The 72089-nt window shown below is 39.1% G+C and overlaps 1 protein-coding gene and 1 long non-coding RNA gene across 2 annotated transcripts in view; both read left to right on the forward strand.

The window, feature by feature from the left end:
- The first annotated feature begins 14965 nt into the window (after positions 1-14965).
- LOC120546076 lies at positions 14966-16473 on the forward strand. The gene is made up of 2 exons (XR_005636783.1): positions 14966-15154; positions 16233-16473. It is a non-coding gene; the product is annotated as an uncharacterized LOC120546076 (long non-coding RNA).
- A 34921-nt stretch (positions 16474-51394) lies between these two features.
- The window catches only part of LOC120545040 (netrin receptor UNC5D-like), a 202485-nt gene continuing 181790 nt past the window's right edge, over positions 51395-72089 (forward strand). The window contains exon 1 of the mRNA XM_039778981.1: positions 51395-51742. Within this exon, the coding sequence (XP_039634915.1) occupies positions 51631-51742 (112 nt within the window). The 5' untranslated portion in view covers positions 51395-51630. The remainder of the gene's footprint in view (positions 51743-72089) is intronic.

Below are 72089 nucleotides of genomic sequence, written 5' to 3' on the forward strand. Positions count from 1 at the left end.
TACGAGAGTCTGGTAGAACCAGGCTAGGCGCACCCAGCATCATGCAAACAAACCGAAACAAAAATACTTCTAACACATCCCTGGAACAAACCGAGCACTCAGGAGAATAGTAAAAGGCTGTATATATGTTGCATGTCATATTTCCACTGTTTAGAAACTGAAGCCCGCTCCATTTATCCTTTTCAGTTATTGTGGGTGCTTCTGCTTCTTCTACTCAGGGAAAACACGACCACATTGCATGGTGGTATACCGGAGTAAAATGTAGGGTACATTGTATGTACCCAAATTAGCTGTGCATTGTATGTATTTTATAGTAGACTATATAGTGAATGAAATTAACTGCGGAGAATTGGAACAGCACTACAAAATGACGAACACACTATAAAGTGCACTTTTTCCGTGATAGGGAATGATTTCAAACCCAGCTCACGAAAACTGTAACCTGCTGCTAAGCACAGTAATACATTTGAGATTCAGAACTGGATGTGGCATTATATTAGGCTGTGACAGAAGTTGGCATTTTCTATGTGATGGAAGAGATTTTTATGTGCCCTTCCCTGAGAAGGCAGAGGAACATGATCCACCGAGGGCAGCCGATGTCAGCTGCTACAGTGTTTTTCAGCAACCTTTTGAACCTCGCCTGACTCCAATTAACTTGCCAAGCCATGTAACACAAAATGTTGACAGGGATGAATGACAACTGACCAAAGGTTCAACCAAGACCATCTAAGAGATTACAGTTTTAAAATATTGTTGAATGCAGAGGTTAAATTGGGCCGGGGCTGTCCCGTCCTCAACATAGGCCTATGGTCTGTTATGTCATCAGGGACATTTAATTTAGTACACTTTTTTAGGTCTTGAAACAATGATTAAAACATGTTTTCTTTATTACTGTAGAGAACATAGTCCTTAAATAGTTGATGTGAGAATTTGCGAACATTAGAACTCTCTCAAGGTTTCCTTTTTTTCTGTCAATCTTTAAAAGCTACTAAGAAGATCAGCGACCTCAGTCTAGATGGACCTTAACGCTGGTTGCCACCCACCCCCAAACAACATCAGTGAACTCAAGACGTTTTCACGTAAACACTGGACAATGTCTGAAGTCCTGACGTTGTCCAAACTATGTTTGGTTTAAACAAGGGGACATGCTGGGTAGAGTGTGCAGGAGGCAGGACATGACACGGATTACACGGCTTAAAAGATTTGGTTACGTGATTCGGACATAAGCAAGTCTCTTGCCATTCCTTTTGTCTGGCGATTTTGGCGCCGGCCCTTACAGACAGAAGTTCCAAAATCTTCTCTCCAGTTGGACATTCTCGTTGCCATCTTCCTGTAAATCACCCTACTTATTCAACCTCAGATGTTTGTTTTGTTCCAGTTTTTCGTCATCAACACGGCGACTCGCTGTGAATTCTCACACTTTCGCCTCAATCGGAGATTACACAGACTTTGCACTAGGAAGCTGGCAGGGTAAAGACAGTTTGATGTCCGGTCCAACTGATTTGGACATTTGCGTTCTTACATAATGCTCCACCAGGAAATGTGTACATAATCTCCGGTTTGCAGTGCATTCCTTTTTCACAGAAAGGCTTCAGACAGCACAGATGGCAGAGAGTGATAGGTGGATGGCAAGGTAGAAATATAGGTCAGAAACTGACAGGTTTAATAACAGAATGTAAATTGTAAATTGCCTCCAATCTATGTTAGCTAGCAACCCTGAAACCACAGAGCCCCGCCCCACACACACACACACACACACACACACACACACACACACACACACGCATAACAAATTCCAATTAAACTGGTTAAATGGTATAAGCGTGTAGCACAGTGAAATGAATATGTGAATACTATATTGATTACATCAGGGATTACATGTTTAAGTAAAACTACTCATACCCAAGTATTGGACAGTTGTATTGTATGATAGTAATACATGAAATAAAATTACACTGAAATGTCTAAGCCGTTGCAATAATCTTCATATGACTTTATTAATTTTCTCTCTGTCTCCTTTATTGAAGCCTATGTTTTGTACTACTTGTGTTCTATTTACACACCTTCAACACAAGCAGTACAAATCACGCTGTTTTAATGTTTGCATTGTGTGATTGAGGTTTTACTACACTGATCTCTGTCATACTGTTTTTTTCTTCCTGTAACACGTGCCTGCACACCTTTAAATACACATTTTTACTGCTTCATATGCAATATTTCTTCCACCTAAAGTGCTGTAGCAATTATACAGTGCCTTGCGAAAGTATTCGGCCCCCTTGAACTTTTCGACCTTTTGCCACATTTCAGGCCTCAAACATAAAGATATAAAACTGTAATTTTTTGTGAAGAATCAACAACAAGTGGGATACAATCATGAAGTGGAACGAAATTTATTGGATATTTCAAACCTTTTAAACAAATAAAAAACTGAAATATTGGGCGTGCAAAATTATTCAGCCCCTTAAGTTAATACTTTGTTGCGCCACCTTTTGCTGCGATTACAGCTGTAAGTCGCTTGGGGTATGTCTCTATCAGTTTTGCACATCGAGAGACTGACATTTTTGCCCATTCCTCCTTGCAAAACAGCTCGAGCTCAGTGAGGTTGGATGGAGAGCGTTTGTGAACAGCAGTTTTCAGTTCTTTCCACAGATTCTCGATTGGATTCAGGTCTGGACTTTGACTTGGCCATTCTAACACCTGGATATGTTTATTTGTGAACCATTCCATTGTAGATTTTGCTTTATGTTTTGGATCATTGTCTTGTTGGAAGACAAATCTCCGTCCCAGTCTCAGGTCTTTTGCAGACTCCATCAGGTTTTCTTCCAGAATGGTCCTGTATTTGGCTCCATCCATCTTCCCATCAATTTTAACCATCTTCCCTGTCCCTGCTGAAGAAAAGCAGGCCCAAACCATGATGCTGCCACCACCATGTTTGACAGTGGGGATGGTGTGTTCAGGGTGATGAGCTGTGTTGCTTTTACGCCAAACATAACGTTTTGCATTGTTGCCAAAAGTTCGTTTTTGGTTTCATCTGACCACAGCACCTTCTTCCACATGTTTGGTGTGTCTCCCAGGTGGCTTCTGGCAAACTTTAAACGACACTTTTTATGGATATCTTTAAGAAATGGCTTTCTTCTTGCCACTCTTCCATAAAGGCCAGATTTGTGCAGTATACGACTGATTGTTGTCCTATGGACAGAGTCTCCCACCTCAGCTGTAGATCTCTGCAGTTCATCCAGAGTGATCATGGGCCTCTTGGCTGCATCTCTGATCAGTCTTCTAATTGTATGAGCTGAAAGTTTAGAGGGACGGCCGGGTCTTCATAGATTTGTAGTGGTCTGATACTCCTTCCATTTCAATATTATCGCTTGCACAGTGCTCCTTGGGATGTTTAAAGCTTGGGAAATCTTTTTGTATCCAAATCCGGCTTTAAACTTCTCCACAACAGTATCTCGGACCTGCCTGGTGTGTTCCTTGTTCTTCATGATGCTCTCTGCGCTTTACACGGACCTCTGAGACTATCACAGAGCAGGTGCATTTATACGGAGACTTGATTACACACAGCTGGATTCTATTTATCATCATTAGTCATTTAGGTCAACATTGGATCATTCAGAGATCTTCACTGAACTTCTGAAGAGAGTTTGCTGCACTGAAAGTAAAGGGGCTGAATAATTTTGCACGCCCACTTTTTCAGTTTTTTATTTGTTAAAAAAGTTTGAAATAGCCAATGAATTTCGTTCCACTTCATAATTGGGACCCACTTGTTGTTGATTCTTCACAAAAAATTACAGTTTTATATCTTTATTTTTGAGGCCTGAAATGTGGCAAAAGGTCGAAACGTTCAAGGGGGCCGAATACTTTCGCAAGGCACTGTATATTCGAGCAAGTATCGAACCCACCTCAAATGTCAAAGATCCTTAATGTGCAAACCACAGAATGCCAAGTGAAATACAAACACTTTCGTGTTACGAGCCTGACATATAGTGAAAAGGTTATTTTATATATTTTGTGTTTGCGTATTTTTAACTGTGTGTTTTGCAGTGCTCATAATTATTTACTTATACACATGATTTGTCTGTTGTATTGCTGTGGACGCTGCTTTTTTTGCATGCACTTAATATTTTGATCTGTGTGTTGATGATAACCTGACCTTGCCCCTCCCCTGAGGACACATTAAGGGGCCGTCCACACGGAAACGTTTTTTTGTGCAAACGCACATGTTTTGCATCGTTTGGGCCGGTACCGTCCAGACGAATCCTGCAAACGCACTGCCTGAAAATGCACTTTTTTTAAACCAGGTCTCAGGGTGAAAAAATCTGAAAACGGCTCTCGTTTGGCTTCGTATGGATGGTAAATACGGATCCGTATCGATGATGTCATCGCCACACCCCTCTTTTATACCCTCTCCCACGGCCGCTGACGCACACAACTGCAGTGAAGCTAAGCGAGCATGTCCCATCTCCATGGTCAAACCAGCTCACTAAATACTCTGCTCCCTGACCCTTCCCTCTGGATTCTACACAAGATATATTGCTAACGTTATGGAGCCAACGTTAAACATCGCTAAAGTAGCTGACCGCTAAAGTAGCTGACCGCTCCAGCAGCGAAGTAACGTTAACGTTAGCTGCTATGGCTATCTGTTTATAAAGTGGAAGTAGATAACTTATCAACTAGCTAGCTAATCTGTCTGCTTATCAACTCCCTGAACGGATTATAGTAACTTTTACCACGGCTTATTGTAGAAAGGCTACTGCAAGAAAAATGTATAGATTATTAAAAAGACATCATTCATGGATCATTGATGTTTGTTTGACTGCCGATGTTAGAGCTAGCAAACGTTAACGCGCTAACGTTAGCTCATGCAAAATAAAAAGCAATCCAACAGCACATTATACAACGTAAACAAAGACACATTTTCTTGCGGCAGCCTTTATAAAATGAGCATTGGTGAAAGTTATTATAGTCCACGGATGTATTAAAAGAAAATGATAATCTAGCTAGTCATGTTATGATGGGAAGTGGAAGTGACTATGCTCTTCTTCTCCGTTTTTTTTTGGTAAATTTCTGTAGCAGAAACAGTGCCGCCTATAGGCCTGGCATATGAAGTAGCGTATTGAGTCATTTACAAGTGGATTCGTTTGGACGCAACTATTCTTGAAACGAATCCAGGGAAGACGGGTAAAAAAAAGATCGTTTTGGTACGTGTGGACGGGGCCTAATACTGATGCGGGCCACCTGTTGCGAGGTGAACCGACTATTTAGGTCGCGATCGGCATAGAACAAGGAGAGGCACGGGGACAAGAGCAGACGGCAGCTGAGCTAGCAAGGAGATAAAATAAAAAGATGGACATGCAGAAAGACGGGGCAGCAGCGACAGAGAACACGGAGATGCAGAGCCAACGGTAGCAGTGGCCTGAAGCCCAAAATGCTTCAGTGTGATATGTATGTGTGCAACACACAAGGCAGTAGCAGAGACGGCAACACTGCCGTTCCAAGCCACGATCAGGCCGCTAGCGGTAGAAAGTGGGAGAGGGTGGAACCTCTCCCTTCCGCGTAAGTATCTCTTTAAACCAGTGTTTGAGCTGTGGACATGCATGATAGCGAATGTTGTCTGGTGTTAGAAAGGGACGCTTGACTGGCCTGAGTTATCTCTTTTCTACAGGCGGACCCGGAGGAGAAGAGATCGAGGCTTACAACAGAAGAGGCTAACTTTTGTCCAAGCCTTGACATTCTCCCACTGGTTGCTGCAGCGTTTTTCTTTTTTTAATCGTCATAGATTTGTTTTAGCTACCTGCATTTGTATGTCTGCAATTGGATATTCTGATTAGAGTGGGTTTTAAGTGTTTTATTTATCCTGTTTTTTTAAGAATAAACACTGTTTTTCCTTTTCATCAATTTGAGTTCGCCTCATTTTAAACCCCACTGTTTTTAACCGCTCTCTTCCCGATTTTAAAAGGACCTGGCTTTTATTCCATTTTGATCTTAGTTAACATTTTAAATGTTAGAGTCCTAGGCTTGGTGGCGTTGTCGGCCCTTTTATTATTTTTCTCGATATATATATTTTTTTTTTTAAGAAAAGCCTGACAAGTCAAATTGCATAATGCCTCGAGGACAATTTAGCATGATTTTTGCTTCTAAAGTGAAATTGACAATTATATTATCAGTATGAAATGCCACGACTCCCAGTCCTTGCTGTGAAAGGGGCGTCAATACATTTTCTGTTGCTGTAATCAGTCCTGTGTGGTTCAACCTCAACGTCAATGCAGATGGGCCAAACATCCGCACTCATGCACATCACTCAACTGTTCTCCAGCCCTCCTCCCACAGTAATTGTGTTTTTCTTTGCACCTCAGCTATGAAATTGCTTCTGCTGCCTCTCCCCTTTTTTTTCCTTCTTTCATTTCTTCCAAATGTTTTATCAACTTCAAGTTATTTCTTCTATGAAAGCTATATGAGACTCTAGGGTTTACAGGCTGCAACAGGACTTTTTAGAGGTACAATGCACTCCTAAGAGACACAATAAAAAAGAGACTTCAGATCAAACCTGTAGTGCTTAAACAAACCATGCTCTGTTCAAAGATAAGTCAATATTCTATACTTTTGTGTTTGACAAGATATCCCTTATACTTATTAGAAGTCCAGAATAAGGAATGAACTTGAGTACAATTAGCTCATGCATATGAATAAGTACCAACTAAAACATTTTTTTAGATAAATATCTAGTAATAGAAAATGTGCCCTATATTTTCAGCAAAAGCTTCTCAGAAATATTTATTTCATGCTTTCAACTTTCAAACTAGTGCCTGGTCACACCAGAATGTAGCACAGTGCAATTTATTGTGGAAGCATGATAATGTATTGCCTTGTGAGTCATGTAATGATAGCTTTTTGTAGTAGTTTGTAGTCTCCAATTCTCTCCATTGCATTAAAGGTCAGCACTGTGGAGATGATGTCCAATCTGCATGTCAAATTTCAGTTGATTTTCAAGACAAACATTCTGCAAATTTACTTCACTTCCACCAGTCAATCCCCTGATGGTGGCGATTCAGTTGAAATGGTCCAAACCTTTCCTGTCGTAAATGGTGATGTGAACAAGATCCTAATTCTTTGTGAGGTATACAAAAGATTGTATGATATGCACTTCTTGGCCTACCAGAGTCTACAGCCATGTTAGCAGCTGTGTAAGGCTGACATTAGCATGCTAACTTACTCAAAATGACAGTACTAACATGCCGATTTTAAGCATGTGTGATATTTACCACATTCTCCATTAGCATGCTAACATTTGCTAGGGTAAGGGGATGAGTAAACACAAAGTACAGCTGAGGCGTATGAGAATGTCATTAGTTCTGCAGGTATTTGATCTTTAACCAAAGTATTAGACTATTTACAATTTTGCTGATTCTTATAATGGCACTAGATAGAACTCAGGGGACCACCGGATTCAGTATGGGTTCATCCTCTTGAGACCTATTTGTATAAAATGTAAATACATCCTGTAGTTATTGAGATATTTTACTTAAGGCCAAAAATGTTAACCTCATGATGGGACTGGATAAATAGTCAGGGGATCCCCAAATTCAGTAGGCTTCATCCTCTGGGGACCATTGATACTTGTAAGGTCATGGCTAGTCTATATCTACGACGTTCCACTCCCGGAATTGCTCCGATGCTGCTGGAAATTCCACCGGAATTTTAAACTCCAGTGGATTTATGAGGACTATGGTTGACTGCTCCTCAGATCTCTGCAGAGTAAATCCAGACAGCTAGCCTGACACATGAAAAAATAACCAGAAAATTCTATTTTTTGGGAATTTAGATGTTTATTAAACCTTTTTACGAAATCCCCATTTTTTCTTTTGCCATATGATTTTGTTTATGATATATTTTTTGTATCATGTTTGATACATTGGGCGTTTTGGGCAATGTTCTGCTCACAACTTCCTTACACTTCCTTATTTGTATGGGCTACACTTTCATCTTGATAGTCTTCCTCATCACTGCTATCTGAACTGCCATTATCATGCATAGCCTTAGGAGTCCATTCCTCCTCCTCCTCAACATCTTCCCCTTACTGCTCCATGTCACTTGAATTGCCATCTACTATCATGCTGATGACATTTTCAATTTACTTCTTCTTCCTCTAGTCTTTTTGACTTCTAAAAATACACAAATTGGTCGATATAGCATAGCGATTATGTTATTGTTATTTTGAGTGGCATTTTAGTCATTAATTACATTAATTAATCATTAATCATCAAAATAGTGTGTGTTTGTATAGTGGTAGGCATGATGTAGATTACATTACAAAAATATGACTTGAAAGTTCAGGGATAAAGCACCTTAAATACCTGCTGTATCAAATTTGATACACACATTTTTAACACGATTTAACTGAAATATAAATAATTAATTTTTAAGTAATTATGCATTGTTTCAATAAATAAGATATTTATTTAAAAAAATGAGTAACATAAATATTATTCTTAACGTAACTATATGAAAATTAGCAACTTGTTCACTGCCAAAAGTGTGTGGAGGATTTAATGACAGCAGCCATTTTGAAAAGTTAAAAAAAAGCCCTTCCACTGCTTGTAGTGGAATGATAATCCACTAGAGGGCAGAATACATGTATCAGATAGTATACAACAGGTGTTTAAGGAAATTATTGATCAACTTGATGAGATAGACGTTTCACAAACTTGCGTAGCAAATATGATACAAATGGTTTAACAGGGCTAGCTAGACTATCTGTCCAATCTGAGTTTTCTCTCGCACGACTAAAACAACTTTTGAACGTACACCTTTCACCCATACAAGTTCCTTCCCGAGGCTATTTTGCAGTGGCAGCGTGGCTCCATGAAGCGCTAAGCGCCGCCCATGACGATTGTGATTGGTTTAAAAAAAATGGCAATAAATCAGAGCACGTTTTTCTCCTATGTGTGGACTAGCTAGACCCTCCTCCGCAGTGCTGTGGAGAAGGGTCTGGCAATGCGAGACTAGGTCATGGCAAACCATCTTATAGTTAAGAGACATTTCAGTGTGAACCAAAGTGGTGGACTGGCATTGCCATTCCCAAAAGATCACCCACACCTCAATTCCCCCAACCACCCCTTGGCAAACGCACATTAACTCACATACAGTACACGCATATACTTAGATAGCCAGTGCTGAAACAGCAGACTGGGTAAGCACATAAAAAGACCACTCAATTCCAGCAAGCAATGACACACCGCCTGCTCGACATTCATCAGGAGGATGATGGACCTGCTGGGTTGTAATACCGGGAGAGAATGCAGGTCACACACAAGCATGCACGCACTTGCACACTGACCCACACAGGAAAAACCTGTCTCTGAATAAAAACCTCTATTGAAATTCCTGGCCATAGTCTGGGCTCTAAATAAGCAAGTAAGGAGAGAATCCCCATCTCCATTCAAAGGGAGCAAAAACTTCACCCCATCCAAACGTCGTTATGCTTATCCGAGCCCTTATCGCAGCTCAGGAGTAACTCAGTCAGATCACAGGAGGCCCCTAGATATACCCTTCTTGGAAAAAAATAAAATAAAAATAAGATGGAATAAAATGCCCGCTGCTACTGTACAGCCATACTATCAGTGCCAAGCTCCCACTTTTACTCAAGCATGCAGAGGGTGTTTTATGCTGATAAATTTACCTAGTTTACGTCTGGGTGCTGCAGAGAGGAGTTCAGTGCCAGCCCTAGAGATTCAGTTACCCTAAAGAGAGGGTAACAAACCACCACTACCACCCCTGTCAGGGCCACAGGCTGTATGATGCCGATATCCATCAGGAAGTGTAATGAATGAATGGATAAATAGAGGCTACAACAAATGTGAAAAGCAAAAAAAGGAATTTGAGGGCTGCAAGTCTTCTAAATCATCACACCATCATCATAAAATGGAAAGCCCAGTCTTTATTAAAGGATTAAAATATTGTATGTGAATTGCTCAATATCAATCATTATACAGATTACTGGCTTGCAACATGGGTTAAGAATAGCTGAGACAAACTAACATCGATCTGGAGGTTTAAATCTGAGACCTTGCTGTGATGCAACGGTGCTAATAATTGAATAATAATAATAACAACAACAACAACAATAATACTACTACTACTAATAATAATAATAATAATAATAATAATAATAATAATAATAATAGCAATAATAATAGAAAAAAGTACTTAAGAAAACTGAAGACACAGTAATGCATATCGATTCCATCCATGCTCTAAAACCTTAGCTGCCAGGTAGGAGCAGTGAGGTGCAGAATACTAATATGGAAAATGCTTTTGAGCTCAGGGGTCACAACCTGAGACATTTTAGCCAAGGCTCCAATCAATTCCAATTTGTCACTGCAACATCCTGGTGTCACATTTGCGAGCACAAAATGAAAGCAAATTATCGTATCTGAGTAGGGACAAAAACTATGTTCCAGGTCAACCCTGACACATTTACATCCCATCAGTGATGGTGCAAGGCATTCTGGGTATTAGTCATAATTCTATTTTCACTATGGTGAACTTTTGGGCAACAGTTCCATACATAAAGCGATTAATATGATGTGGCGTGGATGTTATATATGGATGTTTTTCTATGCTAACTTGCTAAGATATTTTAGCCTTTAGTTTGACTTGAATGCATGTTTAGTCATTCAGTAAGACTTATACTGTCAGCCATGACCTTCATCTCTGCAAAGTCAGAAAAACCAACATTTCTTCAGTGTTGTTCAAAATAAGGTTCCAGGTCACCCATCCGCAAAGGAGGAAATACATTCTGAAAAGAAAACACACACACACACACATATATATAAAAGTATTATTCATACACAATTCACACAGACAAATTAATACAAGTAGATCACATATACACAGTCCATACATACTGGATGCACAAAAACACCTTTCGTCCATACACACACCCCTCCTCAAACAAACAAACCTACCCGCCGCACACAGCATTGCGCGGATTAAGGGTCCTCTGTGGTTGTTTGCCTTTTTAATGGTGTCCTAATTATCATTCAACCCTAATTAACCTGCATGGATAGGAGCCGGGCCGATTAATCCTGCACATTGTTGGTCCACTGTGGGGTAGAAATTTTACTTCCTCATTCACTCTTTAATCAGCTTTCTGCCAAAGCATTGCACAAAATGATGTGTGTCAGGACATGCATGTGCACACACACAAATTCATTTAACAGCGTCTTTGTTGGCGCAAACATCACTCCGCAAGGACAGGCCGGGTGTTATAAGGCTGCATAGTTTCTTTCCAAAGTTTAGTTATTTTTGTCACTGTGTCACATTGTGAAGAAGTCCTTCCCCTTGGTTTCCTTGAATAGAAAAACATCATTCATTGTTCGTTTGTTTTACAAATGAGTTCCTTTGAGATTATGTGAACATCCATGTTGTGCTTTTGCTTTCCCAAAGTTTCCCTATTGAGTTTTATATTTCAATTTGATGCTTTCATGAGCTGATGGTTTTATTTTGTAGTTTAAGGCACCAGTGCACCTCACAAGTATTAGACTTTGCAGGATTGTTTTTGTGTCAGTTGCTTGGGATGTGGAGTATTGGGTGCATTGTATTGCCCTCTGGCTGAGGGAAGGAAAAGAAACAAACAATTCCAGAATCCCATGAGATACAGAACTCCCTACAATCCTGTAGGACTGGTCCAAAATGAGTAAGGACATAATGAAGAGTGATACAAACAAAAATCATAACATGAAATAGAAAAAGTGAAAGGTTAATAAATAGATAGAACGTGCTAATTTGCAACTTTTCGTGAAAAGCAGCATGTGAGTTCATTGTTGTGTAAATGAAGTGTACTGTAGATGAATTTAAGTCGGATTAGTAAAACAGGATATGATAAATTACTGGATAATTGGATTGGATTGCATAAGACAATACATTATTTTGACAATAAAAACCCTCGTTAGCATATCTTAGCATAAAGAATGGAAACAGGAGGAAACAGCTACACTCAAATTTGTCCTACCAGCACCTCTAAAGGTCACTATTTAACATGTTATATCCCTACATGCCATACAAAAACTGACGCGTCTACTGTTCCCACTCTTTATGCTAGGCTAAGCTAACCAGATGCAGGCTGTGGATGTTTATTAAACAGACAGATATGACAATGGTATCAATCTAATCATCTAACTATTGGCAAGAAAGCAAAGAAAAATATTTCCCAAAATTTCAAACTGTTCCTTAAACGTTTGAAAAGTTTTAACATTCATTAAACTTTGACATACTTTTTCCAGACTGGCACCTGATAAGATATTGTCAACTAGTTAAAACATACACCATTTTATTTTTAATTTAACCAGAGCACACCGAAATGCTCCCTGCTGTTTGGACTATAATACTGAAAAAACTGTCGAACTGCACACAGTATACGGAAAAATAATTTGAGCCAGAGCTTGCATCACTGCAACACCACAGATTGTCAAAAATATGTGTTCAATACCTTTTCATTATTTCAACGAGAGGAGGTCTTCACATCAACGTCTTATCTTATACTGAGAGGCAACAGGTGATATTCCAGGGAAAAGCTGAAATTCATTAGAAAGCAATTACTTTCCAATCACTGGCTGACATTATCAAGTCACTGTGTCCCGTACCTGTGAAGGCAATATTCCTGCAATGACACAGTGTCTTTTCCCATATAGGCCTACCTTTTCTTTGCTTATCTCTCTTCCATTTGTTCAACCATTTGTGCCCAAATGTGAAGGTAATAATGATAAGCTCACCCAGAAAGCTGGTTGGCATTACTCATATTCTTTATGTAACCTATATTCTATTTTCCATCCATTTTCCACTGCTTATCTGTGTCGTGGTGGCAGCAAGCTAAGCAGAGAAGCCCAGACGTCCTTCCTCCAGCCCTTATAAGGAGATGTTCCTAGGCCAGATGGGATATGTACAGTAGTCCCTCTAATGTGTCCTGAGTCTGCCCCAGATTAACCTCACAAGGCGGCGGCCAGAAAGTGAGTGCTTTCAGCACAAAAGAGCTGTAGTTCTACTCCAAGCCCCTTCCTCCTTACCATATAAAGAGTCATGCTTATCAAATCAATGCTATCAATATTATAATCAAGTTTTTATTAATTTGAAAAATCATACCTTTTAAACTTTCAATATGCTCAAACCTTGTACTGCCATTACGACACAGTACCTATTTCCTTCAAGCTTTAATAAACTTGTAAATTTTGCCCTTTTTTAGGTTCATATTTGAATTTTGGGTTTCAACTAGAACACATTTATATGCTTTAATGTTAAAACGTTACTTTTCTCAAATGGCTCATGGCTGCTGCACCTGTATTCACCAAGGGGGTAAGCCATATTCCACACAGTGAACCTCCTATGGCGCCATTTTGATGCTAACAAGCACTCACCTGCCATTAGCATTCCATTGACTGCCGTTCATTTTGACGTCACTTTGACAGCGAATAACTTTACATCTGAAGCGTTTAAAGACTCTATTTGTCCATTGTTTAGTTCTAAAGAAACACGAAAATGTATAAAAGGCTCCATTACCTTGTACGTTACCTTTGTCCGTTATGGCTCCGTAGCAGGCGTTTTTGTAAAAATAGGCTAACAATTGTGTCATAACCAAGCGACTTGCTGTTGCATAGTAGAGGAATTACCGTATAGTACAGGAGAAGCTCACAGGCAGTTTTGACTTACATTAGCTGTTTAAGTTGAATTACTAATGTTAACTAGCATTTTAGTTAGCAATAATTAGCCTGTGCCTATGTTATCTCCTAACATATACCTACGCTCTCCGTCTCTTCAAGATTGGGAATGATTGAGATTTCTCTTGGCACAGCTACCAGAAGACTTACAACTTTCAGACACGTTGCTCATGTCACATTTACGTCTTCAAGCTCAGTTGGAGGCTGCGCAGTAACGCTCAGCCCTCACCGGAAAAGTGCTCCTAATATCCTTCACTGGTCTCCGTCCAGACCATTTCTTTTACTGTCTATGGTAGTCACCCTCCGTCTGAAACACTCTGTTTTAGCGTCTGTCTCTTTAAGCCCCCTGTCATGATCCAGGGCCACGTTCAGCCCCGACAAAACATAGCGACACGTTGTTTTAAAATGGAAACTTGAACACACTGTTGTGTGAGCAAGCGCTAGGCCTTTTTATTAACACAAGTTTACATACACATGTCTGCTGATTGGGTATCACCTGTGACACAACCAATAAACGAGAGACACACCCACCAAACGAGAGAAAATATATCTCAAAGCATGTTGCACACAGTTTCACACCGTTCCGAGGAAACATTACCCTGGAAATCCAGAGTCCTCGGGAGAGCACAATTTGAATTTGCTCAGCGTTTACTTGAGCGTTGAGTAATGATGCTCATTAACTATGCCCTTGTAGCCGAGCTGCACCAATCACATCGTTGTATCTGATATAGGCGGGCCAGAGGCGAGCTAAACAGATGACGAAGGTTTAATCTACCAGTTAGCTCCGCTGGTAGCTAAGCATGTGGGGCTCTGGATACGTCACCCGTGTATTGTTGTGATTGGTCGTAGTGTTATCCAATTGCGTGCAGTGAGATTTTCAAATGCATGCTTGGTGCCGCCCCTTGAGTTGGGCCATTTTCATTACTCAATGCCAGACCCTTAATCTTTCGGATTTGGGTCTGGATTTCCAGGCTAAGGAAATCGTTGTTCAAGCAGGAAACCTTCAAAATTGAACGTGCCCCAGGGTTTAGTTTACTGTAGTTTACTGTTTTATTTTGTAGGTTCTTCTCCTGTGTCACATCTTGTGTGTTTTCCCATTTTTGTGATTGTCTGCCCCGCCCTGATGAGTTTCACCTGTTCCTCGTCAGCCATCATGCCACCTGTCCCTTGTTACCACCCTGCTTTCCTTGAGTTTATGAGTCGTGTTCAGTGTCTGATTATCTGCTTTTGTTTCTGTCTTTCAGTGTTTCAGTGTTTAGTCTTTCTTGTAGTATAGGTTTTGTTATTAAAGCTAGCGTTTTGTTTCATTAACCTGCGGACTGGTCTCCTGTATTTGGGTCCTCCTTTCAAACCCTGGTGCTGCATCAGGATCACTGAAGACAAACACTTCAGCGGTTAACGTTACTCATGAACTTTGTTTTCAAGTAATGCGATCATCATTGGTAAAGTATTTTAAATCGTTTTATTCTGACCGCCGCAGCCACTGTTTTTAATAAAAAAAAAAAAAAAATTAAAAAAAAAAAAAAAAAAAAAAAAATTTTTTTTTTTTTTTATTTTTTTTTGGTTAACGGGGAGGGGGGAGAGGTTTTTGGCCCACCCACGCAAAGAAAAAGAAAAAAAATAAAAAAATTTTAAAAAACAAAAAAAAAAAAAAAAAAATGTCTAAATTGGACCCATTATTTCCCCTGTGATATATCCTTCTCCACCACAACTAACCTTTTGCTCGCCCACTTCATTTTTTTTTTTCTTCTTTTTTTTTTACTCCCCGTCCTTGCATTTCATTCTTGCTCTGTCTCTTCCGTCTCTCGCTACAGGCAATTTTCCCCATTCACTTTTCCTCTCCTCCTCATGAACTCAAGTCACGAGTCATTAGAAAGGACTGACCTTCTGGGAAAGGTCTTGGGTAAGCAGTGATAAAGTAGGGTTGGCCCATTGAAGAAAGCTATGCTGTAGCACTATAATAGGTGCAGCTATAGTCCAGAGAGCAGACTAATGGTCCTTAACCTCCATGTGCCATTAGCCTGAAATAAAGACAGGAGAGAGGAATACAGACTAGAGGGAGGACAAAAAAGTAGTCGTCCCCCCTCCTCCTCCTCTACCCTGTCTGACATGGAGACGTGGATGATGTGAGCATTAAATGCACTTTACATGGTGCCTCTGTATTGGCATTTCTTTTAAAAGTCACCTCGTCCACTGAGGAAGTAGGCCCCATTAGTCATTGCTAGCTTGAATGACACATGCAACACTGTGCTGTGGACATATAGAACTTGAGTTGCTATATTGAATGATTGTCGGCGTTTTTCCGTTTTCATATACTTTGTCACGTTGACAACTTCTGGGTAATTTTCTCTCCAGACCCACAGAAGACATTATACAACTGTTTTGTAAAGTAGTACTAGCCATAAAGAGTAGACTGATCTTTATGTGGAGTGCTTCTCTAAATCTGCATTAAAAATTCTGTCTAAAACTTATTTTGTAATTGGCCAGTTTGGTTGTGCTTCGTTTGCTCCTCTCCTGCAGGTTCATGTAATTGATAGGCGGGGCCATCCACTTGGGTTGAGTGGGAGCACCTGGGCCCAATGCTCCCACTCACTACATAAGCTACCACCTTGGTCCTCTCAGAGACTTCTTTATTTTTTTTTTCACCAACACCCGCACACCATCCCACACATCCACTCACTGACATGGCTGGCTTTACTGCCATCCACATCTCTTTTGCAACTTAGTTGTTGTTTTTTTGTAAATAAATCAGTTAATTTTACTTAAGATTCTCTATAACTAAAGAGTGCATTACATGCTACCAATGGTATGGAAATGGTGCACACTTCCTGTCTCCCCAGTGAGCGATGGGTGGTGTGTGGTACGTACGGGTGGTGTGTGGTACGTACGGGTGGTGTGTGTGGTATGTACGGGTGGTGTGTGGTACGTACGGGGTATGTGTGATCATAGCTGTGTTCTTTGATCTTAACTTTCCGCCGGATGCTCTTCCCCTGAGAACTTGGGCTCAAAGGCGTATTCTAAACCAGCATGCAACTGAGAGGTTCTCTGCCTTGTTTGACCCAGGTTCACTGATGTGATGCTGATGTTTTTACTCAGTCTTTTAATAATCAGTGTTTTGCAATTTTAGATAAAGTGGCACCTGTGAAATCATGCTTTCCCACTCCTAAAAAAAAAAAAAAGTCTTGTTCTTGGATAAATGAATCAATCCAGCTTTTTAGGAGAAAGGTGTGGAAGTTGTTGCAACACAAGTCGACTAAACTGCAAGGTTCATAGACTTCACCTCAGGGAACTAAGGGCTTCTTTACATGAAATGCTAGATCTCAATACTTCTCTCCGCTAATATCCTTGAACAAGAAAAAAACCCAAATCTTGTTTGACACCATTAACAAAATTGTTTCCCCTACTGATAAATGATCAGAGATGTCAGGGCAATATGCATTATAAAGGTATGTGTCTAGGCTTTAGGCCTCACTACATATTAATGTAGGCCATTTAATATGCAACTTAATTTTAAACAACATATGTAGTAGGGGGTCCCTGCTCTGTCTCTTTCAGTCAAGGGGTCCTTGGCTTAAAAAAAAGTTAAATCTGTGCTTTAGCCTTTCCGTGTGAGACATAAACATATCTCAAAGTTGATTTTCTCCAGATTTTTTTAATATTCATTTTAAGTCATGATAAATCATGCCAGAACCTTTTTCTATAATAATCTTCTTTCCCTTTGTACCTAAAAATATGCCAATACAGGTACTTATAAATAAGATTATCTGCTGTTAGCATAGAAAACTACACTTAGCATATGCTTTGCAATAATGTTCTTGGGGCAGTGTGAATGAAATTGCCAAGGTACAGTGTGGGGGGGAACAACAGCATTGTTAGATCTTTGTGCATTCAGGGATCTGATTCATGAGATGGAGTTCAAGTTGCATGGAACTAATTCATCTTGCTGTCACAATCTGCCCATCTACTCGAGGCCAAAAGTGATATAAACAACAGGTAAACCACACATGTGCTACAAGGCTACACGTTAAGTGCACAATTAATCACAAGACTTTGTTATTCAGTAGATGGTGGCAATGCATTAGTGAGCAGTGAACAAGACAAGTGGAAATTTCATCAACTTCTGATTTGAGGCCTGCTCACATTGTGGTGATTAAAGCCCAAAACGCTGAGAACATGGCGATAAATTTCAAAACATGCAAAAAAATAAATACAACCACGAATTATGCATCTTGACAGTGCAAATTAATGCCCATGTCATAGACAGTCCCAGAAGAAGAAAAGGAGGAGGTATAAGCCATGTTTCCATCAAACACTTTCGGTATAGTACCTTTAGAACTTTAGGTAAGCTGTACAGACGTGTACCTAAACCCTAGACAAAACTAAACACTCTGTTTTGCGTTTTCAGCGCAGACGGATAATCTTAAATATAAGCGGTGTTGTCACCAGATGGTAAGAGCCGTGGACAACCATGCGGTGAGAAACAAGCTGAAAAACCTTTCAATTCCCCACTACTCCATCCAGCTTTCACTGTATTTCCTCTTTACCGACGATGCAGAGGAACGTCTGCATCAATCCCAGACTGCATTGTTGCTAGGTACCTTTTTGACAAATGCCAAAATAACCGTTCTAACGTGTAACAAATTGAACTGAACCGGAGTGCTTGGTGGAAACAAGGCTATTAAGTGTGTTTTATAAACTATACAGTACAAACAATGAGTAAAAGCAAACTGCCAATTAGAACCCTGCTCTTGCAAACAAAATTAAAATGCATTAAAAATGTCCACCAAACCTGTCCATTGCAGCACATCTGTTCTCACTTTTTTATCTGTGAGAAAAGATGCTGATTTCGCATCACTATATATGTATATATTTTACAAATTATTCCTTTACCACGATTTTGTGAGTTCCTTATATTGAGGTTAGAGATAAACAAATCTATCTTTTCATAAGGCCACTAGATTATTTTAGGACATTTGATGTGGGAATGTTTACACTGATTTGAAGACACATGCTGATAGCTGCACTTAAATTTAGTCAATTCTTCAAATGAATCACACCTCCAAATCCGCCTCAACAACTGTCAAAGTACAGGCATTCTGTTTAGCATATTACAGCTAATCAATTAACTGCTGTGTTGATTAATTGCAGTCTAAGTTATATCTAGCAGACTAGAAGTGGATGGTAGAGACCTGCTCCTATGATACTATTGATTATACGAGCAGCCAGCTACCATCTTGCGGGAACATAATGTGTCACTGTGCCAGTCGCAGCAGGAGAAAGCCCCTTCTGGTGCCGGCCTGCATGCTCTTATTCTGAGGTGTATTATTGAATAGCTGTCCATCATAACAGTGCTGGAGTAGACATATCCTGCACAGAACACTGGCACGGGCAGGGAGCAGATGGTGCCATTTTTTATTGATGACTAACATCAACATTTATGCTGTGTACACATCAAAACAAGATGCACATATCACAGCAGTGGGTGGACGCATGCAGTGCAGCCCTTAAGTATAAATTATCCATATATCACCTTATGTGTGTGTTTACATAGAATTTTAAACCTGCTGTTAAATACCAAGTTGGTCCCACCAGTCCAATGTTCAGTTTCTTGTACAAAAACATGATTCTAGTAAGGTTACAGCCTACTGATTATAGTCTGTTAGATAGTACGAGCCACTAATGAAGGAGTGTGTGTGCATATTAAATACAATTTGAGAAGAAGAACAAGCAAGCATTTTTGAGTTTCATGAGCTTCTCAATCTCTACTCTGATTTTACATCTACTGCTGCGAAAACAATATGCAGGCTGGTCAATCCACATTCTCTTTCAGCACTGACTTGGCAAATAGCATTACATATTTAGGGAATAGCAGTTCATTGGCTAGTAGTTGAGACGGCTGTCTATTAATAAACATGGTCACTGGGGCTTGGCTCTGCAAGGGTTTGTTACTGATAGAATTGGTAAAAAGAAAAATACCCAGAGACTCCCGCTAAGCTTTGACTCTGAAAAGTAACGTACTGCTATGATGCTCTATGAGATGATGATGATAATAATAAGTCAGAGTCTAATAAGAATTGTCACAGATTATAGTTTACTTTAAATTGTGGGAGTTTATTTTGATTGCTTGCTTCTTCCTCCCACAGAAGCGCTTATGAATTGCATGGCATATTACTGTCTGTGTCGCTATGTATTACGGATATGTTTTTTGGTTTTGAGTGTAGCAACTTAATTAATTTCTGTTGCAATAACATCTACTACTGTTGGTAGTAATATCAGTATGTCTCATCTATTATTATAATTGCAATATGTAAATGTAGATTTGTATTTAAAGGTATCTATCTATCGTTAAACAATACAAAACAATCATAAACATAAAGACAAAGGTTATCAGAATTCCAATCTAGTATTAGTTATATTCCTCTGACACAATGATGAAAGCAGTGTTATAGCAGAAAATATAGTTAGGTTCTTATAACACATATACCAGCCTGACTTTTGCTGTCATGCGACGAGCAGGCCTGTGGCAAAACACATTTTTTATTCCTTCAAAATTGAGAAATTTGCATTAACAATGTATAAATTCCCAGCTGATAAAGTCATAGCAACTCTTCCAAAAAGTTGTAATACGTTAAAACATCAATTTAGAAAGATATGTCAAATGCTAAATATTCAGACAAAAGTCCATAATTGTCCATTCAATCATCTAAAATGAAGTGCCTCTACAGGCCTCTATCACACAGTTGAATATTTCAACTGATGAATATGACCTAGGTTTACTATTTTTATAAAATGCATTAACTTATGAAAAGTACAAGGCTTGAGTGTATTGTTATGAAAATGCAGGAATTTATCTACGCTCTTCCAACAAGGTCTGTACTAGATTGTACTCTCACAATCCCTGTGGAAACCTTCATTTATGTATCAAGTTGTGGATTTCTCACCATACAGGATGATGGCTAGTGCACTAAGACAAGTAAAATAAGAGTACATCTTCTATTCATAATGACAGACATAAAAGCGAAGGTATGGCAAGACAAAGGTATATGCAAACAGGAATATTATTAGGACCAACCATATTCCATGGCGGCCCAAACAGCTATCACCTAATGAAACCTTTCTTTACAAATTTAAAGCACTGATTCTCAAATAGATGCTTAAAATAACCCTTAATAGCATGTTGTCCTTGAAGCAGAATTAAAAAATGCATTGCCTCATAGACGAAGGAAAACCTATATGTTATTAAAGTGGCAAGGGGGAAAAAAGTTCCCTTTATGGAAAGTACCCCATGCCAATCTCTAGGTATGGTGAAGGGTATGTGATGATGTGGGGCTATTTTAATTCCAAAGGCCAAGGGAACTTTATCAGGATGCATAGTATCCTGGATCCATGAAATAACTGGCCTTTAAAAATAAACATCTGCCTGCCTCTATGGGAATTTAACATAGGGGTGTACTGACTTGTGTTGCCAGCGGTTTAGACATTAATGGCTGTATGTTGAGTTATTTTGAGGGGACAGCACATTTACACTGTTATACAAGCTGTACACTTAATACTTTACATTGTAGCAAAGTGTCATTTCTTCAGTGTTGTCCCATTAAAAGATATAATGAAATATTTACTAAAATGTGAGGGGTGTACTCACTTTTGTGAGATTGTGTGTATACGCACGCACGCACGCAACATGGCATCATGACTTTGCTATACATACGTGCCGCTTTCCTAAAGCCAAATGGCGTGTTATCTGTACGCATTTTGAGATATCCACGTCTATGTCTACGCTGTATACAGCGGATGTAAACGTACACACCATGTGGCGTGTTATCACGAGAACGTGCCGTACTATCGCGAGAACAACGTCACACACGTGTGTAAAAAAAAAAATTTAAAAAAATAAAAGTTGGGTTTAGGAAAAGAACATTGCGAAAGGCTTTAGTAACACAAAAAAACGACAAAAATAACGACAAAAACACGACAGTGACCAATGTCACACGCTTAGGTAAACAATAAACTGTTGGGTTTAGGAAAGAAACATTAGAAGGCTTTAAAAACAAAACAAAAAGAAAAAAACGGTTGAATAAACACGCTAAAAAGCAATTATGCGTCTTGATAACACGCCAAAACGGCAAACGAATTGGCGTGTCATACAACGCCACTTTATGAGATCAGTCTGATATTCGCACACGCCCAAATACACACACGTACACACAGGACCTATACGCATGCATTTTGTATGGAGAGACTTTCGCTACCAATCCCCACTCCGTACTTGCTCCCTGTGGGTCCATGGACTGGGCTGCTGCTGCCCCGCCACTTTGAGCTGTAGTTCAATGTAAAATATGCTGTGACAAAGAAAATCGTTAATCATTTCATGCAAAATAGGGACCGCAAAAAACAGGCTTATGACAGAGTGTGGCCTTGGCCCTGCTTTCTACAATGCAGGCTGTCAATAGTTGTATAAAGACTAAGTGAGTAAGAACATAAGAGATCTTAGTGAAAATGACTGATCAAAGACTGGAGGTAGGTTAATTGGAGCGTACATCAAAGACGCTGGATTCTCAGGAGAGAAGCTCCACGTTACCACGTTTGACACACGGGGGTTCTCCAAGCATATCACAAACTAACCTTATCTCGGATGCATTACACTTGACCCACACACACACACACACACACACACACACACACACCCAGGATGAACTCCAGCATCCTGCAGAGGAAAAGGCTTTTTCATAAAAGCGTTACTGTTTATCTCAGCGGAAAAGCAATATATCATACTGTGCTCGTTCTCTCTCGACCTGATTTGATGGAATTCCAAGAATGTCACCAGCATTGCGTTGACATTACAGACAGACATAGTGGCTGACTTTTGCACTCATACAGTACAATACACCGATTTTCATTTTTTTTATAAACAAAAATACTCTTTCTGCATCAGTGGTCAATCTAATGAAAACAAGGTACATCGGTACATCTTCTCCCCACATGGTTGCCACAAGACTTTATGTAAACTCCATTAAAACTGCAGAAAAAAAATGTAATTAGTGTTAGGCATCACTAAGCATCAGCTCAGCAGTAATTCACTCCTTTTCTCTTTTTTTATTTTTAAATTTTTTTTATTTATTTTTTTATTTCCCTCCTTCCCTCCCAACAATTCACAATAGTCATGGATGAAATTTCCCAAGGATCGAGGAAATGCTTACCGAGGATTACACAGGAAGCACACAGCTACTTGCACTCTAGCATTAACTGAGGCTTAGGTTTCAATATAGTATGCATATAAACTCCTCCCTGGTGTTTTGAAGACCAGCATTAGAGAAATAATATATGCACCCCCTTATGCTTCTGCCATTTATTATATTGTAGCTCTCTCCGTGCTTATGAACTATTTCATTAATGTATATAACATTTGGCCGACAGTCATCAATATAAAATGCCTGCATTAATCTTGCTGTCTCTCACATTGACTGATTGCCTTGTCTTCTATACACTAAGTGAATTAATTACGGTCTCATGTCCGCTTAAGCACCTGCAAGGAGAAAAGGACTTAAGAAAACTGATAAAGATGCGTTGTACAGTCCATTAGAGACAAATCGGTTCACATAATTTAAATTCTATGATTAATATGCATGTTGATGAACACAGAAATATTAAAGAATATGAGAATTAATTTTAGGACCTCAGATGTGCACTGCATAAATACCAACTACTGATGATCAAACGTTGAGGTGGCAGGACCAAGCTGGTGTAGGTTTTTTGGCTTATGCGTTCATGCCTCCCTGCACTCTTTGAAATTCATGACAGTGTTAAGGCCCCAGGATTTAATTAAACCAATTCAGGCGCGGTGGCAAAGTGGATTGGTTAATGCAGCGCTGTGGAACAAGGAAAGGCAAACTGGGAGGTCATAGCAGCGGGGAAACCTGTGCTGCTGAAGCACTGATAAAAGCGTAGTTGATGGAGTTGTGGCACAATGAGAAGATGAGAGGAAACGGCACTGAATATTGCCATGGAAGATAAATTGCTAAGGAACGATGTTTGCATATGAATGTATCCTCAATATTTACTGCAAATCACTGTCATTACTACATGTCTTCACATAACAGTAAGAATCCATCTGCTTATGTCTCTCTCAATGGTGCTGAATGTTTAAATAAAAGGTGTTTCCTGATACCTGCACAGTATTTGCACTTAATCAAGTGTCCGCTTGTGTGATGTATTTCCACCAATTGCTCGCCATGCTCAAGTATCCATTAAGACGGAGTGTTATTTTCACAGCACACAGGGGCTAACTTGGTTAATGAGGTCATCTAGTCCCTCACACAAATGCATGGCTTTCAATAGCTCAAGCTTAGACGATGAATCTATTGAAGTATTTAAAAAAACAAGACTAAACTAACAGCCCTAATTTGACCTCCTAAGCCCCGCCCCCTTCATTACTGTTTCTATGCTTGTCAAGCTTTCCTTTCTCACACATAAAATATCCAGTTTACAATGATAACGTTGGCAGATTTACCATTTGAGATGTTTAGTAATTTATGAAACCACTATTCAGACAGACAAAAGCAGCCTTCTCAATTCTAGTCCGGCACAGTCAAATTTACCAGATGAAAACTTTACAAAAGCTATCCTACTAATTAAAAGAACATTAGCTTTGTATGTTGGTTAAAAACCCTGTCTCCGGCTGACTCTTTGAAATTCAAATTTTGTAAAATGAGTCTTAAAGATACACTCGAAAGCTAAATACTGGTGCTGTCAAGCGATTAAAAAATGTAATCAAGTTAATCACAGTCATGGGCTGTGATTCATCACGATGAATCACAAATTTAAAATACTACGATTTACTCAAACGTGCAGTGTTGAAATAAATATTACTCGTAAACGTGCAGTGTTGAAATAAATAAATGCATGACAAACTAGTTTAAAGAAACAGATTCTTCAGTTTTATTATTTCAACCATTAACATTTATTAAACAAGTGTTCAATAGCAATCTTAATTTGTTGTTGTTTTTTGCATAGTAACCTCAACTCAAATGAATGCAACAATAAGTAGGCCTAGTTTAGAAATAAAATGCCATAAGGTACGTGAAGAGACAGAGGGAACAGTCTCTACATTTTTGGTTAAAGATAATTACTTCAAAGAGTGTGCATCTGTGCAACATGCCTCTTGTCAACCAATCATACAGTCTAGTCTCCTTTTAACCAGTTGCTCAAGCAGATGTAGCCAAGTACCTTTTTGCAATATGGGCCAGCTTACCATATGCACCTGCTTGTGACGACCATGTCCAGTGGTCTCCAGTAAATGCAATAAAAGTCCCTTTTGCCAACTGCCTCACTTTCGTAGCTTTTTCAGCGTCCTACAGTTCATTTATTCTCATAACAATAGTACCCCCTGGAAGGAAGCTTGTATGATGGGTCTCCTGCGGCGATCTGAATGATATCTTAAAGCCCCCGGTCCTGAACTATGTAGATGGGCCTGCAGTCTGTAGCGACCCATATAGTGATTGCACTAGTTAGCTTTGATGTTGTCGTTTTGTTGACAAACTAGCGCCGGCTGCACTCCACCAGTGACGTTTGACGAGCACGGCTTGTTGACCCTGTCACACGACGTGTAGTCTTTATCCAAGACGTTCCACTTCCGGGATTGCTCCGTTGTCACCGGAAATTTCGCCTGACACTCTCTTCGGCAGGATTTTTTTTTTCTCCGGTGGATTTATGAGGACTATGGTTGCCTGCTCCTCAGATCTCTGCAGGGTAAATCCAGACAGCTAGCTAGACTATCTGTTCAATCTGAGTTTTCTGTTGCACAGTGGTTGGTTTAAAGAAATGCCAATAAACCAGAGCACGTTTTTCTCCCATTCCGAAATGCTGTATGGACTAGCCAGACCCTCCTCCGCAGCGCTATGGAGGAAGGTCTGACAAAGCGAGACTACACAAAGAGTAACCATCCACGCTACAATAACGGGAATATGTTGGGGTCAAACTTGATAAAATGCTTACTTTGCGTTAAAAAAATAACGCATACATTGTTTTTTTAGATTAATTGCATGTGTTAGCGCTTACATGATATTTTTAACCTAACCTATAACACCACAAATGACTCGTTAACAAAGTGCTTCACTACACTAGCTCTTGTGTCTTTGGTTTTGGAAAAGGTAGAGAGAAAAAAAGCACCACCATCCACACTCTGTACAATGTATTTCTATTTCTAAAACCCCATGCACACCGCTTCCATATGTGGAGAAATCCAAAACTTGACAGGCCTGCTGTGCCTAGTTGCTGGTAGCTACACTTTGGCAATCGCTGTGGGGTTGAGAAAACGGTCAATTGCCAACCCTGATGTGGATGAGTTATGAACTGAACTTATGTGACAATGCCAGCAGCCACATCTGTAAAATAACGCTGAGATGATGGAAAAAGCTTCAGTTGTGTCTGCTTTTTTTTTTAAGGATTACATGAATTTTGAAGCTCATAAGAAATCTGACAGAGATAAGTATTGCAATTATACTTTTAGAAAACTAACCACTGCCCAGAAGCCAGGCCAACAGTGCTGCATCATGAAAGTGAAGTCGGGGAATAGTCTGTTAACGCTGAAACACTTCTGCTGCCTGATATTCCGTGGTATCACCCATCAGCAGCCAATCGTGCCACGTCGGTGTTTACTGCCTTTACCGTTAACTGTAACAGGCACTACAAGCACTATAGCCGTGAACTAGTTTATATCAGCTGCTGCACAGAAGAACACTGATGCAATTTACAGTAATTGCCAGTGACATGATCTGACACAAAGTATAGCTCCAAACCATTAAGCAGATGTTTCACTGGAGAACACTTTGGTCCTTTGAGCTCTGCATTCCTCACTTACCCAAGATACCTGCCAGGTTTGTTTGATGATGGAAGATGATGGCAGGGAGCACATGGGTGATTAGAGAAGGTACAGACAGTGCACCAAGGAATGTTTTTGGGTTATAATCAAAGTCTTTAAAAACCTGTAACTGTCCCTATAGGCATGCAGCCGTACATGCAATAGCTTTCACATGACATTGTCTACAAAATACATTTCTCTTCCCTGCCCAGAAAGTTGCAACTGATGCAAAGTCAAAGTAGAGGCATGCATAAATAACTTTGCAATTTGTAAAGCAGTTCTTCCCCCTATTGAGCAATTTTTCAATTGTCCAGTTTGATGTACGTACATGTGAGGCGTATTGATTTTTGCGAGTTGGTCTCGAAGGCGATGGAAAGTATCCTCTGCAACCTTGGCTTGTAATTTCATTAAACAGCACACGGTTATAGCCTTTCCCATAGCAGATGAGAGGTGTTGTTGAGTGTACAATTTGGAATCTTCAAAATCAAATTCTGTTGCCTCGATTCCCACAAAGACCTGGACTTTCTAGATTCCATGAAGGTGCGCAGCACTGTGGTGGCATGCTGCATTCGTCAAAACAACGCCATTAGTCATAAGATGCCTGGGTGAATAATGCTCACGGGCCTGATCTGACTCAACCAGTTTGGCCCCCCGAAGACGAATGACAGAGGGAAAACGTGACTGTTTTCTTTTTAAGTGCATCTGTTGTAGCCATTTTGAGATTTGAGTTATTTTACATTGGCTGCTTTGCTTTTAATATATAGATATATAGCTATTTTGGTATTTAAATTTATACGTTGCATAACGTTTTATTGACATTATGTTAATATATACAGGAATGTTTTGGCCTCAAGTTCAAAATTGCAATAACTGCAATGTTTGTTTTTCATATTCATTTTATTCAAACTTTACTGAGAATCCTGTTATGTTGTAAATCTGGTGGCAGCATGGGTTTCCAGTGTCACATGTCAGTTGAGAGTGCACCAAGTCCATTTTTCCACTGCAGCTGCTGCCCAAGAGAGACTGATGGGAGTTAGATATGCAGAGGCAATAGGCGGTGGTCTCATTGCTGACTGATCCTTATCCTTCCTTCAAAGCCTGGGCTTGAGTTCTCTGCCTCAGCTCATATCTCCCACTGGTAACAGCTGTTTTATCGCGGGTCTTGGATTCAACTACTTTTCCAATAGCCACCCGCTCTGCATGAACAGCGAAAAAGGTCACATATTTTATCTGCTGCAGGTGGACAAGTGATGAGAAACAAATTTATGTGAAAAAAGTGGGGGAGAAAGTATAGGATACCAGTGAAAATACTTTATTTCAGATTTCATTAAATTTTTTCTACCTACTATTGCACATACAGATTGTTCTGGATGTAAATAGTTGATGCTTACATTTGACCTTTTAGATGCGAGAATGAAGTGGAGGTTTTAAAGGTGAGGTTTTATAGTTTGTAGTTATAAAATCTGATTAGCATCTGACCTGAGTGCTCACAGGAGCGCTGGTTCCTTTCCCGGCTCCTCTTTACAGCATGTCGAAATATTCTTGATTGCATAGTGTAACTACAGAGTATAGATGGAGCTCCTCGCTATCATAGGCCAAATGTTCTGCAATGTAAGGATATTGTAGTCTAGTCCAGTGGTACCCAAACTTTTTGATGTCTAGGACCCCTAAACTGACCCAAATTTGACCACAGGACCACCATCTGATAAGATTTTGTCCCAGCATCCCCCCTTGCTTTTAGATGTTTTATTTCAGAACGTTTATGAAACCTATGACCAAAATAGTCGTACATTCTGTCATTGTTTCTTACGAATGGAATCATAATGAAAATAATTATTTTATTTTTCATCCTTTGTGAAACTTCCTAGTCCTCTAAAGCTTTACAGGACTATATGGGCCCTTCTGGCAGACCTGAAGAGCAGTTATTATTAATATGTAAATGTGCCTATAGTTACATGACTTGTTTTGTATTTTGAGATGTTCGAGTTGTGATGATGCCATAATGAAACATTACGTCAGTAACTATGATAATGCAGTGTGTTCTTATTTCCTCATTTTACTAGTTGGACTTTTGGTTACTGAGATGCCAAGATCTGATAATATATATATATATATATATATATATATATTTCAAAGACTTATAACGTGTTCATTTGTATTCCCTTACTTGTTAAATGAACTATTTTTGGTTACTCAAACTTAATGTAACTGAGCTCAGCCAGACACCACCGACGCAGCAAATTAAGAAACCCCTTGATTTGCGTTGTGTTGTATTGGGTGGAGGAATGATGGACAGGAGACCTGCGTCTGTTTCTGAGTAGAAATAGTCTCTTAGTAACTTACAGCTCTGAGACTAGATTTCCTGCTACATCAGACTGTTGGCAGAATTGGCACGCATCTATTTTTCTGTTATGTTTTTCTGTTTTTGAATTGGCCTTTCAGTATATTACTTACTCGTGACTCACTCACGTGTTAATTGGTTCTCCATGAGTGTACGCACCTGTCATTGTTTGCTTTTATCTCTCTCCATCTCTGTGTCAAAGTTTTTTTATTATTTCAACTGTTTAGACTCTTGGAAAACTTGCAGCGAGTGGTACAGATACTGAAATGGTTTTATTTATTTTTTTAAAAGACAAGCTGTTGCTAAGGAGGATTTGGTTACTTCTTTTTTTTAACTACTCATTAGCTCTGTCACTTGTCTGTTTGTTGTTAAAGGGTTGTCTCATCTGTCTTTCCACTTATCATAAGATGCTTAACAGATGACAGTAAAGAAAGAAAAGTAAACATTTCATTCTTTAGCTGCAAATTAAGACGTGAAAAATGATTTCCCATTTAATAACCTCAACACATGCTTTACCAAATGATGTAGTTTATTATTACATGTCATGTATATTAAATACATTAAAGTTAACATCTCAGTACATTTTTTTTTATTCAAATGCATAACTACCTGATTCAACTCATCTTGGAAACAGAATGGTTTGAATAACATCATTTACAAATCATACCATCTTTTTGATGCAACTTTGCTGACGTTACTCACTTCAAAGAAAATCTAACATCTGGCAGTTATGTGCCCGCTGTCAACAAGTCAATGAAACAAAATGAGTGATCGGGCTTAGTATGTCTTGTAATCTTTTTTTCAAATACATTCGTAAAAAATGTTTTATCACACCTTATCATACCAGAACTAACCAGTAAATGTACTCTATTTTTCACTCTCTTCCCCTTTCTGTACACTGTACACTCTGCAGCATATGGAAGACGCAGGAGAGCCCCATTTTTAAGGTGGAATGCCAGTCGATGTGAGCAGATCCATCAGTGTTTGTCTCCCACTGAGATACTGAGATGATGGATGGGTCTAATGGATTGATTTAAGCCTTGGCTCCCCTTACTGACTGACTGAATAACCGAGTGAATGCTAAAGCAAATAACTTGAGCTGGTGGGGGATGCATTTATACTGTGCACTTCCTCCGCAGTCAAGTTCATCCATCACCCCGGCTGATGGTTATGTTAGGCTCTCTCAAGGTTATTGTATATGCTGTATTATTTCTTAATAACAAAGGGATTTGACACCAATATTACCAGATCACTTTGCTCATGTTTACTTCATTATTAAAAATAATTTTTCACTGAGCTCTTGTTACAGTGACTGATTAGGAAGCCATACATGAAGAATGTATTGTTTTATAGAAGCAAATAAGTTGTGTTGGTGGCTGTAAGGGATTGACAGATTAATACCACAATAACCCATACTTCAACATATATATACCTGTTAGAAAAGTATTATCCACAGACATTATTTCAGCGTAGTTGGAAAAGTTTGTCCATATATAGCTTCAGTGGTAGAACTTGGTAATAACAAGGTAATAAGGGGGTAAACAAAGAGGTAATATTGGGGTAAGTCCATGCTAATTACAAAGGTAATAACCTGGTTATTTCTTGGTAATATTCTGATTTTTATTTTGTTTATTTTTTATTCTTGATAGCAGGGCATGCACATGAGTATTACTGGAAAGAACATCTCAATGGGACAAAATGTTAGCAATAGCATTATAAAAACATAGGCTATCCTCGCAATAATCCAGTTATAACTAGATAGGCCAAAAAAAAAAACTACACCTTTTTATTACCTTGTCATTTTCAAGCAGTAATGTAGCTCATTTTGGAAATGGCAGAAAGTGGCAATATTTGGGGGTGGGAAGCCAGTGAGGGATTACACCTTTGTTGCAGCACTAGCAACTCCTACTGAGCTGGGAATTTGTTTTCGGAAAGCTCAGAAATATCCGACTTCCCACTTAATAATATAGGAAGTGCTTCAAGACTTAACAAACATGCATGCCTCTTGACGGCCACAGTCCATCAGTCAAGGTTATTAAACCCTCATTGAATGGATATAGTGTTATATTGTAAACGCACAGTGTTTTGACGTGAGCAATCACAAGTCCTAAACATGGGAATCTTTCATCATCTCAACACTGCAGTTGGAACTGACCATTCAGATCGAGCAGATTGCTTTGCTTTTGCATGCAAAGTATGTATTTTGGTTTCTCATGCAATCTTTAAATCTAATCAGCCTTTTGCCAAGAGTTACCTAAATAATACAGCAAGAGTTCCAGTCCAATATAATGTTAGAAATGGTAACTGTGTTTTATGGTGAATCATTCATTTTATTGTTAAATGTATTCTGTAGTTAGTTTGCTAATATGATTTGTTTATTAATATATGAGCACTTCTGTGACAGAGGGCAGCAAAGTAGCACTTAATGATGAATGTTCTTTATGTGATCCTGCCAAGGATATTGTGTTTTTGGTTCGTCTTGTTCATGGTGCAGATGCACAAATTACTTTTCACTTTCGTTAACATTGTGAGATAGCCTTGGTGAAGGTCTGCGTTCTCTGTGGGCCCTTCTACTCCTACTATGTTTCTGTTCAAGGACTCTAGCTGTGGAATTTTCCATTTAAAATTTGCTGTGAATGTCTACAATCACCCGTCGACTTCTTATTTCTTTCTATTAAAGGCGAAACGGCACGGTGAAATCAGAAACCATATGACGCCTGTGTCGTTCCGCTGTTAATTTGTGGGTCTGCCGCTTTAAACTTTAATGAAGCTTTCACACGTGAAGCCTTTTGTTTGGCATTTTTCCAGTCGGCTGAGGAAATGTGGCATCATTGTCTTTGTATAACCAGCTACAGTCAAAAAAAATAAGACGTCTGAGTGAGCCACAAGCCTCTATGAATAAAATATACAGGTGCTCCGCTGGAAGAAATGTATGTTGATTACATTAGAAAAATTTGGATAATTCAGGGGAAATAAAAGAACTAGAACTATCACAGCAGCTTATGCCAGGCAAAAAAGACAAGAGCCTCTTTAATATAATTCGGTTAACGTCTAAATTCTTTTTTATTTTTTCTACAAGGACACACAGAAGACTCCTGAGCAGCTCATTATTATTGCAGAGGAGGTGAGTGAATCATTTTTGATTCAGTGTTTTCTGTACAATGAGCCCTGCTTCCTCATGGCCACTGGGGGTCAGATAGGCTAACTGTCACAAGGAAAATCATATGAGCAAACAAACAAGCGAGTAAGCCCTAGATCCATGAGGTGTGCAGCATACAAACTGCAGCTATTTTCTATAAAATGTAGCTCCATTAACGCTGAACGAGAATTACCTGAGGACCTCACGTGATTTAACCACACATCTGTTCTGTGTGGTGCATTCTGTTCTGTGTGGACCATGTATCTGGATAGAATAGAAATATAACAATGAGCATCTTGAATTTGGGCCCAAAATGCCATCAAGCTTTTTATCAGTAATTCTGATAGCAGCCTTAATATTTCTCATTTAAAGAGCCACTATTATACTCCTTCTCTGCGTCATATTCATACTCTTAGTTCTATTAGAATAAAATTAGTTGACATACTTTGATGTTCAAAAAACTATGTTTCTCATACTGCTCATTCGGCAATGCAGCTCCTCTGCAGTTTGAGCTCTTGGCCAGCCTTCCTGAAAAGCCCAGTCTGCTCTGATTGGTCGGCTGGCCCACTCTGTTGTGATTGGTCAACCAAATTCAAACAAGCCACTGTGCGGGCTGTGCTTGTTCAAGCAGCATGGGCAGCACATATGAACAACTGGGTTGGCTTTGTTAATCAGTGACATCACTAATTGAGGAATTTCAAACAGGAATGTGGAGGAAGCGTTTTTTAGGCAGTTGAGAAAAAGCGCACTCTGTGGGGGAGAGAGCTCCATTTGTTGTTTTGTACTTTATACATCAATTACATACACAAAAAAAACGATGAAGCACTAAAAGACGGGGAAAATTCAAAAAAGCATAATAGGGGCTCTTTAAATACCTCCCAACACTTCATATCTCAAGTCGTTACATTCATCTCTCCAGGGATCCAACAAGGGAAGAAGCTTCCTGTTAACTGGAGTTTTTGGCAAGATCAGCTTATCTTTTGTTTTACACTGACACCTGTGTTTTACTCCTTTTATGTTTTCACGCGGTGCTTTGCCCTTGTTTAATGGAGAGAGGCTGACTGATTGGGGAGGACAGATGACTATTCAAGTTTGGGCTGGAGCCAATCCCAAGCCCTCCTCTGGTTTTCCCCGCTCAAGGTTGACGGTGGAAGGAGGGTAAAGGGTGTCATTCCGTCTCCCAGAGGTACAAATAAAAGTGGCAGACAAGCAAAACACCTAAGCTGTCACGCACTGATTTAAGACCTTGCAATGTACTTGCCTTACTTTTTCACAACTTTTATTCAAAAGGAATTGTTACATATCATTCAGTGCGTTTACATGCACACGAATATTCCACTATTATTCCGAATATGAAAATATTCTGAATTTGATACAGGTCATGTAAACCGCATATTCCAGTTGGATATTCAGAATAATGCCTTTTTTCAGAATATATAATTTTCCGATTAAGACATTTGGGATATTCCGGTATTATCAGTAGTATACAGCGCATTTGGAATATGCGTCTAAATCTGGGTTTTCGCCGCAGGTTTATGGTCAGCTCTGTGCGTTGTTATGGTTTCTGTACAAAACCAACCAGCCAACAGTATGCACGGCTGCAAACCCAATAAGGAGAAACACGAATACTTTTAAACCTTATCAAAGACTTGGATATCAACAGGTTTTCGGACATCCGAACACATCCCTACGCCGACCTTTTCAAGAAGCTGGTTGAAGGAATGAAAGAGGGACGCTGTGTTCGCACGGTCCAACTAGTCCGCCAACGCTGGTAAAAAATCCTGTTTTGCACGGCTACATGTAAATGGGAATATTAGTTGAATATTCACTTTCATTAACCATGTAAACAGCTTAGTCGGAATATCGTCTTTTTCAGAATTAGGGCAAAAACTGGAATATTATGTGCATGTAAACGTAGTCAGTCATGTGTAGGCCTTGTTGTACCCTTTAAATGGTAACCTACGTGGCAAGATCTCTTATGATCTGGGCTGGTGATGGCGCAGTGGATCTGACACGTGCCTTTGGTGGAGGAGATCCGGGTTTGATTCCCACGGCGATACATCAACCAATGTGTCCCTGAGCGAGACACTTAACCTCTAGTTGCTCCAGAGGCGTGCAACCTCTGACATATATAGCAATTATAAGTTGCTTTGGATAAAAGTAAATGTAATGTAATGATGTGTCTCTTGAGCATCAGAAGCAAAGAAGAAGGAGCAGGGATACTTACTTCCATCATAACTATTGCAGCACACAAAACATGAGTCATACACAATCCAAGTTCAAGAGGGAGTTAGATATTTCTTTGATCATATAGAAATAAATGCAGCAATTAATATCTCTTATAACAAAGACAGGTTTTTTTTCTTTGTATATTTACTGTCAACATTCTTAAATATTACATTTCAAGACACAGAAAGTTCTCACTTGCCTCACATAATATTCCACTCATCTCCTCAAACAACTTATTGGGTTTAGTTTTGAAACGAGAGGAAATTGAGAGAAGCGTGGTTAAGAAGGAAAAACAGATAATTGGTCTCAGAGGATGTGATGCATCATCTGAACTTTGTTCTGAGATATTTTTATGCTGTTTTAAGATGTACACTGCCAGTAGCACAGTTGGCAGTGAGCCTAGTTTGACATTTCTGGATTTTTTGTTTTTTCCTACACACTGTTAACTTTTATAAGAATTAGACTAACAAACTTACAACTACCCAAATATGTCAAGATTAATACTTGATAAAAAGTATAATATTTAGTAGATGTATAGTCCTTCCTTCCAGAAATGAAGCAAAACAAGCTGTGGTTCTTGGTACCACTCCCTTCTCTCAGTGTCTGTGCCACGTATACACGTTCATTCATGCACTGCATGTTAAGAGCTTAATTCTTGATATTATGAACATTCAAAAAGTTTCATTAGTATGGTTTATTTGAGAACAGGGAGTTCAGGACTAAAGACTTTTAATTTGACTTTCCTACCCATTGTATATGCTTCAAGCAAGGAAACACAAGTGCAAAAAATCCTTTAAGGCGGTTTATATCTGTCAGTTATTGCATTTTGTCATTGACCTGCATTATTAACTACACATCTTTGGGCATTTTTACACTTGCACTTTTATATAAAGAATTTATGAATGTCATAAGACATACTAAAGACGATGAAATATACCATGGAATATGCTTTGATTTGACACATGATGGATGTGTTCATTCTTATTCTGGAATTAGCTTCTTATATATTTTTCTTCTTCTGGTTCCTGAGAATATAGCACACTCGACAGAGAAAATCTGGTTGAGAATCCTAGCCCTATTGCAAAACCACTGATTGGCAGTTGCTCTAACCTCTAGGGCAACATTGCACCAATCACTGAAGACAGTTTGTCTTCACCTTTGCATGAATGTCAGAAGCTTCAGGGCGAGATTACTGGAGAGGCTTTGGGGGAACCCAGTTAGTCAATTTTGACATTTGATTACCATAAAACACAAGGAGTGGTGTATCTCTGCAGACTGACTTGAGTGGGATTGTTTCCAATTGCATTCTGGTGTAGCATGTTGTGCACAGATGGTATGTTTTTTTCTCTGGTCATGGTGGTGTGATCTCTTAGCTGGGTGAAAAGGCCTTAATCACAACATATGTGCACATTTTCATTTTTGATCTTTTTCTTTTGGAAGCAAAACAAAAACGTACAATGACAGTGTATACTGGGTAAAAAAAAGGTACCAACACTGGTTCACTTCTATAAAATATGTATAAGTAGATGTTAGCATGTCAGGGCCATGTTAGAAGGGGAATACATCCAAAACCAAATGCCACATTTTCCTGTTGCTCAAATATTACATCTCCAAACATGAAATACATTTATTTAAAGCATCCCATCTACTAAGTGTCTAAAAAGGTTGCCTCATCTATGATCTAGTTTGGCTAAACGGATGTACATTGCTAGGATAAAGCCAGACCAACCTGTTCTCGCTCCCAACTCGTAAAATACGGATGCTTGGGCAGTGGCTCTTAGCATCAGATACAGCGCAAAATGCACCCATCAGCGTACATATGGAACGCAGAGCAGCAGCGCAACCGCGGCGCTGTAAGATAACGTAGTATTCAGAGCGACAACGGTAGGGAGTAGTATGAAAGACCGAGGTTGGGGTGGTGGATGGGTCAAACAATACAGAACTTTTCACCCAGGAGACTGGGGTCCATGTCCCGATCTTTTACCACGTGTCACTGAAATTTTATTTTACATTTTATAACCCCACCCACGATCTTTTCCTGTCCCGTCGTTGTGCCGCAAAAATTGACGTCAAGAGTCCCGACGCTAACAAAAGCCAAAGGACGCACTTTTGCCGTGAATAACAAACGCCAAAGGCACATGACCAAGCGTCTGTATGCTACACAATGGGAGAGTGAGAATGTGTTGAGCCAGACGTGTGCTGCGGAGATGGGTCTGGCAATGCGAGACAGAGCACTCGCAATGTATCTGTGGTTAAAATTAGGTTGTCAGTCGTTTAATCTGTTTATTTGTCACATGAAATCATAAGGTACAATTCCAGTGAAATGTAATGCTAGTACTTTGAATCGATATCAATACCTCTGTAGTTTAACAATAACAAGGTATACAATTGCTGTAATGATATAAACAAATATCAGATGATTACCCAATTATTATATGATTACTTAGAAACGTGTTGCCTCATTTTCTCTCTCGGTTCTGTATTTAAAAATCAGACTTCCAATTACCTTGGAAGTTATAAAATGTAAAGCCGCATTCTGATAGCGGTGCTCTATAGCCGTGCTCTGCCAGTAGAGCCGTATATTAGCATATATACTACTATAATGATGGACTGCTTCACCCAGCACTCGAAAAACATGAGATGAGCAGGGGAGAGAAAGACCTTCAGACAGACTGGATCCCTCTGTTTATCAAGCATCAACAACAGAAACCGTTGCCTGAGAGCGTGTCCCAGGGGGCCTTGTCTTTGGTTTTGAATAGTGATTATGGTGTTATATGATTATTCAGTTACTTAATGGCACAAACGCTGCACTCAAGCTTGTATCTTATAAGAGTGATTGAGGATTCCCTTTAATCAGAATACACCACTATTGATTTTCAAGTGATGGATTTAATTGGTCTGTTAAAATATTGCTTTCATGGACACGTTTTTCACCATTTTACACATTGCATCATGCATGCGCTGACACACTGAGTCAAGCAGTTCAGAGATGCGAGAATATTTGTAATTAAGAGAAAGCTGTCAACTTTATATGCTCACACACCAGCACTCGAATTCCTGCAGTCAGCACCCAGCCAAAGGTGGAAGATGAGCAGGGGTAGAGAAAGACCTTCAGACTGACTTTATCCCTCTTTGTCCTTTATGTGTAGAGAATCCCCAAGTATCAACAACAAAAAACTGTTGCCTGAGAGCATGTCCCAGGGGTCTGATTAGCTCCATGGACCCCCGGCCCTGTCACAGGGATGGCTCTCTAAGGCTGGAGCCCATTGCTCGAGGGCAATGGCTCTTTGTGTTGTGCCAAGTGTGTTCTTGTTCCATTACCACACAAAACACACCCATAGACACCCGTGCACATATAATACGTGTCTCTGCTTCTTGTGCACATGCATCTCGGACCTTGAAGCTGACGTGCATCTAGATACTCGTTTATACTTAAAGAGGAAAAGGGTACGCTATCTCCTCAAGGTCTGAACGGACCGATTTGAGAGGCAAACACTGTGCAAGAAAGCATACAATATTTTTGATTTGATTAATTTTATTCAGTAGGAGGTTGACAAAAAGCAAGCTGCTTCTGGCATTCCTCAGATGTGAGAAGATATATGGAAGATATATGGAAACATGCCAGCTTTGTTTTCAGTATTTATGTTGATCATTTAACAATGGTCAACACATATACTGTAAGCAGTATATCAGATGCCCGGAAGTAAAAGTCCTATTCACTTTTCCCATAGACTGTGTTAACATGACTCACAGTTGAAGCACTTTGATGGACATGAAACTCTGCTGCATGAATCAGAATGACAAAAGCTTTTGAAATGCATAGAAAATGTCTGATTCTTTTATTAAAACAAAAAGGAAAAAAAGTCAAAGGTTCAAACCTTTTTAGGGTAAAAGTTAACCACGACTTCCAAAGTGCATTTAGGTAATTATCCAATCGCAGAGCTTGAAGTTCTTTTGAAATACACAGCTCACTGTGTGTGGAAGCTAAAGATTACAATGTTGGGAAAACTGAAAATACAATCAGCAACTTAAGAACTCGCTGTTTGAAAAACATATTAAAGGATGGTCATTACAAAAACCTGAGTGGATGTTGTCATTATCCAGCAGAGTCCTGTGTATCTATGTTAAGTAACATTGAATATATTGTTTAAAAAGGAATAAATAGTGGGGAAAAGTAATCTGGAACCAGTGACTCATTCCACTTTGCAACTTTATAAATGTACCAGAATCACCAGAACGTACAACAAAATTAAAATAATGATTCCTGTTGAATAATGTATTTTTTTTTTTTGCTGGTAGCATCTTTCTTCCTGTCTGGACACCTCAACACCTGTGTTTTCACCTTTTGTTGGTAGTAACGGTGAATAAGTGATTCTTTTGTTCAGTCATGAATGTTGTATAATCTCCATTAGTGTAACAAGACTGAGCCAGTTTGGACTCGCTGCTTATTTACCACACAAGAAAGGGAGAAAAAAAAAGAAAAAAACGCTTTACAATAAATACCTCCCACACAATGCCTCTGAGTAATTTTCTATCTATTATTTTGTTCGACTCCTTTTTGTCTGAAGGCCGGCAAAACACCGCAGAGAGAAGCAAGGACATGTTGGTTAAATGTTTCTATCATGTCTTCCACATAATGGCCTTGTGTATAAAAAAACTTTTTTTTTTTTTTTTTTTTTTCCCCCTCTTAAAAAATTTTTTCCCCCCCTTTTTTTTTTTCCCCTTTTTTAAAAAAAATTTTTTTTTTTTTTCTTTTTTTCTTCTTTTTTTTATAACGCCCCCCCCCCCCTTCCCCCCCCCCCCCCCCCCCCCTGCCGCGCTTTAACGATATCAAATGTAATGTTTTTTTTTTTTTTTTTTTTTTTTTTAAAAAAAAATTTTTTTTTTTTTTTTTTTTTTTTTTTTTTTATAAAAAAAAAAAAAAATTTTTTTTTTTTTTTTTTTTTTAAAAATTTTATAAAAAAAAAAAAAAAAAAAAAATTTTTTTTTTTTTTTTTTTTTAAATAGCTAAAAGGATACAGCACTGTTTGCTATTTGCTTCTGCCTGTTGGGGTTTTGGGTCTTACAGGATTGCAAATAGATCCATTCCAAACCTGACCAAGCCAGTGCCAGTATGGGCTAGATTTGTAGGGCCCCCCCCCCTGTAAATTTGCCACTGAATGCTAATGCATGCATGCAACATGAGATCAGAAAAGGAATTTTACTGTCCTTGTCGCTCACTATGTTTACATGCACATAATATTCCAGTTTTTGCCCTTACCCGGAAAAAGACGATATTCCGACTAAGCTGTTGACATGGCTAATGAAAGTGAATATTCCACTAATTTTCAACGTTTACATGTAGCCCTGCAAAATGCTTTTTTTTTTTATCAACAGATATCAACAGGTTTTTGGATATGCGCACAGGTTTTTGGATATGCGCACACATTGCTACGTACGATCTTTTCAAGAAGCTAGTCGAAGGAACGAAAGAGGGACACTGTACGTGTTCGCACGGTCCAACAAGTCCGCCACCGCTGGTAAACTTTGAAAAAATCTTATTTTGCACAGCTGCATGTAAACGGGAATATTCACTTTCATTAGCCATGTAAACAGCCGGAACATCATCTTTTTGTGCATGTTAACGAAGTCACTGTTGCGTGTTTTTGCTGAAATTAGTGCTTTTAGAAGTACACCTTAGTGCAACTTATCCTCAACAAGCAGTGCTCCACAGCAAATGACAAACATGCCCCTCCTTGACCCTCATCAAATACAAACTCTTCACAATACCTACACTCTGGTCTATGCAACTGTATTCTCTTTTAAGCCAGCAAGGCCAAACAGCACAGCCATTGTGATCTTAAGAGGCAGTAAGCAGTTCTTATCAGTAACCGTGCTATGGAGTGATGGGCTTGTAATACTGTGTAGGATGCAGTATTGTGGAGATGGATGAGTAAAATCCACATTTTAAGAGTGGTTGTATTTACAGGCACAGACATATTCTAGTTATGGTTTGCACATGTAAACATCATGAAGATTGAGGCATCCACAATGGATGCCTGAGAAGGTTGTGTGGAATTCTCTGGCCAACATAGCTTGCACTTATATAGAAAAAACAAAAGCAAGAACATCATCACTGACAAAAGGCAGAGGAATCTGCGATGGCTGAATCATGTGCTTAGAATGGAGACAGATCCCATTCTAAAAGAAAACCTTTAAGACCAAAAGTGACCTGGGGGTCTCATTTATAAAACTGTGGGTAGGATCCTTACTAAAATGGTATGTACGCCCAAAAGCCAAAAATGGCGTACACCCAAAATTTTTTGGGTGTACGCGGGTTTATAAAACCGTGCATACGCACATATGTAAGCAATGTTCACTTTATAAATCACAGATTACCCAAGTGTGCATACGTGAATCAGCCTCTCATCCTGCCCTGTACACGCCCATTTTTAACCATAAATAGTCAATGCAACGCACCTCATGAATGCTGATCAGTATGTTAATGACCCTGGCAGTTGTTACGCCAAATCATGACGACTGGCAGGGAGCAAAAAACTTCTCAGGCGCTGGGAAATTGCTGCAAGTTGAATAATAATTCCGGCCTGTTCTCGCACAGTGTAAGGAAACCTTATTTATATACCATCCAAAACAGAAGACATTACTGCACTCGGGGATATCTTCGATATACCAGACCTATATGATAAGATTTAACAGAACTATATATTAAATCCAAACAAGCCACAGCTTTAGGGAATTTAAATCGGCATATTAGCTAGTCATTGTGATGGTCCCTGAAGTCTTTTTCTCTCCTAATTCTTCCATTGGCGTAGTCCTTCTGCATGGCCAGAAGTGCCATCAAGCAGCATTACGCACAGGGGTCATCGCAGCATTTATGTTTACAACAATTTGTGATTGTTAACACCTTGCCAAAATCACAGCATCAACTAGTGGTATCCTCCACGCCGAGATACAATTTGAAGACGAAAGTGTAATAGGCACACTTTTCTTCATGCAGGTTTTGTCAGTATTAAAGTTCGGACCGATAACGAGGACAGGGTAACGGTTGCGCGAGAGCTTAATGGCTGTATTTTCAGACTTTGACATTTGATGATATATGCAGAGTATTAAAGACAGTTGTTTACACTGTGTTTTGCTGTTATCTAATGCTAGGGTATTTGATGCTATCCTGTATTCCATGCAGTCGGAAAATCTCTTCCCACGCTCCGTAGTGGACTAGTTGTTTATTATTTAAGATTAGAGTTGGATTTTACAAGGTGTTTATGGAACAATTATCACTCCGTACAAACGCAAATAACACTGCTGGATTTAAAACATTTCGTGAGGCATCAATACTTGAAAATATTATGGGTAATCCTTATTCCCACATTTACTTTCAGCAGTCTGACTTCAGTTCACCACCTCATCATCTGCGTCGCTAATTCTCTCCAAAATGTGCGTACGCATGGGTCAGAGTTTGTATGGAGGACCGCACATTCTCCTGTCTAAGTTTGTTTTTTATAAATCACAACCATTGCGTGGGAAGTGGCGCACGCACATCCACGTTTATAAATGTCAGGCACAGAACTGTGACTGACGAGATTAAGGAGTGAGGCTCAACATGTCGAAAAGGATAGGGAACAATGGAGGGAGCTCATTGTGGCCATGATGTTCCACAGTGAAACAAAAAGGAAACAGAATATACTCCGAAATAAAACAATATTGCTGCATGTAAAGACATCTGCCATGTGTGTAGGTGCGTCATCAATTCAAGTAACACAGTCAGTAAAACAAAAAAATATTATGGTTGATGTAAGGATGGTCCACATATGGTGGCCCTGAGAGGCCACTGCACAACTTAAGAAAACACGCAAATACATCACAACACACAACAAAAAGACAACAAGAAAAAAACTGATTCGACAGTCTAGCTAGCTGTCTCGATTTCCCCTGCAGAGACCTGAGGAGCAGTTAACCATAGTCCTAAAAAATCGACCAAAATGCCAACACTAAGAAAGCAGAAGTTGACGGACATCTGGCCGAAAATGAGCGACATCTGGCAAAATTTCTGGCGCCACATTAACAATCCCAGAAATTAAGCGTCGTCGATATAGACTATGTGCCCACTGACACCCTCTGTGTTACTCAGTTCATTGCAAAAAAGCTCAGTAGCTCAGTTAGTAGAAGAGGTGTTTTATAGGCTCATGGTTGTGGGTTAAAATCCCATCTGATAATTTTTCTTATGTCAGCCCTCTGAGGACTTTTTATAAAGGTGTCTCTTATTCTGAAAAGCCGGTCTTCAATGGGCCTAACAAACTGAACCAGGATCAGTCGGTTTCATAAAAACCGAAAGAACTGATCAGAGCCTGAATTCATCCAAATGTCTCAGAGGAATTTGGCAAAAGTTCTCCGAGTGATGGAGGTCATACAGATGTTTAAGAATGGTTGATGGCATTGAACTTATTTAAAAGTATCTTGGACAACAAGCAGAATAATAATACAATTTATTTATAAACGCAACTTTGAGTTGAAGCCCTGAATTTGATTGAAAAATGAAAGTTGGGATTGTTACCCCTTAAACAACAAATTGGATTTAAAGTTTTTTTGATGGTTTAAAAAATAATTTAAATGGAGATTAATTAATGCACCAATGATATAGTGTAAAAGGAAGCCACCACATTTTACAAGAGACATCACTGTACTCTTAGAGTTATCCAAGTTTATATAATTTAGGAACTAATTATCATATTTCAGGCATGTAAAAAGGATAATGTGGAGAGCTGTTGGTTGTTTGTCAGCGTGTAAATGATTAATCAGATTAAGACTAAACTAAAGCATTTAGTTTGACTGTACTGTATTTAATACCACATGCATACTTGAATGCAACTGTATTCAGTTTGCACATTAACAAAAGTATATGCAACTGTATCTTTCCATGTGTTTAAGTGAATTCAGCCTCAACAGGAACATAATCTGCCCGGGTGACATATTTGGGGTGTTGTATATCCATACGCGGGGCATATATTCACATTTATGGTGTCACACATGGTGGTGGCTCTGCGCCTCCTACACAAGAACATGATTTACCTCTCAGGAAGCTGTTGTTGACTCTCCTTTCCATTACATGACTGTCATTAAGCCCTGGTGGGAGGTGCACTGCTTTTATAAGAGATGAAAAGACCTGATTTTTATTGACCACCTCCCTACCACATCTGCTGCTGCTGCTAATGCATACCTACTAATGCAGCTCTCTTTCACAACTACACTGGAGGTGGTCAGCCCTCGCCTCGGATCAGGAAATTACCACCGCTTAAAAAAGATTTTTAACGAGAACCTAGAGGAGAAATCATACGTACTTGTCAACACATTCTCACTCTCCCATTGCATAAAATATGGACATTTGGTCATGTGCCTTTGGCATTTGTTATTCACACTTAAAGTCTCCTTTAGCGTCGGGACTTTTGCCGTCCTATGGCGTTTGTTATTAATGCTAAAAGTGTGCCCTTTGGCGTCGGGACTTTCGACGCTAATGCTGCGTTCATGCCACCTCGGAATAACAGGCACCGCCCCCCTGGTTACGTTGTTTTTTCAACTGGCAGCGTTCACATGGTCGGGATGCGTGTTCTTCTTCTTCTGTTATATTGGCGTTTGGCATAACAACTTTTTGCATGACTGCCACCAACGGTTGGCCGTAACCTAGAGCATCAGGTGTGTGAAAACATGGAGGCCACAATAACAAAATATTTTCTGCTGTTTTGTTATGCGAGCATCCAAACAGCACATCGCTAGGTGTTTTGTTTGTGTTAACTGGAGGACAACGAACGGGAAAAGACACGGATAATGTGTTGTTTTTTTATACATAGGTTATGTCTGTGTATGTTTCTTGGCAGAGGCATTTGTCCACAATAAACAGTTTATTGTCATTGAAATATATTCAGTGAACCAAAGTCACCTACATCAAACGTCAGTTGTCAACAACACGTCACCAACTGGGGAACTCGGTCATCACCATGCGTTCATGGACATCAGAAAAACGTTTTTCCGAGTGAAAACGTCACCATTCACGTAACGTCCTGTGGGAATCAGAGGTGGGAAACTCGGGCTGGATTTTGATAACCGAGTTCCCCAGTTGGTGACGCGTTGTTGACAACTGACGTTTGATGTAGGCGACTTTGGTTCACTGAACATATTTTAATGACAATAAACTGTTTATTGTGGACAAATGCCTCTGCCAAGAAACATACACAGACATAATATGTTTCAAATTAGGCCTATTCATAAATAGGCATATGTATAAAAAAAAAACATTATCCGTGTCTTTTCCCGTTCGTTGTCCTCCAGATAACACAAACAAAACACCTAGCGATGTGCTGTTTGGATGCTCGCATAACAAAACAGCAGAAAATCTTTTGTTATTGTGGCCTCCATGTTTTCACACACCTGATGCTCTAGGCTACGGCCAACCGTTGGTGGCAGTCATGCAAAAAGTTGTTATGCCAAACGCCAATATAACAGAAGAAGAAGAACGCGCATCCCGACCATGTGAACGCTGCCAGTCGGAAAAACAACGTAACCAGGGGGGCGGTGCCTGTTATTCCGAGGTGGCATGAACGCAGCATCAAAATCCAGCCCGAGTTTCACACCTCTGATTCCCACAGGACGTTACGTGAATGGTGACGTTTTCACTCGGAAAAACGTTTTTCCGATGTCCATGAACGCACGGTAATACATCCATGGTTGGAACGTATACTGACTGACATGCGACACAAGAATGGGACAGTTAGGTTTAGGAAAAGATCATGGGTGGGGTTATAAAATGTTTTTCTGTGACACGAACTCCGGTCTCCTGGGCGAAAGCACTGTGTTGTTTGACCCATCCTCCACCCCAACCAACCAATGTACACGGCTTTTCGGTCTTTGATACTACTCGCTACTGTTGTCTCTCTTAATTGTACGTCATCTTACAGCACTGCTGCTCTTCCTAGTGTGTTCCATACATACGCTGAAGGGTGCTTTTTGCGTCGTATCTGACAGCCACGGCCCAAGCGTCCGTATTTTACGAGTTGGGAGTGAGAACGGGTTGTACTGTATAATTTTAGACTTGCATGTTGGTAACATGGTGTGTCTTGATAGGTATTGTACAGTAGCTGTTGTCTATGTTATTAGCAGTTAAGCTGCAACTGTGTCCTCTGGCTTTTATACATAAAAAAATTTATTATGTCTTGTATTCACAGACATAAAGAGACACATCCTCAGGGCAACCATGCGCTATATGAGTGATTTGTTCAATAAATATCACTATGCTTTTGTCAACTCTCTTCCATTATTGATTACAGTGACTGACATCAATAGCGAGCATTATACTATTGAACTAGATGTGAAAAATATGCCCAATACATTGATTTTCTTTCTTGTCTTATGTAATAGAATTAACCGTTTTTTGGCTATCCACATCATTGTGACCTCTAAACAACAAAGAAAAATGGTGAATTGAAAAGTGAAGCCAAATATGGCTTAGTATCAGCACACACATTTTGGCAGTATATTGAATAAGCATTGCAAGATTGCTGAGCCCTGGGAATGTTGGACTGGGGGGTTGGCGGTTCAAAACTTCAGATTAGCTGAAAGGGAGGGTGGATGAGTAACTGTATCATCTCTGAACTTGTACATTTCAAGTGATGCACTCAAAGGTACCTAGAGGAGTGTTCAATATACATTTGTATTCAATATTACTCACAAATGCACTGTGTATCCTTAAGCCCTAAAGAACATGTGGAATGCATTTCCTACCTCATGAAAAGCTTTGCAAAGCAGCTGTCTTTTTCTCTTCCTCGAATATTGACTATTGCCTTTACAGCACTTTACCACCAGCAGTTACCACTCTCTTTAGTCTGCAAAGAAATGTGTATAACATCTCCTTCTTGCTCAGACACATACAGTAGTACAGTATGAGTCCATGCCAGTTCTACTGCCAAACAAGAATATATATTTAAATATCTATATATATATACAGTACAGGCCAAAAGTTTGGACACACCTTCTCATTCAATGCGTTTCTTTTATATTTTCATGACTATTTTTACATATTGTAGATTCTCACTGAAGGCATCAAAACTATGAATGAACACATATGGAATTATGTACTTAACAACAAAGTGTGAAATAACTGAAAACATGTGTTATATTTTAGATTCTTCTAGCCACCCTTTGCTTTTTTATTAATAAGGGAAATAATTCCACTAATTAACCCTGACAAAGCACACCTGTGAAGTGAAAACCATTTCAGGTGACTACCTCATGAAGCTCATTGAGAGAACACCAAGGGTTTGCAGAGTTATCAAAAAAAGCAAAGGGTGGCTACTTTGAAGAATCTAAAATATAACACATGTTTTCAGTTATTTCACACTTTGTTGTTAAGTACATAATTCCATATGTGTTCATTCATAGTTTTGATGCCTTTAGTGAGAATCTACAATGTAAATAGTCATGAAAATAAAGAAACGCATTGAATGAGAAGGTGTGTCCAAACTTTTGGCCTGTATTTCTATATATATATATATATATATATATATATATATATATATATATATATATATATATATTAGCGATAGATATATGGATACAAATCTGGTTTACATGGTAAATAAACTATGGTTAACGGAAAAGTGTTTTGGAAAATGCACCTTTTTAGATGAGAAGACTGATACCACTCACATATCTTTATGCTAAGATAATGTAAGTTAGCAGGCTGGCGGTAGTGTCATATCAGCATACAAACAAATGGTTGTGGTATCAATCTACTCATCTAACCCTCGGCATTATGATTACGCTTAAAAAAAATATAAATGGTAATCACATATCTGAGATAGGATTGTGAAGCACAAGGGTGATGCTGCAAACTCAGCATAACATTGCATGGATTGAAAAACAATATCATTCTCCTAGGCAGAGCTTTCTGGAAGACTCGGCTGACTGAGTAAAAAGTGCATTCACTGTTCCTCAGTGGAGGTCGTGCAAAGTTGTGTGAAGACTGTAAATAATTTGACGAACACACTGGCAGTTGGAAAATTAATAAGAAATACCACAATACATACCAATTTCATTGACAAAAAAGTTGAATATTTGTGTTTGTCACTCAGTGCTGTTGTGAGCTGATGCTGGTGCAGCTTGGTGGCCTTCTTTTAAATTCTTTGTCGTAAAAGCAAAACTGTTTTGCACATTTCCATGAGAGAATGTCCATGCAAGTGCTCGAATCAGATGGATAAAGCAAGAAAAGCTATGCAGCAATAAATACTGCTACATGCCTTATAGAATCATATCTGTAAGTAAACATGTCTGTTTAATTACAATAACAATGTTAGAAGGTGCTTACTTTTCTCACTGTTTACAGAGATTTCTTTTTCTGCACATACAGCAGCATGTTTTCAGTTATGAACTTTTTTATTGGATTTGAAGAACTGCAATATTATTGTAACACATTTTCATAAGTGTTCAAAAGTAATAATTATAGTTAAGACCAAAATATATATCTTTTATCTGTCTGCACAGAAAAGGGTATTTTCTTTCAATTTATTATGCATTTGTTTATTTTTTTGTTTTGGGTTGCAGTGACACACATAACTGAAGTACAGTGTACTGGAACTACTGCATTCCATAGCCAATGTTTTTGGTCCTGTGGGTTGGTTGATTGCTTGGTTAATGGATAACTAGTCAATCAATTTCTATTTTTCACATGAAACCGTACAGTGACAATTCCAGTGAAATGTAATCGCATCAGCTCCTTTTAATTTATGTATTATTCATCATAAAGCAGAATGGGGCCGCCAGATTGGTACACAGAAAAAAAGTCAACCGGTTGACTGGCGCAGGAATTTCAGGATCCAGCCAAGTCTTGGCAAAGGGACACCACATGTCACATCTTAAAGACAAAAGCTGCCATTTTAGTCTTAATATGACCCACAGTATTATTTCCCACAATGGAACACTTGATCACATTTCCCTGAGCATTTTAGGGACAATGTAGTACGTTGTGAGGCACTATTTAGCAGCCCAGGCCAGGGACATTTAGCTAGTTCTTATTTCATTGTCAATCAACAGCCCATGCTTCATATCACATACACACACATTGAAGACCAGTGTTTATTCTACTGTCAGAAATCTTGCTACTTCTGTCATCTCAGGTAGAAATCCATCAGTTCAAGATATGGAAGGGTTAGAGTTTACAGTGTACGCGCAAGTGAATGTGTCATTCTGCAACTCGTGATGTTTCCAAAAACAATAAAACCCACTATATAATATTCATTCAATAATAAGAACAACAAAAAGCATTTGCAGTGTCTCCTTTTGTTCACAGTCCATAAGGTATCTCAATCTCTTTTGAAATATTATCAAGTAGTTAACCTTGCCTGCCAGGATGACCCCTGGCAAGAACTCTGGGAAATGAACCACTGAATGTCTGGTCAATAGGGTAATTATGTCAGATAAGGTCAAACTGCGGTGATTTACATAAAAAACGAGCAGACACACATTCTGAATGGTAAAGTACATCCCAACACTTACTGGAAATGATTCTGTGGATACTTTTAAATGGTAAATCTAAAATTTTCTTTTTACATTATTGGAGCATTATGTGAAATAGCAGTTGATAAAAGAGAGACTATATTCTCATAAGTGACCAGCAGCTTGTAGTGGTGGAATTTACTCAAGGAGGGTACTTTGAGGTACTTTAGTAAAGTATTTATAAATTAAATTAAAAAGATAAAATTATACAACCATAGCCTAGATACAGTGGTGGAAAGTAATAATAATAATTTTATTTGTATAGCACTTTACATAAATAATGCAGCACAATGTGCTTTACAATAAAGAAATGACATGACATAGAATAAGATTAAAACAGGGATAGAATGCCACAGTCTATGCAAAATTAGATGGAAAACAAAACATGCTTCATAGTAGTAAAATAAATAACATAAGATTAAAAAAAAATACATAATGGATGGAAAATAAACCCCACTGAATAAAAATATGAATACAAATGAAGTCAACAATATTAAAATCAGTGTCCATATTTGCAGCAACAGTTGTGGAGATTTGCAGTAAGTACATTTACTCAATTACTGTGCTTGAGTACAGTACTGAGGCGCTTTACTTACGTATTTAAATTTTATTAAAACTTTTTTAGAAGAACACGTTGTAAGACAGCTTTACAAATTCAGGTTTAAAGACCAATTGCCACAACCTCTGCCTCTGTCATTCCCCAGGCCTCTGCATTTCTATGACGCCTTGCAGCCATTGCCATACTCTACCTGTCCACCAGATGGCCGCAGACTTTTCCACCTGTCCCAGTCACTTGACTCCCACACCCACCTGCTCACCCGTGTCTCATGTCCTCAATGATCCTGTCAGTTTATACCAGCCCCTTCTCTCCAGTCGGTGCCAGATTGTCAATGTTGTTATGTTGTGTGCAGCCTTTGCATTCAGCCACCTGTTCCTGTTCCTGGCCTGCAGTTGTGCCCTCTTGGATTTATTATACTGTTTGGACTGCCATCTCCTTGCGAACTTGTAGCCTGTTCCTGACCATTACCTCCAGAAAATTTTCTTTCATGCTTGCCTTGTGTGTGTTTGTCCGCATTTGGGTCCCCCTCCCTCTGTTGCTTGAATTTACCAAAATGTGACAGCTATGATGACTTTAAAAATGTGATGCATTATTACACAGTAAATTAAACAACTCAAAGTATGTATTATAAGGGCTTCACCTTAGCCAACTACCACATTAAGTTATTCACATGCATCATTAATAATTATCCAATAGTAGGCAGCAATGTGACAGAAGTCAATTTGCCTGCATACTTTGTACTGAAAGGTCCTATGGCATGCAAATTTCACTTTATGAGGTTTTTAAACATTAATGTGAGTTCCCCCAGCCTGCCTATGGTCCCCCAGTGGCTAGAAATGGCGATAGGTGTAAACCGAGCCCTGGGTATCCTGCTCTGCCTTTGAGAAAATGAAAGCTCAGATGGGCCGATCAGGAATCTTCTCCTTATGAGGTCATAAGGAGCAAGGTTACCTCCCCTTTCTCTGCGTTGCCGCCCAGAGAATTTGGCCCACCCATGAGAGAGAGATGGCTATAAAGAGTTCAAAAAAAATGGCAGTTGGTCAAGGCCACACCCCCACCCTCCACCTTGCCCCCCGCCCCCCTCTCTCCTCCTCAATAGCTACAGTCACAGAAATGGCACATCCTAAGGAAAGCTCATTGTGGGACTGGCTCTAGTGGCTGTAATTCTGCACCAAGGCTGAATTTCGGGAAAGAGACTTCAGATACAGTATTAGGGGACCACTGAGGCCTATATAAAAGCATCCAAAGAGCACCATGTCATGGGACCTTTAAAGTAAATGTCACTTATTATGCTGCAAAAGTACAGTTTTGAATTCAAGACTTACTTGAAATGGTGGATTTTTACAGAGTGGTATTGCTAGTTTAGGTATAGGATCGGAATACCTATTCCACGTCTGCCTACTATTTATAGGGGCTACATAATTTAAAGGCTGCTTATTGCTAGCCTATTATTGATATATAATGTAATTTGCAATAATAAATCACTCTTAAAGTCTTCTTTAGGTGTATTGTTATTCAAGAAAATTATCTAAATATATTCCTTCAGGCTGATCACTCCATTATAAGCACTAAGGTGGGTTAAATAATTTGAAAATGGACATTTGGAAAGAAGTAGCCTGATTTAACTGAGCTACTCCCTGCTTAATTGGCAATTGGACACCAATCACAGGCCATATGCTCATAGGCTGAAGACAGGAATCAATTAGTAAAAACGTAATTTTCCAGACAAGGCCACTGGCAAGAGCTCCAAGGCAATGGTGTCGATTTTAGTGGACACATTTCTGTCTGATAGAACACAAGCTTGGGTGTAGCTGAAAATGTGAAGAAAAAAAACAGGCAGAGTGATAACTGAAAGATGTTTTAACACAAGCGAGGCGCGTGAGCAATATGCACACACACCTTTGTAATTTCTCAACAGGTCCGCAGGGGCTTTGGACAAGACAATCTCTCTCTCTCTCTCTCTCTCTCTCTCTCTCTCTCTCTCTCTCTCTCTCTCCGGAAAAAAGCCAAAGCTGTTAGCTCGCGCGCGCTCTGTCCCCACTCTCGCGCAACAGAGTGCGGACTGCCGAGAGCTCCGCACCACTTTCCGTCTCTTCCCTCCGCACTGCGATTCCGTGAGGTTGACGGCTCTCCTGGCGGACACTAACTACCCAAAACACCTGGACCGAGCGTCCGTCGGGGGCACGGCAACGTGTTTAGAGGTTCCTCGAGCAGACGACAAATGCTGGAGACCCGAGCCCAGTGCCCCCAGACCCGATGGGGAGGGAGACACGCAGAGCAGTGATGGGACAGTTTTCGGGAGGATGCTACCTGAGTTTTGGCATCCTCGTGCTTCTCGGTTCGCAAGTCCCCGCCACGTTAGCAAGAGGTAAGCACAGTAAACCCACTCTTTGATGAGCTGAATGTTTTATCTCATGGGGGTGTCTCAGTCTTCGAGAATAAAACTCGAGAGAAAAAAAGGACGTGTGTGCCTCGACAGACTGTTTTTTGGAGCTATGGTTTCAGTGTGTTGGGCTTTTGAAAAGTGATATTACAAGCCGGTGTTCAGTTTGTGTACGTGCGTTCGATAGTGTCTTAAAAAGTAGACCTTTCTCAGCTTGCATGTAATTATGACAAGTTTTTAATTTGTAATGCGACATGCGCTGGCAGGTGTCTGAGTAATGTGGTTCCTTTTGAGAAGATTGGTGTTTTTAAAGGTTAAAACGGTGTCGAGTTCCGTTAAACGCACTAGTGGAAATTGATAATCCGTTTGGCGAGCAGTTGTGTTCACAGAACAGAAGATAGTATTCGCTCTGCTCTGCTGCCCTTTGCCGCGTTTCAACTGTAATGGAAAGGGAGATCCATATCTTAACCCAACCAAAGCCCACTGTGCGAGTCATGTTTCACAATTCATTTTTGTGACAAGTTTGACATTTTTAGCTGCTAAAGCCATGTTGACAATTGCTAGAGGGTCTCATTAAACACACGAAGAAGACCATGGCTTGAGGGCTGTGCTCACTTTTGAAACTTGTAGTTGATATTAGTTGCTATTTGTTTGTTAATTCTAAATGCCATAGTAATAAAAAGCTAGGTGATCCAGTGGGTATTCAAGTTGGTCAAAAAGGTAACTGTGCACATGTTGGTGGTGTATTTATCAGATAACCGGTTGTGATGGAAGACTGAGATGTGCATTGTCTAAAAATGTTTCCATTTGGTCAGTGAATAGATTATTATTAAAAATCTTTTCCCTTTCTTCTGCTGAATCTGTCCTGACCTATTGACATCCATTTAGCTCACATGGCAGTGAAACAAAGATGCATTTGCAAGTCAATTAGTTAACTCGCCCTTAAGGTTTTCATTTTTTACATCCCAAGTTCTGAAATTAGCTTCAACTTTGAAATTTGCATAGCATAAATATTTGATTATGCATACGTATCTTCAGGGCAACTTTGCATGTAGAGATCAAGAGGTTTTTTGTCATTTATTCTTTTATGTTAGTCTGAAAGGCGTTTGAATATAACCTTTTTCAAAACCTTTCACTGCACATTGTTCCACAGCGGCTACGTTTTCATGTAAAGCATTGCACAATATTTAAAAATGAGTGACCTATGCTTGTCAAAAAAAACCAATAATGTTGTGAATGCATGAAAGTGAAATGTGCCTGTTCGTGCAAAATTTAATTTTCATAAGCTGCATAGGTATATGTTGTTATACATTGGCCTGGTTTTAGAGTGGCGTCTGCGATGGCTCTCTGCCAGGCTGTGAAATAAATATTTATGTTGTGCAATAATATGGATGTCAACAGTCAAAACACTCTATGCAGAAATCAAATGAGATGAAATAAAATGTCAGACTCCACAAAAAAACTGATGAAATAATGTAAAACATACGGGCAAAGCTAAGTTATGGCGCATGATTGAAATAAGAATTAAGTTCTCTAGCCACATACACGTATAAACTCCCCTACAGTAGAACATTTATTTCTCAATTAGAAGCCAGGTTGTAATTCAGTAATCTAAATTTATTCTCCATGTCTTGCAAGGACAGGACCTTAATACTCACCTGCAAGCATACAATTTAAAGCTAGGCACACTAAGGGAACACAAAGTAACGAGAACAAACTTAGCCCAAAGGAGAAACCTGGAATCGGTGCCCACAGGTGGATTCATGGAGGAGACGGGGCTGATGAAATGTTGAGCAGCAATGAACATAACAGACGTTTGCATTGTGATCAGTGAAGCAGAAGTGTTGGCAGTGAAAGGGTGAGCAAGAGCACCACAGCTTGGATATGTATATTTGTATGTAGAGTGTGTCACATGTGAGCGTAGCTACACAACAACAAGAATCATCTGTGTGTGGCTTTGTAGGCGTTTCTCCATGAGTCCCGCTTGTGACTGAATTCATTTCTTTTTGGATGATTCATGTTGAAAAAAAGAGCTTTTCATGATTTCAAAAAATGCTCAATTGTCACATTTCAAGCGAGGCCAACCTCAAAACAATTTGACATGACATGGAATTTAGTTCCATGGAAAAGACAGACAGCTTTCACAACAATGTCACAAAAGCATAAAGCATGGTCCTAATGTTAGGTAGATTATGGTTGCAACTGGCCATTATGATATCGCCAATATTATATGAAAATGTCTGTAGTTTATATTTTCCTATACCGTTTCTATCGCAGTGTCGAAAAACCAGCAGCCGAACTGCAATACGGCATTATTTACATTATTTGGACGACGCTTTACATTCCGATCCTTGCATGTTATTTTTATTTAGCACTAAAGTTCTTAATTAATAAATAATACAAAAAAATATATATATATATATATTATACAGCATAGTATCGCAATATTTTTTCTCAATCTAGTATCGAACACACAACTTTCGGCCAATGGTCTTATGACATATGTATTAGTCTATCTGTTCGGATCATCCCATTTTGCAGCAATAAAATTGAAGTGAGATGAACAGACAGAGAAATGTATCTCTTTAGATAAAACCGATGTTGATACCTTCCTGGGGGCATACCATTTGAAACTGGGAGAAAATTTGAAGTTGGAAAAAGGTAATACATCGAATATAACGCAGAATATTGCAAAAGTTTAAAATTAATAATATTGTCGTGACATAAGTATCGGATGATATCGTGATCTGGTGCCCCATATTTTAATATTTATATATATATATATATATATATATATATATATATATATATATATATATATATATATATATATATATATATATATATATATATATATATATATATATATATATGTATATATATATATATATATATATATATATATATATATATATATATATATATATATATATATATGTATATATATGTGTATATATATATATATATATATATGTATATATATATATATATGTGTATATATATATATATATATATATATATATGTGTATATATATATATATATGTATATATATTATATATATGTATATGTGTATATGTATATATATATGTATATGTATATATATATGTATATATATATATATATATGTATTATATATATATATATATATATATGTATATATGTATATATATATATATATATGTATATGTGTGATATATATATATATGTATATATGTATATATATATATATATATATGTGTGTGTATATATATATATATATATATATATATATATATATATATATATATATATATATATATATATATATGTCTAGTGCAGGAACCAAGAGCAGACCAGGACAAGGTAAGTAGGAGTACAAGGTGAGTATTTATTTGGAATAGAATGTGGAAACAGTTGAGTTGGTTGATGCGTGGGGAGACTGAGGGAAGGTGGCAGGGTTTAGTGCTGATCCAAATGTACTGCAGTGAATTCGACAGCCAGGCAGGTGTGAGTGATAATCCAGGTGTAGAACTGTAAGCAGAAGACAGGCGGCTGATTAACGATGGGCAAAAACAACAAAAGACTTCGCAAAACTAGGACCTTGATACGAGAGCAAAAACATACTGTTTACGCTAACGATCCGGCAGCGAATGGATGTCTGATCACGGCTTATGTAGTGCAGAGGATGGTAATCAGGACCGGGTGTGCAGATACCAGCAGGTGTAATCAGTTGGTGAATCAGCCGGAATGTGTTCAGGAAAACGAACTTCAGGTTAGAGCAACAAACAAAACGGAGGCAAAACAGGCTCAGGATGCTGGATCCATGACATATATATTGTTATTGAGATAAATTACCTTAATTGCGAAAATGGATTTTGGCCATATTGCCCAGCCCTAGCTGCAACAAACAATTATTTTCATCAATTATCAGTTGATTTATAGATGATTTTCACAATTAATAGTTTGGTCTATGAAATATTACAATTTACTAAAACCCAAATGTAATGACATTTAATTGCTTGTTGTCCAACAAAGACTCTAAAACCTAAAAATATTCTGTTAATACAATAACATAACACAAAGCAGCAAATCGTCACAAAACCAGGGAATGTTTGGCATAACAAAAAGACAAATGATTAATGGGTTGAGTTAAAGGTGCAGTAGGTAAGACTTATAAAACTAACTTTCTGTCATGTTTGCTGAAACGGTAATTAAAAAAAGAATCCGGCTCCTCTGGCACCACCTACAGACTGTAGTGTGATTTCCACCGCTCCCTGTTCAGAAGCACCAATCAAAGCTGTGGGGGAGGAGGGGGGGTGTCTAACTGACACTGCTCATGCACACACATTCATTCTCCCTTGTGGGGGGAGGAGCTTAGGAGACTGTTTTGGGCTTTAGCAGAAAGGGGGGAGGGACTGAGACGTTGTCGATGTTAAAAAAAAAAAAATGGGGCTAAGTCCTGGATCTTTGCAATCCTACCTACGGCACCTTTAAGGCTTAGTGACAGACAGGTTAGGAAAGTTGTAAAGCTCTGAAAGTATGGACATATTGCTGGTTTAAGTCTTTTCAAGGGATTTGTTGACAATAACAAATATTGAATGAATGATGCCAGCCTTATCCTTTTTTAAAATGCGATACTAATTGGATAGACTGATTTGAAACATGCGTTAGGTCCTAATGGACTATATAAGGTTATCGGGGTGAAATCAATCAATGTACCCATGTGCTGTGACACCGACATGACAACACTTCTAAGCCATGTAAGTGGTCAGCCTGGAGCAAGCCTGCACTCTCTATCCACTGGCAGAGCAGATGACAGACGCCCGATTGACCTTAGACCATGGCTGAGTAGGTTAGGTAGGATAACCGCCACTCTAACCTTCCTGCAACCAGAATGTCGTGCATAGATCTGGGGAAAAACATAAAAGTCTCGACAACACATCAGCACTGGCAGATGCTTGCACAATACACACTTTAATTTACATTTTAGGAACATGAATATGCTGTTAATTTAATCAAATTTGACAAGCTCGTAGTGGCCAAGGCTTGGATCTGCAGCCATTGTGCCTCCTGCTGCTAAAAGCGCATTCTGGCTTTAGCATGGCGCAAGTGCAAAAATCTCAAGATAAAAACAAAGAGGGAGTGAGAGAGGAATAAAGGGCAATCGAGTCATCTCTGCTATGTTTTATTTATCCCCAAAAATGGCTACCAGATTCTTTCTCAAGCTCCAGCTTTGATTTAACTGACATTTCACATGAGATGAATTTATGAGCACAGATGGGCTGGTTTCCACAGTTGTTTCTATTCTGTTGGAGATCGCATGGTGGTCATATTGCCCAGTTTCACTATTGCATTATTCAAAGGGAACCCATTTCTCCATCCATCTCACCAACCCCCTCTCCCATCGTTTTTCTTCACATTTAGAGGGATCTAAGCTCACCAGCAGCCAAACATTGGTAGAGAATATATTGTCCAAGGCAGAAAGCTACAAAATCCAATATGGTGTGATTGGGAATGTTTTGCAAAGAAATTTTGCTTGAAAGTTAACACACGCATTACACTGAAGCATTAGGAGAGTCTGTGTTGGACAGAGCTACAGTAGTAATCAAACAACTATTGTTTTTGTCTATGAGATATTGAGACTTTGGAATCTGGTCAATAGATAAGCTTTTGTTCATGGTATTCCCATGAGAGATAGGATTGATTGGAACAGACTCCTTTTGGTTGCTCCGATAAAACACAATGCTTTCATTATAAATCTGTTGTCATATTTCTACTTTATTCCATTGTGGTTATGTATTGATTACTAGAGGTCCTTCTCTTCTTTGTTGTATTATAGAATTCTTTCTACTATATTAGATGCAGCTATTTCTGGTACTATATTGTTTAGAGTCAGTACCTCTGCCCCAATTCGGATCAGAGTCTTTTAATATTAGGTAATGTAACAACAAAATGCATTTAATATTGATTTAAATATCTATCTGGTACATTAAAATACAGCTGTAGACTACTAAATTTGTCTCACCTTTTTCTTTTTTTTTATATATTTGTTTTTTACAAGATATTTGTTCCAAATACTGAATGTGTGACTCCTGAGATTAATTTGTATCTTGGCAAATCCCTGTATTTTAAAAGATTGTTGTCAGAACTCAGTCACTCACACCAGTGTGCACAAAATTAAATTTTCAAAAAAGCAGTAGGGCTGCATATGAGGAAAATGTGATATGCAATACTTTGTTGAATTTTAAAAAGAATAAAAGGAAATGCATTTCCAACATTCTTTTATAGAACAAATTGAACATTTATTTGAATATAAAATGCACCACTAAAAAAGAATGTACAGTTTTCTACTGATATTTTCTTTCGACTAACTCAAAAATCTCAGTGTCTTTCAAGATATGTCGCAGCCTTTCGCAATGTTCATATTGCGGCAGTTGATATCGCGGTGACGCTAGAAAAACGATATATTGTGCAGCCCTAAAAGACATTCTAGTTTTCACTGGCGTATGCAGTATGCACTGTAGAGCAGCTTTCAGCTTTGCAACACTAGCAGGCCGTGGTGGACAGTGGAGTACAGTGATGAAAAGATTATCATTTGATCGGGTTTATTTAAGCCGACAGCGATCGATCAGCCTAAAAAATGCCCAGATCGACCTTGATACCAATTCTTAGAATAAGCTCTAGGCATCTCTAGCATATATCCATAGTTACATACTACATAGAGATTATACTTTCATTATTCAGCATCATTTATACACGTTGCAAGCGTACCGGATGTTTGCATGCTTGCACTGTAATGCTGTACAGTGGTATCTGATTGCTAAAACGCTGTGAAAATGACAGGGTGTCAAATGTTGCCATCTCAGTCGCCTCCTGCAGATTTGCCTCTCAGCCTTGTCTCCGCAGCCTTGAAGCTTTCTGTTCGATAAGAGCTAGCATTGCTGTCATGCGTTTTCTAATAACGCTGAAAGGGAATCCTTGGAGATAACTGCCAATCCACAATGCACCATTCAATGCCTCACTGGCTAACTCAAGGGCATTGCCACAAAGGCAAGATTCACACCATACACCATTCAATTCAATGCCCTGCCTCCCCCCCCACACACCTCTCTCTTCCCATCTTCCAGTTTGTACCACACTTTTGTTTCCTCAAAAGCGCTTTTATTTCGTAAACACTCTGTCCCCTCATCCTTTCTTGTTTCCCACTCCTCCCTTGCAATTCCTCGCGATGTAATTTAGTTTCGGTGGATTGTTGCTGTGACAAATGTTTTGGTTCTGGTATCATTTCTCACCTCACCACCCGACTGAACGGGAAAGGGGAGCTGAGCTTGGAGAACGAGGGAGCAGGGTATGGTAGAAGGCAAAAGCAGAGGGAGAGAGGGAAAGACGGATATGAGGGTTACAGTGCAGAATACTTAAGTATCTCATGTTATCAGTAACTGCCACAGCAGTTTGTCAGTAACAGCGAGCACCTGTCACTGCTCTCCCTGATGAATTAATTTCAAGAGTAATCAAAAGCAAATGCATATTTAATGACTTTCGGATTAAAGTACGGGTTCGGTGTTTGTGTGTTTGGTGTGTGCGCTCCAGTGTTTTGACACGCAGAAGCGAACATGTTCATCCACCAAGTTTGGTGGCGAGTGAGAAAATGTGATGAAAGTAAATCAAAAATAACACACTTAGACATCAGCATCAATGTTTTGTTGTTGTTGTTTTGTTATATAGTGTCACCAGGGAGACTTCATAGGCCATAGTACAATATTGACGTGAAACTTCAACATATCAAACATGAAATGTAAGAAATCCATACTGTAGAGGCGGACATGTGATTGATTTCCTTGTTAGGGTGCTTCAGAACTATATAAAGCCCTTTTGACCATATACTTCATGAAACACGTGCTGTCATGGCAGTATGTGCAGTAGTCATCAACCACGTTAGCATTGACATCGTCCCATCTCTAACCCCCAATCTCCACCAACTGCGGAACGTCTGCGGATCCGCTCCGGAATGGCGGCGGAGTCAATAGGTTTCCATTAAAGTCAATGTGTGTATTTTCACCGACTGCGGAACGGCTGCGTTCCGGCTCCGTCCCAACTCCGGCGATCCGCAGCCCTCCTGAGCAGACACGCAGAGCTTAAATTTTTTTGACGGATGCTGGAGAGCGCCGCAGCAATTCAGCACAGGGCAGATCGTGCGGGACAGGAAATCGAGCACAGAAAACAAAATTAAACATCCGGGTTCATTTTCAAAATAAAATACACCGCGCTCACGGCGGATCATATTTCCCTGCACTACACCTTGAAAACGTCATAATGGATGTTAGTTTTGTTGTTCTGTTTATAGAAACTACATCCTGTCACATTGCGCGATCATACATGAGTTTGCGAGATCTCGTGGGTCCTCGTGACTTCAGCGGTCAGTCATGGCCGCAGCCGTTGCGCAACAAATCCAGACCTGGTGGGTATTAAAGGACGGGGGAGCACGGAGCCGACACGCAGCGGAGCCGATCCACAGCCCTTCCGCAGTTGGTGGAAATGAGGGGTAATGGTTTGAGGCCAGTAAGGTGTGGTGGTAAATGTTTGAGGACATTGTTTTCATTCGAGATGAACAGTGATCCCATTTCAGTGTGTGTTCCATAGGTTTGTGGAAGACTTAGTTGCACGTATTTGGCGTGAAGGTTCAGGGTTTCTTTCTTAGAACATTTTTTTTTTTCAATAAAAACGCACAAATACAATTTCTCATTATTTTGGACCATTCTTATTAGAGAGCAGAACATAAATAACACTCGAAAAGCTTAAAGACACAACTTGCTAAAGAAGTCCACTGGGGACCAACTACAAAAGTTATTTAGTTAGTTGTAATGCTCACTATTGATTTTACTTGATTTCATTAATTCGGCTTCGGTGGTGTCCAAAACTGCTTGGGTGCTGTGCCTTTAAACCTCATATTGGACAGGATAAAACCCTGCCATTTTATGTTCTGGCTGTTTGGGTTGTTCTATCTAGACCTCATTTTGTAAATCCAAGAGAGGTTTGCTCTCCCTCTCCGTTTTTTAGTATAAAAAAATCTGATGACACCCCAAGCTGCAGAAAAGCACCATGCCTGGCTATTTTTCATGCACCCCTGTCTTTCTCAATGGCTATTTGGTGCTTTTGTGAGTGTCAGAGATGCTGGATGCGGTTTAAGAGTCCCTCCTGGTGCATGCAGTCTACATAATAACTCTCTGTAGTGATGTGTGGCTGTGTGATGTAAAAACCAACAAAGCTCTGTCATTCATAAAACAGAAAGTGGAATCCCATTGGTCTTTGAAGATGCATCCTGTGTTTTTTTCAGAAGAAATGCTCAGTCCTGCAGACATGGGCACGATTCAGAAGTACTGTCTTTGTGAAGTGCTAACCTAAAAATACATTAAGCTCAAAGTTGAACTTTAAACCACAGGGAACAGACTATTCTAAATGCATTTTCTTTAATCCAGATTTCATGACTCTATTAAATAAAACGATCATTGAAAGACAAAAGTAACTGAAAATAATTAGTCATTTTTGCTTAGCTACCAAACTGTTCATGTTTTTCCAAAAAAATAAAATAAACAGAGTTTAATGAAGCAGAAATAATCCCATGAGTGACCCTGAATATTAAATACATGTTAATCAATTACCTCATAATTAAATAACATTTTAATTCATTGTGTCGGAACATATTTAATATTAATTTAGTCTACTGACCATGCACACAGCCACCATCATGTGTAGAATACATGATTTCGCCATGCTGTAGACGTTGAATCTGCAGTTTATCCTTGGAGAGAGCTTTGGTAAGAATATTTTAGAGCAACATTCTTCTTGCTGAGCAAAAAGCTTAAACTCCAAGGGACAAGGGGCACACCTTGAGCAGTTTAAAGCCACACTGTGACTCTCTTCACCTTTTCTCTCTCACTCGTTACCTTTGCTGTCCTTTCTCCTTTTATTGTTTTTATTTGGCAGTGAAAGGTGAATTTCAAAATGGTTAAAGAAAAAAAAAACTTCAGTCACCACGCCAGTTCAAAGTTCACTAAGCGGAGTGCGCACGCCCATCTCCTAGCTGGGCTCTCATGGCAGGCCTCCCCCACGCCCATGTCAGACCTTTTACAGCCTCGATCAGCCAACACTGGTTGTCCTTCCCTTGGCCATCACTGTGCCACTACCAGCTCTTTTTCCCTCCTGGCCTGCTCAGTGGTAACTCAGTCAGAACTGTAGAGTTTCTCCTCTCTTAATACTCCAGCCCTTCCTCAACCCTGGACACGGTTCATAACAAACGTGTTTGTGGTGTCCTTTTTAGTCTGCTATCCTTGAACAGAAGTAATATTCTTACTTCTTGAAGCATGTTCTGCTTTTATTGTTGTCATAGTAGCCAATTTTAAAGGTATTCTAAATGCTTCTGGAGAGAAACTAGTGTGTCATTACACATTGCTCTTGTCCACATTTTTCTTGGTTTGCAGCTGCATAACCTCCTGCAGTCTTTGCCTGCTGTTTGGTCACATTTGCTTAATATGAATTTGAATGAGAAACCAAAAAATCTATTTGTGCAACTGATTTACATTTAAATGAGGGAGTGAATTAAGCATTTTAAAACAAAATGTGAAAAAAAATAAGGATATAACAAATATCCCACTTTTATTTACATTCCTACTGAACTGTGTTGAATTCCCTTCCTTCGGTGTATTGACACTGGTTAATGGTTTGAACAGTTGAATTTAAATGTTCATCCATACATAAGGTAGTGTGTTTTCTTCTGCTCTCTGAGCACCGCTGCAAGGTCATGCATGTGTAACTTTGATGAGGTTCCCCTTCAGCCAAGGACTCCCCTTTGTCATTAAGATAGATAACATCTATTCTGTGCATCAATGTGGCTACATTCATTTAAAGACTACTTTTGTTTCACCTCACAGACGGCACAATCAATAAATAGCCTTGCCTATTTCTGCTTCATTTCCTCTTAGCTGGTTTGGACCAACTCAACCTCTGGGCTGAGGATAGATGCTGCTACAACATCTACTTTATAATGTCAGAGCGCCTAAAAACATTTACAACGATTTGGAGAGAAAACACTTGAATTAAGATTATTTTTGACTCGTATTGCAATTGCAATGTGATTGACGATATTGAAGGGAATTGTCATTCTTGAATAATGTTTTTCATTTTCAAAATTGTAAAATTGAATTAAAATGATCATGGTGTGATTTCTTTGTGAGGATCTGTACCAAACAAAGTCTGTAGAAAACGATTTGTAGACCGGGACTTCTTTGCAGCGGCAAAATACTTAATCCAGAATGGTATTTTTGCTCGTATTATGCGTTTAACAAATGTTGCCCCTTCTGCGATTAAGATATTGCACTCTAGATTAATTGTTCAGCCCTACATGTGCAATTAAGTTTTAGTTAGGAATTAAATAATTAATGCTGGTGTTATGCTTTCTTTTCATTAAAACAATTCTCTCAAGACCCCCAAACCAACTAAGAATTTATCCTAAAAATGGTCTATGTAGCCAGAGTATAAATAGCTTATCTTCTGCTTCCAATCTTTAAAGCTCCACTGTCACCCAAAGACTATTAAAAACACATTAAAACAGCCATACTGTCGCACTGGGTGATATGTTCCTCTATTGCAATCAACACGGGCGTGTAGTTTATTCTGAAAGAACTCCACACCACGCTTGGAGTTGGGCAGACGTCATGCTGGTTATTTAAACGGCAGTGCTTTTGTTTGACAAGCTGAGGGAATAAATATATTTCCTGTACCAGTTGGTCTGACAAGTTGACAAACAATGCACTGTATATATATCTTAATGAAAATTTAGAGTTTGGTTTAAGAAAGGGTAGGTTTTAAACTGGACAAAGGTAAACATTTTCAAGGGTCATGTCCACATTGAACCTAATAATGCAACAATAAAGTGCCTGCGTTTTCAATAAACCTTTTTATACGGAGTACTGTAGTTAGCCATAAATTATTTTTGTAACAGCCCCACTTTGTTGTAAAACGTCACGGTAGAAATGGATGTGAACCGTGGCGTATTAGAGGGTAAGATACAGTATTTCTGCTGGATAACTCTTGCAACTGTCATCCTGTCGTGGTCTCCAACCAGAGCATACACATGTACTGACAAGATCCATATTCAACGCACTGAATTGTAGAAGCATCTGAAATTGAAATGTCAGGTTGAAATTACCATGCCTTGACTTAGAATGTGGAAATAGAAAAGACAAGCTGTTGTGCCCCAGCATCTCGTGTTGACATTTTTGCGTGCATTGTGTTTACTGACTGTGTCCAATACCTTGATACCAGATTCGGTTAGAGTGAAAAGCCCTGCATTTTCCACAGAAAACGGTCAAGCTTTTCTTCTGTCGAGTATCATAATTGGACTGCAGCACCGGTCTCATTCTCCTACTCTTAATCAGTTATCCTGAGATCTGTCGAAGTATCCTTCTCCTTTTCCAGTGTATGTGTGTGCGTTGTATAGCTTTAATCCAAAACAAGGCCTGATAAAATGAGAGGATAAAACCCAATTACCCAGTAGGCAGTCCTGAGTCATTTCCCATTTGTTCCAGCCATTTTCTCCTCTGTCTTCTCCTCTTTATCTCGACTTCTATGGTTTACTCAAAGACCACCCCAGCTGATTGTAATCTGTAGGTGAAAAGAAATGAGATGGAAAAATGTGAAGAAGAAACTGAAGTGATAGAGTGAGCTAATCGATGCCAAGCTGCTTGCACACAGGGATTTTCTTTTCTCTTCTGTACAATCTTCCAGTGCGATTGTGAAGTTTGTGTGCGCCAGGCTTCTGAGGGGACCAATTAAGGAACGGCAGGGCAGGAGCTTGAACTGCTGGCTCTCCTAATGGCCTACAGGCTGCAGTGGTCCTGATCCATAGTCAGTCGATAACACAAGCCCCCCTGGTCTCAGCCAATGAATGCCAACTATCAAACAAAGAAAATTAAAAGTCAGAATGGAAAAAATACTCTTGCATGTTAAAAAATGTCTTTGTTTTTACTGTCACATTACAGTAAAATTGATGACAGTACACTGATGGCAGAACAAACTTTTTTTTTTTTTTTTATGCCAAGACAGCTAAGTGTAAGACAGACCACAGCAGGCTCTTGACCTTTGCAAAAGATTAGCTTTTTTTTTTTTAGGTTTAAGTTCCCCGTCTCTGAGTGGATGGGTATGTGTGTTCATTTTTCTTTGTCGGGCTTAGTCACTTTTTTGTCTTTGTTGAATACAGTGTTTGTTGTAGCCCTCACATACTGCGGGAATACACTGCTGACATTCAGCTCCCTCTCTGCTGACCTACAAGGTGTATGATAACCTACAGGAACAGCGGGTTTGTTTTTCAGGGCTAATGGAGAACACTCCCAAGACAGAACATAAACCAATGATGCCATGACCCATCTCTAAGGGATTCTGTTCACTCCTAGCATTTCCCCTAGATAGGTAGAGTCTATAATGTAATGTGAATGGCTTAAATGTAATCAATAGCCATAGATATCATTTATGAATCTCTTCAAACACACTAGACTTTGAATTACTAGTCTACGGATGTTGCTTTGGTGCATGTGCTGTACTACAGTATGTGCAGAATTGGGCTACATTCTGTTGGAAGACTATCGGATATTCTTAATAGTTTAATTTCTGTAGTTTCTTCTCAGTGCACCTGCTGCTGATGTACAATGTTTTTTTTTATGACTCAGAACTTAAGGTACGAGAAGGGCTCAGGGCACTTATTCTTGTTTGCTTTACCACTCTAACTCTGTAAGAAAAGTAAAAAAAAAGAGAGGTTATCTTCAATCACAAAAAACAACTATTGACATGGAAGACATTTATTTTGACAATTGTTTTGTTGTCACTTGTTGTCAAGTGAGATCATGCCGGTCTTGTGTCACGCAACCTTAAGACTGTGAGAGCAAATGTCTTCAATAGAGGACAATAAAGAATGAATCTGAAATATAATATAATATCAACACTTTGGTCCAGAGCAACATATCTCGAAAACTACTGTCCAGTTTGTCGTGAAATTTTGTAAGCACATTTCATGCTCCCCTGAGGATTGGCCATGGCCCTGTCCTTTCAGGACTATGTTGGATTTGCTAGGATTTTTTTTCTTTCTTTGTATTGATAACTTGGGATTTTACAGGTAGACTTGACATGAAATTCCTTTCTTCAGTTTCAGCCATTTTTCACAAATGTTGGCACACAACATACATGGATATGCTTTGGCGCATGCTTATTAGTATACCCATCAAAACTAAATAGAATTTTTTTTTTTTTCAGCAGCAGCCCAATGCTTATCACTGTCTAATAATTTCCCACATGCTTCCGCTTCACAAAATATAATACGATTTAATATATAATACATTTGGAAGCTCTGGTTTCATTATTCATCTCTTTCACCGTGACGAATATGGGCACATTATTGCATGTCCATTGCACATTCTACATAACTGGCATGAGAAGCTGTATACCTTACTCTTACCTACCGATAATTATGACAACCACCGCCTTTGTGAGATCCTGCACAAGTCTAAAAGACATGACCGAAATGCACATTCTACAAGGCGCCCTTGTTCTTGATGCTAAAGCAGTGCAGAAAAAAAGATAGTTGTGCACAGGCTTTTTCCATTTTATGCCTTTTTTGTATTAAGGATTGATGCACGTTAGATTGCTTTGCTAACCGCTGCCACAACAAAATGCTACATATTGACCGCCACAATACTATTTACATTTATCTATATAAAAGTGTTTCTGACTGTGTGTGTAAATGTGATTTGGTGATTCTCAAGTGTACTCTATGGAGGCCAAGGAATCTCATGTGGTCTAATTGTGGTTGCAGGTGCTATTGATTTGTCTGCATCTGTTCGTTATGGTCTTTCCATCCTATATCCTCACCAATTCCTTTCCTCTTATCTTCATTCATCTCTTCAAAGTTGTTTTAAATGTAGCTTTAACTTGCTCACTGAATGCTTTGTATCTGCTACAGAGCAATGTTTACCACCATCGAGCAAATGTAAGATGCAGCAAATATTAGTGTTTAACATGCATGTGTGCACCTGTGCAATGTTTATTTTCTAAATCAGCAAGTTTTTCCAGTGTACATACAGTACAAAGTGCACATCCATTTGCCAAGTGGACACCAGACTATTTGTTTACCATCATTCTAGATGTCCTCTGATATCTATCTCTTCTAGTTATTTATTCTCCATCTGCTCCGTTTCTGTCTTTCTGTCTGTTTTCCCTTCATAATCCAACACTTGTGACATTTTATTGCTTACCTACTTTACAATGGCGCATCAGCGCTGTATTTTATTATGTGTTTTTTATTATGTGCGCCACATGATTAAAGTGGTAATGGCCTGAGACGGTGGCTTGTTGTAGCAGGAGGCCTGGTGTTTGGGTGTCCTGTGGCGTTTTAATTCACTACTTTTTTACAAAGTTTAAAACCATTGCTTTAAGCAGAAAATTAGAAGACATACTGCACAATATTCTAGTAAAAAAATATACTGTAACAGAATTGTGTGCATCTGGCTATTGTATGTGTGTACATCCTTCTCTCTTGTTACTTGATGCTATCTGTATAGGAAGACTGGTATTCATAAATGACAGTTTGGAATCCACACGTTTCCATACCTGAACTTCAAAATGGGTTGTGCTGTCCAAAACAAGTTTGTTTTCATAAGACTATGGCTTAGTTAAGGCAAATACATATTGTATTACTTATGCTTTTGCTACTGAGAGAGCACAGTCATTATTCTCCTGAATTAGGTCCTAGTCAGGTAGACATAAACATAGTTTGTTTTAGGCATATTTGTACAAATAACCAGTGCTCCCATTTTCTAGTAAGGACAGGCTCCAAAGAATAGATCTCAGATTAGTTATTCCAAGACACATTGTGTCCTTCTTTTGGGTTCAGCTTGGAGTGCTTTGATATCATAGAATATGTGGATGTGCTTATAATTGTCAACTATCATTAAATACAACTAGAAATGTAGCTGCCTTGTTAAAATGTTTATTTTTTTTCTGTCTCATGAACTGTTCTCAAAAACATTTTGTCTTTTGTGAAGACAGATTTGTTTTCAGGTTAAACGGTCATACTATAGCCCACTATTGTATATTTATTTGTGCATTGTAACCCTTACACTATGAATACAGGCAGAGCTGTCTAACAAGCTCAGCACACTGAAATGAGAAAAAGCCCAAACCCATAAGGACAGGCTGTATGTTTGTGAGGTCACACTGCTAATCACCTGCACAACTACTGTAAGATTTATATCTGTAGAACCCTCTCAAATAAGCCTTTGAAAAAACACTTTATCCCAAAATAAAAACAAACCAGGGTAAAAATGTTTTAATTAAGATGGAGGGCACTAAACGTAAACAATGAGATTAGTTTGGTTAAGGTAATGGCCGACTTACAACAGCAACCAATCTGACATCGAGGAAGCTGTGGCGGCAGGCGGTTCATCACTAGGCCAGTCGGGTCGTTCACAGAAGTGCAAAACTCCCTGAAGGTCTGCACTGGGCAGGTATGATATGAAAAGGGCTGAACCGACAACACAGAAAACCAACACCCAAAGAAATTAAAGAGAGAGAGAGAGATCATCATCATCATCATCATCATCATCATCATCATCATGTCACTGTCAAGAGACTAAGGCGTACAGATCCAGAGCCCTTGTGTTGTGCATGCTGGCTTACTCCCATGGTTTATTGGCACAACTAAATAGAACAGAGCCATCATTAATGTTATCAGTTACGCTTGTGCTTTTCGTGCATGACGGGACAGAACGCCGTAAGGAATGTCTGTTCAAAGCCACATTTTTAACGGTTGAACAGCTTCGCACAAAGCTGAAGTTAACTTAAATAAGCACGTATTGTCCTTTTTATTTATTTAGTCTTTATTTATTTGTTCATTTATTCATTCATTATTTGAGTTTCTCTGGCAATACATATGAGCAGCTTGTTAGTTGTGAGTTTTGTGCATCTTTTTACAAGACTGACCAAATGCTAAAATGCAGTTAGACATTACAAGTGGGGAGACGCAATGTGATTGGCTGTATGAAAATGTGAATCCTCTTGAGTGAAGATAGCTTTGTGAAAGGCCTGGCATTGTGCTGTATCGCTTGCTCCTCTTTATTACTTGTGCACTTAACCTTGATGGCTCGCAAATAACCACTAATGATTGCACAATACAGTAGCACTGTACAATAGATACAATAAAGTATTCATTTTGATAAATTATACTGTCGGAAATTACAGAATGAAAATCGAATAAAAACTCAACACAATTCAGATGTTTTTTCCCCCCCTCCACTCACATGTGTTTTGCTTTTTGTAACTACAGTTGGATGTTTGACCTTCTCTGTGCAGAATGATGTACGTGCGGAGTTCGACACGAGAAGGCGGTTTTCCCATTCATCTGCTGAAGGGGAAAGTTTCTCTGTGCTCACCTTAAATCAAAGTTCAAGGTCTCCCAAGTTTAGAAGCCATGTGGTGTTCAATGTGCAACTATGATTTGGAAACTTGACGCCTCAGTACACATACACTTAAAATGAAAATTCTAGATGTTTCAGTTAGTTAGGAGTAGATGTTGTGATATGATTCTTGTCAAATTAGAAGTATTTTTTGTATCTCTGAAACATGTCCAACAGTGCAACTTTAATTAGAGCATTAAGAACTGTAATGGCTGTTCACTTTACTTCAAAGCTGGTTATGTAATGTCAAGTTTGTGGAAAAAAAACACTGTTTGGTCTCATCCCACTATGGTCACCCATGAAGAAGAGCTGTAAGCTATCAAGTGCATCATAAAAATGTAACCGAAACAGACTGGACAAGAACACAGCATATTGTGAACATCATTAAATGTATGATAACATATTTACTGTCATATTTATTTATTTTTAAAACAACTGCAAACACATTTATCACATCAAGTCATCAGAACGATAAAATGGTAAATAACACATTGCTATTTTATTTAGCACTGACGAAATTATGTACCACCTCATAAATTAGAGACGACTTGCCTGGAACATCCTCGTTCTCTCTGCATCTCCCTCGTTCTCTCGGCAGCTTACACAGATGTTAAGGACAGGTGGCTGTAAGGGATGTGAAACTGCAAACTTGTTGTCATCCTTCATACCTGGCTGAGGGCGAGAGCTGTTGGCAAGTCAAATGGCAAAGCTAATTTCTTAAGTTATCTTCTCCAGCTTTGAACTATAGCAAACATGGTGGATCAATCTGTTTCTGGACCAACTGCATCTTTCCTCATTTCACCTCCTCAATTGAGGACAGTGCTTTGCTCATGCATTATGAGGATGACATTGATTACAAGCAGCACAGAGCAGAGGCAAGGCAGTCATTAGGCATTCTTTTTCATCATTGGCCACACCTCCTTTGGCACAGTTTGTGCTTTGACAGTTTTTTTAAAAGTTTTTTTTTTAAAGTTTTTTTTAAAAACAAAATTTCAGCAATCTGGGAGCTACTCGCACAGGAAACAAAATGCTTTGTCATACTCTCGAATTGTAGTTTCCACCTTCTCTCGGTGGAATGAGAGCAGGTCATCAAATAACCACAATTCACATTGACTGCTTCACAATCTTTTGAGAAATCTGTTTCACTTGTACTTTTATATTCATGTCCCTTTTAATAGTATAAAGTTACTGCACATCACCTATTAATTAAAGGGAATGCATCGTTGTATAACGTGAATCCTTCTGCCTCCATTGGTCCTTGGAGTTTCCAAGCTGCTTCACCAAAGGGGCATTTAGGTCTTCTTTTATTTATATAGATGGCCTCGGTCTTGTGACCCAGTAAAGGGAACAGCCTATGTTCCAGTTTGCCTAATTGTAGCAGCATTTTAAAGGGTGTAGAAGTCAAGTTATCCAAGCTTTGGGACAGACAGACCCCAGCGATTTTGGTTCTTAGCCAATGGTAAATAGAGAACCACTGAGCACATTCATCTGTGTTTTGGTTTCAGGTTTTGTATTTAGGACAATGGAAATGTAGCTTATTGGCACAAGGTGAAACACACACCGTCTACTGTGGTTCCTACTAACACCCCTGGCCTGCCCTCCCTTGTGGGTTGATACACAATGATATACTTCCCCCTGCCCCTGTTTCAGTTCTTGAGTTTTTTAGGGCATTCCTGCAAGGAAAAAAATGCTGATGGGATGACATCTTATTCAGGCCAATATTGTGATACTCATATTCAAGTGGCAAAAAGGAAGAAGGAATCATGCAGACACACTTTTTACAGGCAATTTAGTAAGAAAATGACAACTCGTTACATGCCTTCAGTCAGCCTAGTAGGCAGAGAACAGGCAAACAGGATACCGGAAGCTAGAGTAGCAATAGCTAATAGGGACCTAAGGAGACGAGGAACAGGTGTGCAAGCAGGTGGCTGAATCTGAAGACTGTCAGGGTGGGAAAACAGAACAGGGGCGACAAGTGGGCAGGTGAAGAATGACAGAGTCCTGGGGGAAAGGGTGGCAGTTCATGCATCAACATGACACTGACTCCCTCTGAATGGCACACACTAATGTGCACACCTCTGTCTAAAGAGAATGTGACTCAGTTTATCCAAAGCAAACTGTCGGTGGATGAAGGGGACAATAACCTTACTTACCTGATATGAAGTATTGCCTTTGTACTTAATCCAACATTTTTCATTTTTGTGCATTTGCAACACATTTCATACAGAGCAGGACATTTCGAAAATAAACACGATTTAATGGTTCTTCCATGGCATAAGAAGCACACGAGTATTTATGATTAATACCTATTCCTTAAATATAAAAAACAGAGGCCCAGATTGCTCAGCTGGTCTTTTAATATACCTGCATCCCAAAACTGCAGAGTTGATAAATGGTCTTTGATTCAATTTCATACTAGAATTACATTTAAATTCCATTACTAGTTTAATATAGGAACTATACTTTTATTTCTGTTTTTGAACCGAGTAAAGGATGTTCACATGTCCAGAAGAAATTTCAAAACATGCAAATGCTGAGGCTTTTATGATTATGAGACCGTATGCCTCAGTGTTCACCTTCTTTTGTGCATATTTTGTCAGATCTAGTCCTGTTATATCAGATATAATTTTCCAGACATACAGTATATGAATTTTAAATTCTCAGAAATTCATGAAAGCTTTGATCCACCTGCTCTTTTTTCTTCTCCCTCCTGCTCCTCAGCAGGTAGCGGAGCATTAACCTTTTGCCAGTGTTTCTAAAATGAGGGCTGGGACGGTGGGATTCCGTTACCCTTACAGTACATCCCCAATCTCCAATGTCTCTGCATCTTGCTCCTGTGAATCTCCTCATTCAC

The sequence above is a fragment of the Perca fluviatilis genome, chromosome 17, assembly GCF_010015445.1.
Source record: "Perca fluviatilis chromosome 17, GENO_Pfluv_1.0, whole genome shotgun sequence".
NCBI lineage: Eukaryota > Metazoa > Chordata > Actinopteri > Perciformes > Percidae > Perca > Perca fluviatilis.